The sequence below is a fragment of the Rattus norvegicus genome, chromosome 4 (genome assembly GCF_036323735.1).
Source record: "Rattus norvegicus strain BN/NHsdMcwi chromosome 4, GRCr8, whole genome shotgun sequence".
NCBI classification, from domain to species: domain Eukaryota; kingdom Metazoa; phylum Chordata; class Mammalia; order Rodentia; family Muridae; genus Rattus; species Rattus norvegicus.
Genome location: NC_086022.1, coordinates 88,249,642 through 88,321,730, shown reverse-complemented (window position 1 = coordinate 88,321,730; position 72,089 = coordinate 88,249,642). Strand labels below are relative to the sequence as shown.

Genomic DNA, 72,089 nt, shown 5'->3' with positions numbered 1-72,089 from the left:
TTTGGTGGCTGAATATACATGTGGGGCAGGCTCTGTATGGCCTTTCCTTCAGTCTCTGGTCTAAACTTTGCCTCCCTACCTATCTCCTCCTATGGATATTTTTGTTCCCCTTTTAAAGAAGGAGTGAAGCATCTGCATCCTTCTTAAGTTTCAAGTGGTCTGTGAATATTGGGTAATTTGAGCATTTGGGCTAATATCCACTTATCAATGTGTGCATAGCATGTGTGTTTTTCTGTGATTTGGTTACCTTACTCAGAGTGATATTTTCTAGTTCTATCCATTTGCCTATGAATTTCAGGAAGTCATTGTTTTTGTTAGCTGAGTAGTACTCGATTGTGTAGATGTACCACATTTTTTGTATCCATTCTTCGGTTGAAGGACATCTGGGATCTTTACAGCATCTGGCTATTATAAAGAAGGCTGCGATGAACATAGTGGAGCATGTGTCTTTGTTATATGTTGGAGCATCTTTTAAGTATATGCCCAGTAGAAGTATCGCTGGGTCCTCAGGTAGTGAAATGTCCAATTTTCTGAGGAACACAAGACTGATTTCTAGAGAGGTTGTACCAGTTTGCAATCCCACCAATAATAGAGGAATGCTTCTCTTTCTCCACATCCTTGCCAGCATCTGCTGTCACCTGAGTTTTTGATCTTAGCCATTCTGACTGGTGTGAAGTGGAATCTCAGGGCTATTTTGATTTGCATTTCCCTGGATGATTAAGGATGTTGAACATTTCTTTAGGTCGAGAAGCTTGTTTATCTTGTCCCAAGATGTTATCTGATGACATCTTTTCTCTTATGTTACTAAGAGCTAGTATTCTGCTAAATTAATATAGGTTTTATTTATTGATTATCACAAGATGTTAATTTCAAATAGCTTCTATAATGTTTTTCTATCTAGTACCATGAAGTGTTTGTTCGTATACAGAGTGGACCAAAGAATGACTGTTCCAGAGCCTAAGATAATTTCATGAGCCTCTGATTCTGTAAAAGTCCAGTCTCTCCACTGTACTGAAAATCTGTAAGAGTTTGTTGGAAGACCCCCACTCAATAAGGTCACAGACCAAATCGCTGCAATCCACAAGAGGTTTGGTGTTCCAACGTACGTTTGGGTCCCCCAGCATGAAGGCAAGAGGAGACCCCAAGCTCACAAAGCACACACATTTTATAAGCATTTTGGTGGGGAATTCAGAGGTCAGCTGAGTTGGATGACTGTGATTGGTTACCCTGAACAACATTTAAAATTATTGGTCAACTCGAATGTGAAAGTTGTCTCCTACATTTGGCCCTGCTCTGCCCACCTTGTGGAATTTGTGATATGTCCTGGCATTGTCCCACCCCCCCTTCTGTCTTCACCCTAAACAGGGTGGCTCCCTGTTTAGGCCATTTCCTTATCTGTCCTTCCCCTAGGTAGGATGATGACCTGCTATTTCTGACAGGATTCTCACAAATACAGTCTGTCCTTCTTTGTAAACACACCCTCCTTCCAAGACAGTTTCAAGAATTCTCATTCCCAGCAAAATCCTCACTTTTGTTCCCTCACCTGCTGTGAATGCTGTTATGGTTGGAAAGAAGAAATGGAGGACACCATTGGAGCTGCTTTTACCAGGAAAAAGAGTAAACAAAAACAAAATCACATTCCTAGAGGGATTATAGAAATCAATGCCAGTGTCAAGGATTAAAAAGATGTCAAGGTAGTGTGCCTGGAAGCTTTCATGAACCATCAAGGCGCCATTTCTTGGTGTAATCACATTAGGGTCAGTCTCTTTATTATAAACTCGAGTATGGGCTTACTCATCACCAACCCACACACAGATTTTGGAGAGGGAACCCTGAACTCTCCAAGGTTTTATAGGAAATGGAAGGAAGTGACATGGGGGTCTAGCCTGGCAAGTATCTAACTGAATAGATTATTGTCAGCTGAGAGGTGGGTGCTCTGAAGCAAGGCCATATACAATCACAAATGGTCTGAAAGTACATCTGAAACAATCAGATTCTTCTTTGATCCGCTATTGCTAGGAAGTAGCTTGGAAGTAATTCTGGACAAGCCATGGAATCTTTCTGGTATGTGGGTGCAGCCTGGGTTCAGTTTTGGGTCAAGTTCTCAGGCTTCCTTTTTCTTTTTAAGATAGAGGTAAGATTGGGAAGGTTTTGCTTCTCAGTAATGGTCAACCCCAAATCAATTCATTGTGGAGCATTCATACTTGGAAAGTGGCTGTTGACTGTGATTAACTCAGTGAGGAAGTTGACTCCAATTGCAATTATTATCCAGAAGTGATTTCTCCTCTTGATCAGGTTAAAATATCTCCTGATCCCTGTGCACTCATAGTGACCTCACAAAAGCATTTTTAAAATGTTTTTCAAAGGCCCAACACAAGCAATTTCTTTCACTTGGCAATGCCAGGAGTAAATCTTTAGATTTCTACCTCAAAGTATATTAATTTTCTATTCCTCTATCATTAATTAGTTCAAAAGGATCTAAATTTACTGCGTCTTCCTCAAAATATCATACTGGTCCACTATGTTAATGACATGTTGCTTAGACCATTTCAGTAGAAAATGAAAAGTGCAGTAAATTCTTGCTAAAAAATGTGGTAAAAGATTCATATCCAGTCCATATAATATGTAAATTACTAAAATTCTCTTTTATATTACTAAAATACAGTAAACGAATAAACATTGGACTATAGTATAGACATAACATAAAACTGATATCTTCTAATTGTGAATAGTCACCGTTTTAGAAAAACTTGTATTTGTGATATTAAAACATTACATGTTGAAATAATCATTCTCTTAGAGATATTCTAATTAGGATTAATGGCATGTGGCTTATTTCCAAATGTAATTAGTTTGAATTCAATTTTGTTGAAAGAATATTGAGACTGATAGTATAGAAGATAAAGTAGTTATTTATTTTACACATACCAACAGTTACAGGAGATATGATAATACTTCATTTCAAATGATATACAAAGCCATAGTAATGTTACATGGTAACAGTACAGTACTGGTACCATCTGACTCATGAAATAATGAAATATAACAGAGGATATAGACACAAGGTCATACAGCCACTGAACTTTGACAAAGATACCAACAATGCATACTAGAGAAGAGTCAGACTTCACTAAATAGTGCGGGAAACTATCCACATGTAAGATAACTTATCTAAAGTCCTATCTCTTCACAAAAATTACTTCTAAGTGTTTTAAATACATTAACATAAGACCTGAGTCTCTGAAAATATTAAAGGAAAAAATAGGAGAAACACTTCAGCATATTAGTGTAGGCAACGGCTTTTTATATTAGATTCCAGTTGGTAAGGAAATAAAGCCAACAGTTGACAAATGTAGCCTTTGGACATTAAACATCTTCTGCATATCAAAAGAAACAGTGAAAAAAGTAAAAAGATAGTTCACAGAAAGGGAGAAAAATCTGAGCCAGCTGTACATCTGAGAGATTATTATCTAAATTATCCTAAAATCCTAAAATCAAAACAAAACAAAAAACCCAAAAAACCAAGCAATCCAAGTAATAAATATGCTAATGAAACACATAGAACTCAATAACTCTTTAAGTAGCTCAATTTGAGAATAGGATCTGAACAGAATTTTTTTCAGAAATGCAAATTGCCAACAACGGTGGGAAAACATTCACAGTATTACTCATTATCAATGAAAGGCAAACCAAAGCAATATGGCATATCACCTCCCATATATTAGAATGACTTGTATCAAAATCTCAACAGATAACAAGGGTGAGAGCGTGGAGATAAATATGAATACCTCTTTATTTTTGGAGAAAGGTTATATTGGTGCTGGCACTGCGTGAAAGAGTATTATAGTTACAGATATTCAAAGTAGAATCATGAAAATCAAATCATGATTTAAATTTTGTGAAATTAATACAGAATATTAAATTGATATTCAAAAAAACAATTTCCATACAGTATTTATTTCTGTACTATTCACAAAAGTGAACCCAGGGAGGGACAGCTAAATCTAAGGTGCCCCCGCCAGTGGGCACTCAGTTATTTGTGGGGGTCAAGGGGGACCCATACCTGTGGGAGAACAGGCGAGAAAGAGGAGCGAGACCAAGCAGTGTCCTTGTCAAGGTCTGTTTATTTAGAGGAATGTACAGCGTTTAAAGCTCTGAAGCAGGAACTGAAGCTTAGGGTGGTGGTGGGGGGAGTACTGGGAAGTGCCCAAGGACATAAGATGAATCATTAAACTGCAAGATGTTCTTCTTTGAAAAGGTCAATCCCTTCTCAGGAATCTGCTCAGGGCAGGGCTCTAGCTTTGCCCAGTCTGGCAGTCCGGTCCCTGACATCTCCCCCTTTCTTTAACTATCAGTGGGAGGAAGGTCTGGCTAGGCTATATGGTGTGCATCCACGACCAGCACCTATAAGGAGTTGGTGAAGCCCCATGTCTTAGGCTACACAGGTTGCCCCCACGTCTGGCACTCTCACTTAGGTTTTATTATTCTTGCCAGGGTGGAAGTAGTGGTCTGTAATTGGTCAGACATGCTTCACAGAGTGCCCAGCTTGGCCATGTCGAACCACTCTTGCAGTTAAGACTGCACCCCAATGGCTAGGAATGATCTTATGCTTTAACACACCATACTGGGGTATATGTGTGTGTTTTGTGAGAGTGGGTGACCCAGATCATGGATCTGTTGTCTCAGTTAGGTTCCATTATTTCCACCAGGGTGGAAGTAGTGGTCTGAGATAGATCAGACATGCCTCACAGAGTCCCCAGCTTGGCCATGGCGAGCCACTCTTGCAGCTAGGACTGCACCCCAAAGGCTAGGAATGATCTTATGCTTTAACACACCATTCTGGACTGTATGTGTGTGTTTTCTGAGAATGGGCAACCCAGATCATGGACCCGTGCTAATCCCATTGTAGGATTACTTCACAGCAGTGAGGTGTGTGCCGGGTATGTGGCACCATAATATCCCCGTCATTGACACTTCCACCAGCGACTGATTTTCTAGCCTGAGTTATAGGCTGTATTTAGGGTGGAGAAGTAGAGGCCAGCCATGGGCGACCCAAGGGGAGTATCATGCTCCCCGGTTGTCTCAGCCTCCTCACAATGGAGGTGGTGGTAATGGACTGAGACCTGCTTGGTAGCTGAATCCACCTGGGCCTTGATAAAATCAGTTAACTTTCTAAGCACCCATGGACCAAAGGAGACTGAAAAGAAAATTATACAGATTTAAGGTTTAAAATATAAAATTAAAAGAGTAAGTTTCTAAACACTGTCCAGGCAGGGCGGGGCCTGCCCTACAGCCAAGACTGACAGGCCATAAAGATACAGAAGGGCACCTCCCCCAGCTTACTCAGAGTCACACCTTAACCAGATGTCCTTCAAACTCTGATACGCCCCTAGCTTCTAAAATCCTGTACGTTCCAGTCAATACGTACTCTCCTGCTGTGCTGTAATCTCACTGCCATGTTTAAATGAGCCAATCACTTATAGCCGCACCAGAAATTAGCCAATTGTGTGTAACCGTGCCAAACCCCCTAGCCTTCCCTATATAAACCCCTGACTTTTGAGCTTCGGGGTCGACACCTCTGTCTCCTGCGCAGACTACGTGTCGACCCGGAGATCCCCGTAATAGATCTCCGTAATAAACCTCACCTTTGCTTATTACATCCAAAATGGTCTCTCTGTGTCTAGGGTCCGTGATTTCCCGCGACTTTAGAAAGGGTTTCTCTTTGGGGATCTTTCATTTGGGGGCTCGTCCGGGATCGGTGTTTCCTGGGGCACACCATCCTGAGACTCGATCTAGGATCTTTCAGAGACAAGTAGCAGGAGTCCTATAAAGGGACCCAGGATACTGGGTAGAAGAGTGGTGAGCAGGGGAGAGGCAGAAAACCAATACCACGCTTCACTCTTTTCTCTTTCTCTTTGCCTCTTTTGTAGACTTTCGCTAACTTTTTGTAGGCTGTTTTCTACTAATCCTGTCTTATCAGCATAAAAGCAACACTCCTCCTTGAGGGCCACACAGAGCCCTCCCTGTTGGAGAAAGAGAAGATCTAATCCCCTTCTATTTTGTAGAACAACCTCAGCCAAGGAAGCAACTGACTCTTTAAGATAGGTTATTCCTTGTTGAAGTTTACTGATGTCCCTGTCTATGGCGGCACTGAGCTGATGATAACTCTGTTGGGAGGTGATCAGGGAGGCAATCCTGGTTCCTGTACCCACAACTGACAGGCCTAGGAGTACTGCAAGAGTCATGGCACGGCGGTGATGGGTTCTCTCTTTGTACGCATGGAGGTGCCTCTTTCCCAGAACTGCAGGAACTCACGATTGGGCCAGGGAACAACACAGACACAACATCTCCAGCATCTTAAGAATCACCCAGGTATAGTGGAAGATCTGGTGAGGTGATGTAGCAAGGGCAGACATAATGATGCTTCTAAGGATCCAGATGAAGGGGAACATGGTCAACATGGTCTGTAATTAAGCATAGTTAGACTTTTCCTCAGGGCTGTCCTGTGGGTTAAAGGTCTTAACAAGGAGCTCGGGTAGCCAACGTGCACCCCCAGCCTTTGAATCATAAATGCAGGCTGATCCATGTCCCCAAATGAGGACCAGATCAGGGCTGTACCATTGGGATATTAAAAGGTTCTTCTATAGGACTTGTGCATAATCATAAGAAGTATGGGGGTGCCACAGGTGGTCTGCAGCAGTTTTTCCATCCTTGTCCATGACAAGGTAGTTAAGGACAAAGAGTGCATTATTTATTAAATTTTTGTGATTACTGGGGAGGGGGAAGAATATTCCCCCATTTGACTGTAATTTATGGATCATATTTTTAAGGGTTTGGTGAGCTCTTTCAACTATACCCTGCCCCTGAGGATTATAAGGAATGCCTGTGACATGTTTAACTCCAAGTTGGGAACAAAAGTCTTTAAAATTAGAGCTAGTATATCCAGTTCCATTATCTGTTTTAGCAATCTTAGGTTGAGGTAAAACTGTGAAGCAAGCCAGAACATGACTTATGACATGTTTGGTGGCCTTCCCTGTCTGCAGGGATGCATAGATAAAGCCACTAAGGATATCAATGGTGACATGAATATATTTTAATTTACCAGAGGAGGGAAGATGGGTGACATCCATTTGTCAGAGCTCTCCATGAACCAGCCCACGGGGGTTGACCCCTAGGTGGGGGTCAGGCAGCCTTTGAAATTATGGACTATTTGGCGAGCCTGTTCACAGGTGATCTTATATTTAATCCTAAGGGTTTGTGCATTAATGTGCTATAAGTCATGTGCTTTTTGGGCAAGTGTAAGGGGCATAGAGAAGGACCCCTGGGCCAAGGCCATGAGCCGGGTGCGGCGATCAACGGCATCATTACCATCAGCCAAGGGGCCTGGCAATTCGGTATGTGCTCTGATGTGTCCCACAAAGAAGGGGCGAGAACGCCTCTGAATATACTTTTGTAAGGTGGCAAACAGTGGGGCAGCATTGATGGTAGGCCGAATATAGGGCACTGTTTCTAACAGGGGAATAGAAAAGGCAAGATATGAGCTATCTGTATATAGGTTAAAGGGTGCATTGTGCAGCACACAAAAAATTGCGAGGATAGCTTAAGCTCTACTAGCTGAGCAGAATCTAAAGGGGTAGAGAAATGTTGTATTTGACCATCAATGAAAAATGCAGATTGTCCATTAGAGGAGCCATCTGTAAAGACAAGGTGGACTCCAGACATAGGGTGATCACGTGTTACCTTTGGAAAGACCACTGGGACTGTAATTTTGTGAAAAAAAACTGTATCAACTTATCTGAGGGGTAATGATTACCCTGAAAGGCGATGCAGCTAATTGTCCATTCGTCTACAGGTTGACTGAGCCAAGAGACCTGGGAGGGGCTATAGGGTAAGATTAAAGCATCGGGGTCCCTTCCAAAGAGCTTGGGGGACTGTTCTCTTCCAAGACGTATGATTTGTGCCACCAGCAAGGGATAGGTGGGAAGGACCCTAGTTGAGGAGGTGGGTAAATGTATCCAGTAAAGAGGATATTGCTGCCAAAAAACTGTTGTTGGGGAAAAGGGGGTAGGAAGGACATCATTGGAAAATGTCGAGAATACCAGTGAAATATCACAAGGAGGAGCTTCCTGTTTCTCAAGATAGTTTAACTTTATGGTCCACTAGTTCATGGGAGAAGCTTCCTGCTTCTCAACATTGTTCTCTAAGATTTTAATCTAACTTTATGGTCAGCTAGTTCCTGGGAGAGAGTTGCCAAACCGGCTGATGTAATTACCCATTCTATATCCCTAGGAGAGCTTCCGGGAACATACAATTCTGGGGCCTAACCTTTTTTTTTTTCTTTTTTTTTCCCCTTCTGCTCTAAACTTTGTGTCTAGGGGGGCAACTTTAAAACTTTTATCTTTCATTCCCCACTTCTTCTATTGGCTAGTTCTAATCATAGAACTAAATTAAAACATGAGATTGCTGATATAACATCAAAATCTGAACAGCACTTACTCTTTCTCTAATGAAGGTAACTAGCTTATTTAACACACATGGACTTAAAATCGGAAACAGAAGCAAAATTTAGAAGGGTCCCATAAGGGAAGATATCAGAGTAGTCATCCAAGGAGATCTACTAAACCAGCTCTCGAACCATCCCTGATGTTTTTTGTCTCTCTGTCTTTTGTCTAACCTTTTTTTAAGTTTACTCATGGAGTCTTTAATTACTCCTGAATGCAACATTCTTCTTTTAGTGTAGCACACAGACCTCCTTCTTTAAGGAATATCAGGTCTAATCTTCTCTTATTCTGAAGGACTACCTCTGAGAGGGAGGTTAGGGATTCTTGGAGGTCAGCTGAAAAGTCTTTTTTACTCTTTTTATATCTAAGTCAATGGCAGTTCTGAATTCTCCATAAGCCTTGTGTTGCAGGGCAACAGCAGATGTCCTTGTAGCTGCCCTTGCAGCACCTAGACTCAACCTTAAGATAGCCTTAAGTAATTCTCAACTCTCTTTTATGTTTTACTAAGTCTTTAGCATCAGGATTCCAATCTGGACACTATCTGAACTTACGCACAAAGGTCATGACTGCCTTTTAGAACTTCTAAACTTACACAGGTTGTGATCCCTGAGGCACAGTTCTAGGAAGTGTTAGGAGTACTAACATATGCCATGTTACATCATTTGCAATAGAAATCAAGTCTATCCCCACACCTATCCCAATGGTACCCAGGGCAAACATGAAATTCTTGTTTCTAAAGCACACTCCTCAAGTGAGCATTATAGATTTCCTGTAACAGCTACTAACAAGCATCTCAAGTGGGATGGTGAGAAAACAAGAAGAGAGTCCATAAAATAGAGATCTGCCAAAGAGGACAAATAGCATTCAGTCATACAGAAAGACAATCAAAAGATTAACAGCCAAAAAACCAGAAGTGCACACAAAAACAAAAAATAAGCGGCCGCTGCAAGGCTGCCACAAAATCGAACTGATTCAGATGGGAGCTTCCATGAGCTCACCAAAGACACCAAAGGAGAGCAGGTTCCACATCACTCCTCCTTCCCAACCAGAATTTTCCCATTGTCAAAGTCACAAGTAACACAAAACAAAGACCTAAGACACACAAAGACCATTCTGGAAATACAGACGGCCAGGAGGGTGGGTCTTTTCTCCAATCCAGGAGAATCACCGAATCCTCACCGGCACCCAGACGGGAATCTCCCTGGCATCCCTGGGGTCCCTTCTCACCTCCTGGGATGTCTCCCAGGGCAGCGCAATCAGTGAGCCCCTGGCACGTCTACCACTCACACTCGTGTCTCTTCTGAGACGCAAGCCTCCCTCTCAGCCTGAGATGAGAGCAACTGCAAAACCAGAACTTCAGAACTCGTGAGCAAATACAGACCCAGAGTAGCAAATACAGACCCAGAGTTTAGCCGGCACAAAACACAAAGACACAGACACAGATGCTATCTCCTGAATCGGAACAGCCCCTGATCCTTTTTCTTACAGTAAGTCATTTAAACACTTTCCAACCTTGTCCCAACTATAGGAGCTAATTTCTGGTTCTTCAATAATAAACCAAGGACAAGATTCTGACGCAAAGACAAAAAAAATTTAACGAGATCCTTTTTCTTAACTCTTACTCCCCTTTCCCTGAGAGAAGCCTTAAGGTCTTTGATAAAGACCGCTTCCTTAGACATTTTTTGCCCATTCTCAATTAGACAGAAAACGCTTACCTGCTACGTCTTTCTCTCATGAGCGGTGAGAGCATGTGGTGATGAACACCAGATCGGCACAGCTATTTTCACTTTACCTGTGTCGGTTTCTGGACAAATATCCAGGGTCCTCAACTTCTCTTTCTGTCCGGTGAGGGTCCGTACCTCAAGTCTCATGTTGGGTGCCACTTGCCCTCACCAGCGGGGACTCAGTTATTTGTGGGGGTCGAGGGGGACCCATACCTGTGGGAGAACAGGCGAGAAAGAGGAGCGAGACCAAGCAGTGTCCCTGTCAAGGTCTGTTTATTGAGAGGGATGTACAGCATTTAAATCTCTGAAGCAGGAACTGAAGCTTGGGGGGGGGGGGTACTAAACTGCAAGATGTTCTTCTTTGTAAAGGTCAAGCCCTTCTCAGGAATCTGCTGAGGGCAGGGCTCTAGCTTTGCCCAGTCAGGCAGTCCGGTCCCAGACACTAAGGAACATTTAAGGGGATCATATGGAAACTAAATGCAGTATAAGCTTTCTACTATATACACATATGAAGACAATCTCAACAAAATTACCAAATGAAAAGGCAGACAACCCCAACTGAAATCCTTCATCACCAAATGAAGCTTCCTGTATTGGTAATCAGTAATATCTAATTGAGTTGACTAAATGGGCTCTATGGGAACCTCCAAACAACTCAAAGTATTGTTAAGGCTGTTGCATGTTCTCCACAAACTGACGTTAAAGCCCTATCTCTCAATACAGCACTTACACAACTCATTGAATATGGCAAAATCAAGCTGTTGACTATCTAGAGCCTTCACTCCTATGAATCAGAGTTTATGGTATTGGAAGGTAACATGCATGCTACCAAAGGAGAAAGGTCAACACCAACACACCTAAAAAAAAATCTTCAGTCTACAATGGTGATTTTCCTGAAAGATGGACTGGTGCAATAGTAGGCCAAAACTTGTGGGAATAACCAAAAAGATATCTGTTATGATTTAAAGCATGAAATCCATGAGATGGAAATCATACCCAGTACTCCTTGGATTGGAAAGAACCTGAGACTAGATAGATGAAGGAGAAAATGATATTCTCATGTTCTGCCAAAAGAATGTAGCAATAAAAAGAATCTAATGGTGTACCACTAAGCTCATAGATCTGAGTCTGCTTCAGACATCATTAAAGAAGTTTCTTCCAGAAGATGGAGGTGGATACAGAGACCCACAGCTAGAAAATACACAGAGAGGGGCTGGAGAGATGGCTCAGCAGTTAAGAGCACTGACTGCTCTTCCAGAGGTCCTGAGTTCAATTCCCAGAAACTGCATGGTGGCTCACAGCCATCTGTAATGGAATCTGATACCCTCTTCTGGTGTGTCTGAAGACAGCGACAGTGTACTCATATAAAATAAATAAATAAATCTTTAAAAAACATACACAGAGAGTATTTAATGCAGTCAAGATTTCTGTATGGGAAGTCACAATCTAATTCTTCTTCACAGAGCACAAAACATTCTGTGGAAGAAGTGGTAGAAAGATTGGAAGAGCCTGAATGTGTGGAAGGCACCAAGGAAACAAGGCCTTCTAGCATAGCACAATGAACACATATAAACTCAGACTCTATACCAACATGCACAAGGACTGGACAGATCTGTACCCATGGTGTCCTAGAGCAGAAGTGGATACAAAACCCCTCCATAATCCAGAAGCTATTTCCCTTTGATAGCCAAATTTTATTTACAAATAAAGATTACTTTTCTTCAGTGTAGTCTCACTGGAGAAACAAACTACCCTTAAAGGTAGGCTCTATGCCCTACAGTAGATGGCCAACACAAAACAAACTTAATGGAGTCTTTAGTGATCCTTTGCATATATATTATGACTTCTGGTTTTGTGTTTTTATGACATCTCTGTGTGAGAACTTGTGTGTTTCTGTGTTTATGTTTGTTGTGTTTTGCTTTGGCACATTTTCTTCTGTGTGTTTTGTCCTGGTCTGATTTATTTTCTTTTATCTTATTGTTTATTTTTATTGTTATTACTTAGATGCCTGCTTGTTTTCTAAAGAGAGAAAGAAATGTCAGTTTGGATGAGGTAGGATGTGAGGAGGAACTAGAAGGAATAGGGGAATAGGAAACTCTACACAGATTATATTGTATGAATTTTTTTCTCAATAAAAGAACAGAAAAAAATTTAAAGCAGGGAGGGGCGGGTATGGTGGTGACTATTTATAATTCCAGTTCTGGAGAGGTAGAGACAGGAAGAACCTTGGGATTATGATCTTCACCCATCTCTCTCTCTCTCTCTCTCTCTCTCTCTCTCTCTCTCTCTCTCTCTCACACACACACACACACACACACACACACACATGAAAGACATGAGAGAGAGAGAGAGAGAGAGAGAGAGAGAGAGAGAGAGAGAGAGAGGGAGGGAGGGAGAGAGACTCTATAAAGACACAAGGTGAATGGCATATGGCATATGATGAACAACAGCCAAGGTTGTCTCTTGGTCTCCATGTGCATACATCACACATCCTTCAGCTGTGAATAAACACATACATACATACATACACACATACATGCAGATCTACAATAAAACATTGTAAAACAGCATGTATATATAAAAAATTTTATTTACCAGTAATATTTCTATAAGTTTAGATAGAATAATGTACAAATATAAAGTACATGATATTTTTATATAATAATAAGTAACTGCGGTAAAAATCAAAAATTTATATACACATTATTTTTATGGATCCAAAGAAATTAAGGAACAGAATTAAAGCTATAATAAAATATTAAAACTATTTTTGATTTATGTGCATAGGTTCAAATCTTTTCAAAAGAAAGCTTTAAGTTACTATCATCAAGGAACTTTTCAGTAACTTCAGCAACTTTCAGTAACTTCAAAAGAACATTTATGATATAAAATAAAAAGAAGAAAGAGAATTCATGTGGAAATATCAACTTATTGTGCACAATTAAATTAAGAACTCTATAGTACAGAAATGTCAAAAGAACATATAGGTATAATACCACTAAATTTATTTAAATTTCATGAGGAGTCTTGTTTTGCTACTTAAACCAATAAAATTTAAAAAAGCAGGTAATTTTAGAAAACAATAATTAGAGCTGCACAGAATGATTTCTTATAACCATCTGTAAGTCCAATTCCCAGGGATACCATGTACTCTTCTCACATCTGTGGGCACCAGGAATGCACACATGCATATATGCTGACACAACATTCATATGTATAAATAAAAATAAATTAATAGGACTTTAAAGAAAAGAAAAAAACATATTTAAAAAACTCCCATGGCACTTTGAATGCATGTTTTTCAGCATAGTTATTATTCTTTTATCAGAACTGATTTGTACCAAAGGAGTAGTTGTGGGATAGGCATACATCACAAACTTCTGAACAGTCAGGACAACTGGGTCATATGCCCATAACAGGACTGAGGAGGATGAGATGATGAAGTCCACCCAGTATATGACCACAAAGCAAACCACCAGCAGCAAGATGGTCTGCGTGGCTCTTTTCTCAGGGGATGCTCTTAAGTGGCTGATGCTATGAAGATGCTTGCATTGCCTGTGATGCCTGAACAAGAGGATCACCATGTATGTGCTTGTTGTCAGCATAACTCCTACAAGAAAAAAATCTCTGGAGACTGACACTGCTAAAATCAATCCCCTGATGATGTAGTTCTTGGGGAAGAGTGAACAGGATTTAGTGACCTTCATCTGGTTGGTTTCACTTACATTGGTAAAATCACCAACATAGAAAATCCGGTTACTACTGTAGAACAAATTGAAAGACCAAATACAGAAGAGAGCATAAGTCAGGTACGTCTTCAGTCTATGTTTAAATTTTGCCAACAGTGAGGTACTGGGACTGATTGTGATGGCCTGGACCACACTCAGGAGGCAGGTGGTGCAGAGCGAGAGGCCTCTCATTACCCTGCTTATGTAAAATATTGTCTTACATTTAAAGTCATTCTCTAGGTTCAGTATCTCAAATATGTCTGTAAGGCAAATATCCCCTCCAGAGAGGAACATCATTATGTGAATGAAAGTCAGTTGACAGAAAATCAAGTCTGTGGGTTTAGGTCTGTGACCTAGCATTATAAAAGTATAGAAAAAAAGAAGAATTGTATTGGCTAGGACTCCAAGTCCAGCTTGGAAATAAAGGATATTCTTGAATAGCGACATAGGTGGAGAGTATATTCATCTTAATAGCATCATGGATGTTGATTTTATATATCTGAAAAAAGAAATAAATTAAACATTAAAGTTGTGATTTATTGGACAACATGGCCCTATCATCATACTGTTTTCTCAATCAATTATTGATTAGTCTGTTTCTGTAATTTTGATGTTCATAACCAATATTTCTATATGCCTTCCACATATCTTCTGCACATACAGAATATTATAGACAATAAATGCTTTCAGATATACTTATACAGTATGCACATTTTTGATGCCTACAGTGCACCTGAGTCTCATGCCTTATATATCCAATCCCATTGTTTTAAATTGTTTCACATACTTAACGCCTAAAATAGTAGTGGTAGCACAGAATAGTAACCACATCCATACAACTGAATACAAAAATAATGATCTGGAAAATATTCACGAATATATTAAAAACTGAGGTGACTTAGTGTCATATATATATATATATATATATATATATATTTTATGGTGCTCTATTTTGCAACATGTTTTGACTCTTAATTCTAATTGAAACATAGGAATAATTCACATTGGTCCCACTATTTTAATCAGCAAAATGTTCGTCTTAATTCAACTGTATTTATGTTTTTTATTCCAAAATGTCTTCCCATCCTCAGAATCTGAATTAAATAGATAAATACAGTTGGTGACTGTTAGTGTACTTTTGACACCCTATGAGCATTAATTATTACAATGAGGTGCTAAAGGTCAGACACTGCTATTTCTGGCCTCAAAGAAATTCAGACAGGCAGGCCAGCTACTGTTACACGGTAAAATAGACCTGAGACAGGCAAATGTTTTAAAATAAAAAAGCAACCCTAAGTTTATGCAAGACCACATTTTGTCCTCATGGATACTTCTTATCCTTGGCTGTCTTCAAGAGAGAACAAGAACCTTGTTGCTGGCCTCTGACAATTATCCTGGAGCTTTATTCTTTTATCTTATTTTACATATATGTGTGTTTTGACTACATGTATTATGTGTGTACCACTTGCACGTACTTCATAGAGGGCAATTGATTCCTGTGGTCTATAGGCATGATGGTCCCAAGTCATGGTGTCATTCTAGAGAATCAAATCCAGGTCTATCCAAAAGTAAGAAGTGCTCTTGACCACAGAGCATCTCTCCAGCATGAATCCTGGAGCTTTTAAAAGCAGAACATCAGGAATGTTATAGGATGGTATCAGGTTACTTTCTGCATTATTTCCATACATTCACCTATATATGTGGGATACATTAGTGAATTTGAAAATATAATTGGACACTCTTTTCTCACAAGAGTCTGCATCTGTGTAGTTCTTTTCTATTTCTCTATCACAAGCTGAATTTAAAGTACTAAAGTAAGTTAATTGAATAGTAAATTGACTTAGTAAGTAGGTCAAGAAAACCCTAAAATAAGCACTAAATGTAAGACTGTTGAGTAAAACTGTAAAAAGTGTGTGGTTACTGGTGATACATGATAACACCACAGACCTTGCTTTCCAGTACACAAAGGAATCTCTTTTAACAGAAATTCCAAACAGTATCACTATCTTGTCTTTGTCAGTTAGAGATTCTCACTTCCACATCTTCAGATGTGATTATGTAGTGTGTAGTAAACTACAGAAAGCAGGAAAGCAAAATGGGACCATTGAAGGATAGGCAAGGGGAGATGGAGCAATAAAGAGCAGAGATGCAGGGTGCAGGTATCAAAGAGAGAAATAGGAAACAGGGGCCTTCTTAGAAAGTGGTAGGAGATAAATAGAAATTAAGAAGTAGATAAGTAGGTAAGATATCAACATGGAAACGTGAAAAGCTATTACTACTCTATTCCATTAACAACGTATATTGTTTCTCCAGAAGAAAAAGAAAAAATATCATTTCTCTTGGTAGCTGGGAGTTAGTTCATTAAATCTGATTTTCACTCTTACAAAGGTAATGGGATGGGAACTAACCTGGGAGACAACACTTCAGCCTTGTGAAGAAGGGCTCATACACCATAGTTGTACAGTCTATATTGAAACCATCTCAGAAAGAACACCTGCTTGGCTTTAGCCTCTCCTAGATGGTTTCTGGCCGATAATGCTTACTTCAAGTCTTGGTTTCCAAACTGTAAGAACTGTAGCCCAATTCTCATTTTAAAACTACAATGAATAAACCATGTAACATAATAATTAATTATTAATAATATATTAATAATTTATTAACATAGCACATCTCAGTATGAAAAGATGATAATATAATGAAGTAAAAGTTAATAATCTAAAATATTTTTTAATCCTAAAGATATGAATTCAATCTCTCTGCTTCATATCCATTGCTTTGGTAAAAGTTTGTCATATACAGAAAGTGATACATCTTCTAATTCATCAACTGGCATATTTCTTTGCAGCTCACTGGAGCTGAGAGTTGATGAAAAATAGCCACAATTGCCATGGGTAAAAATGTAGATATACACATGAGTTGTGAATATAGATATTCCATGAGAAAAATTGTGTTGTATTTGAGAAGAAAATTGGAGTGTTGGGCTTTTACAATTAGTTTAACTTGTAATTTTAGTTGTAAGTAGTAAAACACACTGTATATCCATAAACATTCATAATCCTGGAGAAATCACCACAATTAAATTGGTCCAGTCAAAAGGCTGAGCAGTATGTAGCAAGCTATCTGAAGAGGCATATAAGAACAACAAAGCAGAAAAGACAGAAAGACAGAAAGGAAGGAAGGAAGGAAGGAAGGAAGGGAGGAAGGAAGGAAGGAAGGTAGGAAAAAGAAAGAAAGAAAGGAAGAAAGAAAGAGAGAAAGAAAACAGGAAAAGCTGCTTCATGAAATGTTATTTTACCTCTTCAATATTACGTTACTTGATTTTAGAAGAGTCTTCTTTTATGAATTTAGAGTAATCTTTGTATTCTGGTTTTTGGTCATTCAATAACATAAGGAACATAGAAGTTTACTAAATCTTATGTATAATTTTCATTTTAACTTTATCCACATTTAGTGAGTGATGACCTAAAAGCTGTCTGACTTCTTACAGCTTAAAACGACACAGTATGTGACTTTCAGGTGACAGGTGAAATTGTTGGCTGATGTACTTACTGACCACTGTCAGCAACATGAAAAAACCTTTAGAAATCTCATAAAGATGGGAAACTTAACCACTCAAATTAGTTCCATGATATTTTTATGAAATATATAATGTCAGCAGGAACTATTATCACTTTTAAAATAAAGCACTAATTAATAATGTTTGCCTGATAATCTTAAATAACTTGAATGCATAAGTTGTTCTTTGGAAATTGAGTTTAGCATAGGTCTGTCAGCACACAGACATTGACTAGAATATTACATTTTCACACTATGAGCCAGTTCCCCTGAGAAGAAGCAGCAGTAGCAGAAGTGTCACTGCAGAGAGTGTGGGGAGGCAATAATGCCAAGAGCTTCACCACAAGTTGTGTGGTATGAGTTTGGGAAAAACAAAAAATGTTAACTGAAAGTGTGTGTATGTGTGTGTGTGTGTGTGTGTGTTTGTGTGTGTGTGCGCGCACACATACATGCGTATTGTAATATATTGTATTGTATTTTGTAACTATTAGAGGAAACCTTAGGGATTTTGACTTTAAATAATTTTATACCATTAAATAATAGTATTTTTACTTACTGGTAATGAAAAGCATGCTCAATATTATACAGTATCAGTGTTACATGGTTCAATCAAGAAAACATGAAATAAGAAAAATGAATTCATTTTAATGAAAAGACTAAAATTTCTGCAGATAACTATCCAAATTAGATTTATGTAAAGATAACTTTATAAAATTTAACAAATGATGTGATGTTTTCAGATATTTTTGAAGGACATACAAAATATCTACTTTATTAGAAATCATTGCAATAGATTAAACAAATCTATATAAAAATTTTGAAACTTATATGTTGTTAAGAATGGCTTATGCCTTACCAAGCCATGATTTGAAACTTTCCTAAGACTTCCTAGGTATATGCAAACTTAACAGACTAGAAAATTACTGATATACATTAAATTAATATTTGTTTGATAGATCTAGCATAAGTTTCATATAAATAAATGAATATAGTCAATCAATGAGAAAAATATTAAAATGAGAAAATACAAAATGCAATTCAGTAATATACAAATGTATTAATATTGTAATTGTTCTCCTGCTTACCAGTAAATATCAGGTTTTTGTTTTCCACTCTCTAAGATCTCAGGTGTCTTGTTACAGTAATGGAAAAGTAACACAGTTGGCAACACCTAGGTGGAACTTTGATCTTAGGATTATTAAAACACACACTCAGAAAAGTGCTATGTCAGATATGCTCCTTGCAATTTTGCATCTGCAACTATATTTTACATATATATAAAAATGTGCACTCATTGCATGACATGTTCATTCAATACATAATACCCATTGATCGTTGTCACCCTATTAGCCTTTCTTTCTCTCTTCCTACCCTTCTGCTAGGCACCTCTTCCCTTTCCAATAGCCCATTCTACTGTGACATGTATAATCAGAAATCACAGTAAGTGAAATCTACGTTCTTCTTAAATCATTACATTCATATATTTTATGTCTAGAAGCGTCTGGTGTACTCATTATACAGTACAACGCAAAAGCAATATTCTATTCAGAAAATTTGCTAATCTCTTATTACAATAAAAGTCCTGTTTCCTTTTACCCCTACTTACAGCTCTCACTATAATGAAAAGCAAAAGAAACACTAAGTAGGCTTACCCTTTGATAAATATCCTTGTAGAATAAGGCCCTAAGAAGTAGTTATAAGGAAGAAATGCTATCAGCTCATCTCCCTCTAGACTCACAGTTACCATGTCATCTGGAATGGACAATTCTCACCCTTGAGGTGATTACAAAGTGGATCCATCAAATGGAAGTGAACTTCTCTAATTCTAAGAGAACAGTGGAGTAGGAACAGTTGTGCTCTGCATTTCCCATTTGGGAGCTATTCTCTCCAGGCCATATATGTCTGTATGGATTGATTGTTCCCAGACCGTGTGGAAAAAACAAAAACAATAGTAAGAATAATAATATCTCATTTAAAAGGAGTAGAAAAACATTTCAGACTCCAAGGTATCCATCCTGCTTCAAAAACAGTTATGGTGTACTCCATCCTTACTTGTGAGTGACTTCAGAGTCTCACCTAGAAATTAACAACTCTTTGGATAAAATTAAGAAAATGTCACCTCCACCAAGCTTACTTGGGGAAAGTCATTTTTTAAAGAGCACACAGATGGGAAGAAATAAAACCGTGTTATCAGGGAAAATCGGACCTTGGGTAGGAAATGTAGCTCAGCTGGTACAGGGCATATCCAGAAAGTATCGGGCAAACCTTCAAGTTATATGTGTAGGTGAGAGAGAATTCCAAGTCGAAGGCAAACATAACATCTTCAATAGGATCATAGATGAAAACTGCCTCAAACATACTATATAGCACAAGATCACAGAACTCCCAAATAAGACAAGACTAGAATAAAACATTTCCATGACTCTTAATAGTTAAAACACTGACTGTACAAAAACACAACAACAAAAATATGAATTGAAAGTTCTAGGAGAAGAAAAATGCAAGACACAAATAAAGAAAACCCATCAAATGGAAAAGTGAACGTTCCAGTAAACAGCTGATTACTGAAGATAAACTTTCAAGGCTGGAAAGAGCCTGCAGCAATTCATCCCAAGTGTTAAAGAAGAGCCCATCTCAAATAATAAACCCAGCAATACTGCTCCTATGATAGAAACATGTGCAATTTTCTATAACATAAACAGCAAAAATTATATTTCACAAACCACACCTACAGTAATATAGGAAACATAATTTTGAACTTAAAAGAGGAATGACAATAACAGAGAAATCATGTGGCAAAAATATGAAGCTATAGTTATCAAAATACAAAGTATCACTGAAAACACAAAACCAAAAATGAACAATATGAGGAGCAGAACTAACACACGCATTTCAACATTAATTTAAATATGAATGCCTCATTCTCCACACAAAAGATGGAAAGGGAATGATTGGACCAAGAAACAAAACTTCGGGCAGGAAAGATGGCTCAGGAGTTAAGAGCACTGACTGCTCTTCTACAGGTCTTGAGTTCAGATACTAGAAACCACATGGTATTTCACAACCATCTGTAAGCAATCTGATGCCCTCTTCTGGTGTGTCTGAAGATAGCTACAGTGCATATAATAAACAAATCTTTAAAATAAAGAAACAAAACCCTTACAAAAGCTTTGTAGTTTCATGAGTTTATCAATTGTTGATTTTAGAGTCTGAGCTCCTGGTAACTTTTCTTCTGTACCAATGTATTCAAAAGTATTTCCCACTGTCTATTCAATGAGATTTAATGTATCTGGTTTTATTTGAGGTCTTTGATCTGCTTGGGCTTGAGTTTTATACAGGGTGATAATATGGACCTATTTTCATACTTCTACATGTAGACATTCAGTTAGTTCAGCAGCATTTGTTGAAGATGCTCTCATTTTTTGCATTGTATGGTCTTGGCTTCCTTATCAAAAATCAAGTCTATGGGTCTGTGGGTTTATTGCTAGATCTTCAATTTGATTCCATTGACCAATGTGTCTATTTCTGTCCCAATACCATGGAGTTTTTATCCATAGCCCACAGATTGGGAAAGGATCTTCATCAACCCTACATCTGATGGATGGTTAATATCCAAAATTTCCAAAATCTCAAACCTGAGAGACACAGCCAGAATATAGCAAATACATAGGCGAATGCAAGCAGCAAACCACTGAACTGAGAATGGGACCCCCATTAAAGGAATCTTAGAAAGGACTGGAAGAGCTTGAAGGTGCTCGAGACCCCATATGAACAACAATGCCAATCAACCAGAGCTTCCAGGGACTAAGCCACTATCCAAAGAGTGTACATGGACTGACCCTGGGCTCCAACCTCATAGGTATTCATTCAACCTCAATGAATAGCCTAGTAAGAGCACCAGTGGAAGGGGAAGCCCTTGATCCTGCCAAGACTGAATTCCCAGTGAATGTGATTGCTGGAGGGGAGGGTGGTAATGGGGGGAGGATGGGGAGGGAAAATCCATAAAGAAAGGGGAGGGGAAGGGATTAGGGGGATATTTGCCTGGAAACCGGGAAGGGGAATAACAATTGAAATGTAAATAAGAAATACTCAAGTTTATAAAGATTAAAAAAAAAAAAGAAACACATCTTAGTTTTAAAATAGGCACCACCTTAGAGTAAATGGATAGAAAAATGATCTCCAATGGAACCAGGAAGACAGCAGGTGCCATTTTCCTCAATAGACTTTGAACTAATGCTAATCAGAAGAGGCATCTTTCATTCTAATCAAGTGAACAGATGACCAAGAAATCATTAGCATCCTAAAAATATATGTGTCAAACTCAGGCACACATGATTTCATATAAAAGAAAATGTACAACTGGATTAAAAACACAGATTAACATCAATTCATTGACAGGAGGTGATTTCAATACCCAGCAGGAGGTGTGTCCTAGGCTTGTAATCTTTTTGATATGAGAATTAGTATCCTTCTCTTTCTCCAGTCTTGGAGAGCTCTCTCTCTCTGTCTCTGTCTCTGTCTCTGTCTCTGTCTCTCTCTCTCTCTCTCTCTCTCTCTCTCTCTCTCTCTCTCTCTCTCTCGCGCGCGCGCTCTCTCTCTCTCCCCCTCCCCCACTCTCTGTTTCACACACGCACACACACCACACCTCACTATCTCTTTCACCTTTTTCTGTTTTTCTTTTCCTTTCATTTTCTATCTCCCTGTTTGCAGCATAGATAACATAATTAACGATAGAGAATGGAAGTAGAGAATCCTATATATGAGTATGAAATGAACAGTATTTGATCTTGTCTCTAACATTTACTTTCTGGAATATGGACAAATGAAGATCATGTTAAAGAGGTAGAGACACTGAAAGACTCTCAGTAGAGGACTTGTCATTTTCCTATAGTAACCATGGAAACGAGGAAGCTATGTTGTAATTAGCCCATGTTTTAAAACTTGCATGGAATTACTTGATATCTTTGGGACTGTGAATGGTAAGCCTGGTCCCTGGTTGAGATAAGGTTTGAAACACCAGAAATCCTGAAGTGATGGTAAGCACTTCGCCTGTTCCTGAGCACCAGGTCCCTGTTAGTAGTCACAGCTTCCCCTGTCCCCTCCCTCTCGCCCCCGTCCCGCCCCAATAGATTTGATACCAACAGTCACATTTGGGCAATGCCCCAAGACCCTCCACATGTAGAGAACGTGACCTATGGTCAAGTAGGCTCAAAATCTCCATTTTAATGAAGTACCTAAAGGCCTGGAGGGCTTAGCCAATAAACTTTTCTTCCTAGACACTCCTTCCTGCAAAAGGTATTTAACTTCAGGCCCACTCTGAGAAGTGGGGTATAGTTTTACACATTCACTTTCTGCCATGAGAATAAATGCCTCAAAACCATGGACTGCCTCTTTTCATTGGTATCCTCCCTGGGGAGCCATAGAGAAGACTTGCCCTTAGAACTACCATCTAATCTCCTGTAGAGGGCCCCTTGCGCTTATAGGCACAACTTCCAAGCCCAAGTCCAAGTCTACAGTTGTCAAGCCAAGAACTACCCCAACTCCCCAACCCCAGGGACCAGCTAGAGCTCCTTCTTTCCCCACTTGTTCCCAGGGGCTAGATCCAGCCTGCAGAACCCCCTCTGTTCTCAGCTCTACTGCAGAATTCTCTTGCACCCGAGTGTACAAGAGCCTAAGAACCAGAAAGCCCTGGCCTCATCACAGGCCCAGGGGCCCAAACGAACTCTGGCTGTCCTGCACCTCAGACTGAACCTTCCCACTCCCTGAAAGTGTCCTGGGGCTTCCCTGCAGTTCAGCACCCACCCATGTTCTGGCTCCCAGAGATTTCATGCCCAGTGGCAGAGTGTTTGTGGTACCCCATAACCCTATAGATATCAACTCAGAGAATAAAAGTAGATTCATGTTGTGCATAGTTTTATGTTACCTTGACACAAATTAAATTCATGTTACAGGAGGAAACCTTAATTAAGAAAATGTCTCCAAAGGAGCAGGGCTGCGATCAGAATGAAATGTGTATAACATAAATCAATGAAAAAGGTAACAGAAAGAAACTGAAATGTTCCCAAGTATCTATCTGTAAGCAAGTCTGTAGGGTACTGTGAGTGACTGATGGGGAGTTATGTGATCCATCCCTGGGCTTGTGCTCCTGGGTTCTAAAAGAAAGCCGGATGAGCAAACCTCTTCTAGGAAACAAGTAAGCATGGCTTTCTGATTAGCTCCTGCCTCCAGGTTCCTGACCTCTTTGAATTTCTGTCCTGACCTCTTCTTATGATAGACTACCATATGGTAGTGTAAACCAAATAAATCCTTTCCTCTTCAACTCACTTTTGATTGTGATGCTTGTAACATCAATAGTGAGCCCAAGGCACATTGGTATTGGAGTATTCCTTTGAGATACCTGAACATGTGCTTTGGGGTAAGATTGTGAAATAATATTGGATCTTTGGATTGGCAAAGCCCACTGAATGTTGAGATCTTGGTTGTATTCCTACTATGAAGTCTTGTGAAGCTTTGCATATGCTTGTCCCAGGGAGAGGCACTATTAGAAGGTGTGGCATTGTTGGAGGAAGTGTGTCACTGTGTGGGTGGACTGCCTGAGGATGCTCCATCTGGCTTCCTTTGGATGAAGTGGTAGAACTCTCAGCTCCTCCTGCACCAAGCCTACCTAAATACTGCCATGTTTCCACCTTGATGGCAATGGACTGAACCTGTGCACCTATGAGCCAGCCCCAATTAAATGTCATTTATAAGACTTGCCTTGCTCATGGTGTCTAGTCACAGCAGTAAAACCCTAAATAAGTCTACTTGATTATGGTGAATGTTTCTGATGTGTTCTTGTATTTGGTTTGTGAGAATTTTATTGAATATTTTTGTCGTAATGTTCATAAGTGAAAATCATCTGAAATTTTCTTTTTCTTGAGCTTTGTGTGGTTTAGCTATCAGGGTGACTGTGGCCTCACAGAATGAATTAGATAGTGCTGCTTCTGTTTCTATTTTGTGGAATACATTCAGGAGTATTGGTATTAGCATGTCTTTGAAAGTCTATTAGAATTATGTCCTAAAACAATCTGTCCTTGTGCTTTCTTTGGTGGGATACTTAGTGACTGCTTCTATTTCCTTATGAGTTATAGGATGCTTTAGTTTACCTGATCTTGATTTAACTTTGCAGTGTAATCTGTCTAGAAAATTATCCATTCAATTTTGGTTTTCCAGTCTTGTAGAGTGACTTTTGAAGTTGCTTTTTGTGTTATGTCTCCCTTTTCTTTTCTGAATTTGCTACTGTAGTTACAAACCCTGTGATTTTTAGTTAGTTTGTCTAAGGTTTTATTATCTATTTCTTGATATTCTCAAGGAACAAACTTTTAGTTTGTTGTTCCTTTGTATTATTCTCTTTGTTTCTAATTGATTGGGTTCATCCCTGAAATTGACTAGTTCCTCCAGTCTACTTCTTCTTTCTGTGTTTTTTTTTTCTTCTCCTTTTAGAGCCTTCAGTTTTGTTATTACGTTGTCGTTATGGGATTTCTTCAATTTCTTTATGAAGGCACTTAATGGTATACATATTTAATTTAAGCATATTGTGTCTTCATTTTCATTGAATTCTAGAATGTCTGTGGTTTCTTTCTTTTTTTTTTCCCTGACCAAGTGATCATAGAGCCGGAACTTGTTAAGTTTCCATGAGTAAGTTGGCTGTTTGTTTTTGCTTTTTCTTTGCTTTTTGGTCATTGAAAATGATATGATAAGAGACAAGGGGTTATTTCAATTGACTTGTATCTGTTCAGACTTGCTTTGTGTTTGATAGTACTTTTGGACAAGGTTCTGTGTAGTTCTGAGAAGCAAGTGTATTCTTTTTTGGGGGTGAAAGGCTCTGTAGAGATCTGTTAGATCCATTTGGCTCATAACATGGTAATTTCATTGTTTCTCTGTTTAGTTCTGCTTCAATTACCTGTTCACTGATAAGATTGGGGTGGTAAATTTCCCCACTATTATTGTTTAGATTTCAATATGTGATTTGGACTTTAGTCATGTTTCTTTTATGAATGTGTTTGCCTTAAATTTTGGGCATAGATGTCCAGAATTGAGATGTGATATTCATGGATTTTTTCTTTAATAACTATGAAGTGTCTTTTCTTATCTCTTATAACTTTTGGTTGAAAGTTTATTTTGATACATTAGAATGCCTACTCCAGCTTATGTTATAATTTTGCGTGCTTCTTTCTTGGGTCTGTTTGTTTGCTTTTTGCACCCTTTACTCCAAGGCAGTGTCTGTTTTTGCTGCTGATATTTATTTTTTATATGCAACAGAATGGTGGATCTTGTTTACATATCCAGTCTGCTAGCCTATGGCTTTTTAATTGGTGAATTGAATGAATTCAATTGATGTTAAAGGGTATTAAGGACCAATGCTTGTTAGTTTTTGTTATTTTGGTGTTGGTACTGATACCGTGTGTGTGTGTGTGTGTGTGTGTGTGTGTGTGTGTGTGTGTGTGTGTGTGTGTGATTCTCTTCTTTTGGTTTTGCTGTGAGATGATTAATTTCTTGTGTTTTCCTGTGTTTCTTTAAGGGATTTATCTATATCTTCTTTAAATGCCTCAATCATCTTCATTACATGAGCTTCAAAGTCACAGTCTTACTTTTAAGGTCTGTTAGGATATCCGGAGATTTCTGTAGTAGGAGAGTAGGGTTTTGGTAATGCCATACTGTATGGATTTCTGTTGATTATGTGGTTGTGCTTGCCTTTCACCTTGAGGCTATTTCCATGTGTTTCCCAGGTTAGAGGAGGATGGCTGCTGGACTTGCTGGGGTCTAGGTGGGCAGTGGGAGGATTTGGGGCACAGATATTTCACCTCTGAGTCTGGGTTAGAACAGGCCTCCTGGGAGGCAGGTAGAGCTATAGGGTGGGGAGCAGTATGCAGATCTGAGGTTGGTGGAAGGAAGTCATTTGGTATTTTGTGTTAAGGGTCTATTCTTTTTTGGTGAACCTAAAGAATCATCTGTGATTACTAATATACCAGAACTACTAAAGTGAAGTTTTTACTTTACTGGAATATTGGATTCATGTCATTGGAAGGTGAGAAATTTTTGGTGATTCTGCAGAGACTAGTATCTTTGGTAGGAAACCTTGAAAATATTTCCTGAGAGTCAACACACAGAACCTCTGTTCCAGACACAGTTAAGGTTGGACTTTGGGCTGATAGCCCAAATTGTTAGTGTAACAGTCACCTATGTGGTGCTAGCTTTTGAATGTCCGAAAGAGACATGGAGAGAACTGGCTTTTTTTTTTTTTTTTTTTTTTGAGATTCAGATTCAGATTGGTAAGCTGGTATCTCTGGCCTAAATGCTCCCCAAAGCTTTCAGGAGGAGATTTTCAGATGAAGATGTAAGTGATAGTGTATTTAAGCATGTGCAGCTTGGGCAGACCAGGGAGGCTGCATTATTTATTATTTATTATCATCATGTTTGAAATTAGAGAATTGTACTGTGAGTTTGCTGAAGTATATTTCAAAATATGGTCCACAAGTAGGATATGTGATATTGATGAAAAGCCTTTTGATGTCAGGATATTTGGAATATTTAGGTGTATTCAGTGTTTAAAACCTAAATGTCATGGCAATAGGGAAAATCTCAGTTGTTAAGATCACTTGCTGTCTTGCAGAGGACCCAAATTTAGTTTGCAACACACAATTTGGGCTACTTGAGGAACAGTTTTTCTGAGAGCCCCTTTCCTATTATTCTGAAGAAGGAGCTCCATGTTTCACTTGGGTGACTGTACACTGCGTAAATGATACCATCATATTTTCAGGTCTAGTAGATACCGGTTCTGATTTTACAATTTCTAAGAGACTTCAAAGGTATAGTGATTTTCATTAGTAAAAGTAAGGGCTGATGTGTGTCAGGTGACTGATGGAATTAGGATGATCCACAGTGCGACCTAAAACTCAAGCTGTGGCTTTTTCCACAGTCCCAGGATATATAATTAAGATAAAATCTTAGAAATTCGCAGCATTGATGAAAGAAACAGCTCTTACCTCAAAAGTGCCTAATGCCCCAGAATACAGATAGAAATTACGCCAATATTCTCTCTTTTAATGTGCAATCAATTTTATAAACTTTTTATATTTTTGCAGAACAAAGAAGCTATCAGTCAAGACAAACTTAAAATGCATTGTTAGCCATATTAGAGCAGGGGGTATAGTGAGAAAGAGGAAGCTGTTTATAGACCAAGATATATCTGATAACATTCTTAGCTCTCAGATTGGTGATGGCTAGTATTCTGCTAATTTAATAGGTTTTAACAGTATTATTTATTATCTCAAGAGTTTAATTTCAATTATTGGCTTCTAAAATGTTCTCTATCTGGTATCATGAAATGTTTACTTAGATACAGTGTGGGTCAAGAAATGTTTTTTCCCAGAGGCTAAAATTGTCCTGAGATAATGTTATAAATTTCTACTCCCACAAAATCTCTTAACATTACTGAAATTCCAATCTGCCCACAAGCCTCTGTAAACACCATTCACAGCAAGACACAGCCTCTTTTCAAGAATTGTAATTCATAGCAGAATCCCCACATTCATATACTGTGATGGTTTGTATATGCTCAGTCCAGGGAGAGGAATGATTAGAAGGTGTGAGCCTGTTGGAGTAGGTGTATCATTGTGGGTATGGGCCAAAAGACCCTCACCCTAGCTGCCTGGAAGTCAGTCTTCTACTAACATCCTTCAGATGAAAATGTAGAACTCTCAGCTCCACCTGAACCATGCCTGCCTGGATGATGCCATGTTCCTGCCTTGAGGTTTATGGACTGAACCTCTGAATCTGTAAACCAGTCACAATTAAATAGTGTCCTTATAAGAGTTGCCTTGGTCATAGTGTTTGTTCACAGAAGTAAAACCCTTAGATATATCTTTATCCGCTGTGTGAGTACTATTATGGTTGGAAAGCACAAGTGGAGGCCATGGGGTTGCTCTTATCACAGAAAATAGGGAACCCTAAATAATATCACATTCCCAGAGGGATTACAAAAGTTAATGTCACCTTCAAAGATTAAAAAATACAGAGGTAATCATTTGTATAACATCTCTCTATTCTTTGACCTGTACAGAAAACAGATGGGGGAGACCATGGTGGGGCATTAATTCTTGGAAAATGACTGTTGGCTATGATGAACCCAGTGAGGATGTGATGTAAATTATGTTTTAAAATGTTATTTATGAACTCTTTTAGCTATTATTATGACCCAGGCAGCCCTGCAACAATAGAGACAGCGTCCTGTGAAATTAAGCTAAAGTCTAATTATTGGGCAAATTTCCCCAATCCATTTTCTCTAAGGTAGATTATTAATTCCCCAGCTATGCTCTCCAAGTACTTTCTTTTTGAGTATCATTTCTGCTCAGTCTGTCTTCAGTGGTCCTTTCACTGTGCCATGTGCTCCTGGTCCATCATGTCTGATGGAGACCTTTCGTACTCTCTGTCTTCTTCTTCCTCCCTTCTCTATTTTCCTTGTTCTGCCTTGCCTCTTTTCTCCTTCTGTTCCCTACCAGCCATCTCTAACAGGGTAACTAAAATCTTGCAAACTTCTCTGTTCTCTATAATAATAGACTGTAGCCACTTTAAATAGGCTTTAAATAACTTTAAATTAGGAAGTAAGGTTTACATAACAAAGGCTACTGTACTCGAGAATCTGCTCCTCAAGGGAAAATAGATCTTGGGGTACAGAATTTAGCCCATGTGCACCCGGCAGCACCAGAACAACCACCAACAGTGTGACTCCAATGGCACTTGTTATACCAGATGTGAATTCTTTTTTTGGGCAGATTAACCTAACTCTGATATGTGTAAGTAGATAGTGACCTTACAAATGCTTTTTAAAAATACTCGTTCATCAACAAAAGAACTTCAGGGGGAATCTCCATCCCTGACCTCAAGCTGTATTACAGAGCAACAGTGACAAAAATTGCATGATATTGACTCCCAGAAATAAAGCCACATACATTTGGAGGCTTGATTTTTTTTAAAGAAACCAAAACCATAACATTGAAAAAAGAAAACATCCTCAACAAATGGTTCTGTTCCAACTAGATGTCTACAGGTAAAAGAATACAAATAGAACCATATTTATTACCCTGCACAAGACTGAAGCCCAAGTGGTTCAAGGGCCTCAAGATAAAACCAGATACACTAAATCTAATAAAAGAGAACTTGGGAAATAGCTTTGAGCACATTGGTACAAGAGACAATTTCCCGCACAGAAGAACAATGGCTTAGGCTCTATGATCAACACCTGATAAATGGAACCTCATGAAACTACAAAGCTTCTGTATGGCAAAGGACACTATAAATATGACAAAAAGGCAGTCTACATATTGGTAAAGATCTACATCTGACAGAGGGCTAATTTCCAAAATTTACAAGAAACTCAAGAAGTTAGATACCAACAACCTATCAACAGTCCAAATAACTCAAGGGAAAATTGGGGGCATAAAGCAACAGAGAATTCTCAACGAAGGAATCTTGAATGACTGAGAAGCAGTTAAAGAAATGTTCAAAGTCCTTAATCATCTGGGAAATGCAAATTAAATAACTGTCCGGTGCCTTTTATTTTAGTTTAAATTATTTTTGTATTTACATTCCAGTTGCTGTCCTCCTAAGTCTCCTCTTCCACAGCTCCTCATTCCATTCCTTTTCTCTCTTGCCTTTAAGAGGGTGCTCTCTCCCCACCAGCCCCTTCCCTGGGGCTTCAAGACCCTCAAGGATTCACCACAACTTATCCCCCTGAGGCCATATGAAGGACCTGGGACCAGACTGTGTATAGTGTATGCTCCTAGTTGGTGGCTCAGTATCTGGGAGCTTCTTGTGGTTTGAGTTAGTTGACACTGCTGGTTTTCCTATGGGGTCATACTTCCTTTTTCAGTTTCTTCAGTTCTTCCCCTAATTCAGCTAAAGGAGTCCCTGACTTTAGTCAAATGGTTGGATGTAAGTATCTGCTTCTGTCTCACTCAGCTGCTGGCAGTGCCTCTCTGAGGACAGCCATGTCAGACTCCTGTTTGTAAGCACATCGTAGCATATTATTGTCAGACCTTGGTTCACATTCACCCCATGACATGGATCTGTATTTGGGCCAGTCACTGGACTTCCTTTAGTCTCTTCTCCATTTTGTACCTGCAGTTTTTAATCTTTTATTAATTTTTATTGGATATTTTATTTATTTACATTTCAAATGTTATCCCCTTCCCCAGTTTCTCATCTGCAAATGCCCTATCCCATCCCCCTGCTTCTATGATTGTGATCACTCACCCACCCACCCAATCCCACCTCACTGCCCTATCATTCCTCTACACTGGGGTACTGAGCCTTCACAGGACCAAGGGCTTCCCTTTCCATTGATGCCAGATAAGTCAATCCTTTGTTACATATGCAACTACAACCATGGGTCCCCTCCAGTGTACACTTTGTTTCGTGGTTTATTCTCTGGGAGCTCTGGGGGTTCTGGTTGGTTGATATTGTTGTTCTTCCTATGGGGTTGCAAATCCCTCCATCTTCTTCAGTCACTCCTCTAACTCCTTCCTTGGGGTTCCTGTGCTCAGTCCAGTGGTTGGCTGTTTGCATCCACATCTGTATTTGTCAGACTCTGGCAGAACCTCTCAGGAGACATCCATATCAGGCTCTTTTCAGCAAGCACTTCTAGGTATCTGTAATAGTGTCTGGGCTCGGTGTCTGCAGATAGGATGGATCCCTAGGTGGGGCAGTCTCTGCATGGCTTTTCCTTCAGTCTCTGTTCCACTCTCTGTCCTTGCATTTCTTTTAGACAGGAACAATACTGTGTTAACAATTTTGAGATAGATGAGTGGTCCCATGTCTCAATGAGGGGCTGTACCTAATGTTTGGATGTGGTCTCTAAAGGTTCTCTCTCCCCTTGTTGAGTATTTCAGCTAATGTCATCCCTGTTGGGTCCTGGAGCCTCTTGCTTTCCTAGCATCTGGGACATTCTAGTGGCTACCCCCAGTTCCCCAACACTGCTACATACCTCCATTCAATTTCCTGACCCTCTGTACTTCTCTCCTGTTTCCTCCCACACATGATCCTGCCCTCCTTTCCTTCCCTCTCCCTTCCAGGTCTCTGCTGCCCTCTACCTCCCATGATTTTTTTTGTTCCCCTTTCTAAGTAGGACTGAAGCATCTACAGTTTAGTTTTCCTTCTTCTTGAGCTTCATATGGGATGTGAGTTGTATTGTGGGTATTCTGAAAACACTTTTATTTCAACCTCTGTTTTAAAAAAATTAATTATCATGACCTTCATTAATAAGATCATAAAGATAAGGTCAAAACAATAGTAGGAACATTTAAAGGGTCATATGGGGAAACTTAACACAATAGAAGTTTCCTAAAATATATACAAATAAAAAGGCAATCTAAATGAAACAAACAAATAACAAGGAGACATAGTCCAAAGTGAAATCTATCATCACCAAATTAAGCTACCAGTACTGGTAATTGTTTACATTTAATTGAGATATTTTCAAAAGGATTACATAGGAAACTCCAAACAGTGACTGTTAAGGCTATTGTTTGCTATCCACAAACTGATGATAAAGCCATATGATATTCCTGAGGATATCACTTACACAACTCATTGAACATGAAGATATGGAGGTTCTAACTATCGAGATGCTTTACCGTAACTGTTCAGAGTTCATGATATTGGGAAGTACCATGCATACTACATGAACAGATAGTTAAACACCAACCCAACTAAAAAACTCTCAAACTATAATAGTGACTAGCCAGCAAGATATGATTGTGCAAGAATAACAAAAAGCCTGTGAAACTAACCAACCTACATCTGGTTTAATTTAAATCATGTACTCCATGAAATGAAGCCATTGCCAATACTGCTTGTATAGTCAAGAACCTAAAACTAGATAAGCCAAGGGCCAAAGAAGAAAAATCAAGCACTGGTGTTCTTGTGAAAGAATGTAGCAATAAAATGTTCTTAATGACACTCTACTGGACTCAAAAATCTGAGTCTTGTTAAATCATCATCACAAAAGCTTCCTCAATCAGCAGATGGGAAGAAATACAAAGACCCATGGTAGAAAAATATGTAGAGAGTGAGAGACCTTGAGACACTCAGTTCTATATAGGATGGCTCCATTAAATTATTTTGCTCAGGGCCCAGGGAGCTCTGTGGAAGAGGTGATAGAAACAAGAACCAAGAGACTGCAATGCTGATGTCTGAGGGTGATGCTGAGAGAAATCATCAGCCTACATTTGGCTAGTGGGGCAATCAGATTGGGTTCAAGTTCTGGAAACAGTTGTGTGCTGAGCATGGCATCAGTCCGAGGGATCATAGAAGAGGTCATCACTGAGAGTGCCCAACACAAGGACCTCTTTTTCTACCAGGCAGATGATAAGCATTAAATGCTGTGCTACTGGACCTGGAGCCTTGGGTGATCCATTCCACCCTCAACTCCCCTTATGCCAAGCTTTACAACCCAGAGAGCATCTACCTGTCTGAGCATGGAGGAGGAACTGGCAACAACTGGATCAGCAGATTCTCCTCGGGAGAAAAAATCCATAAGGACATATTTGACGTCATAGATCGGGAGGCAGATGGCAGTGACAGTATAGAGGGATTTGTACTGTGTCACTCCATTGTTGCGGGGACAGGCTCTGGCTTGGGCTCCTACGTCTTGGAACAGCTAAATGACAGGTAATCCCCAAAAATAGAGTAGGCATACTCCGTGTCCCCAACAAGATGAGTGACCTGGTGGTTCAGCCCTAAAACTCCCTCCTCAAGTTAAAGAGGCTGACCCAGAATGTGTGGTGGTGCTGGACAACATGTCCCTGAACCTGATCAACAAAGACTGCCTGGACATCCAGAACCCATCCTTCTCTCAGATCAACCAGCTGCTGTCCACTATTGTGTCAGCCAGCACCACCACCCTCCGCTACTCTGGACACATGAACAATTATCTCATCAGCATCATTGCCTCACCCATTCCCACCTCTTGGCTGCACTTCCTCATGACTGGCTATACCTCCCTCATAGTCAGTGGCCAGTGTGAGGAAGACAATGGTTCTGAATGTCATGAGGAGACTGCTACAACCCAAGAACATGATGGTGTCCACAGGCCGGGATCGCCAGAACAACCACTGCTAAATCACCATCCTCAACATCATCCAGAGAGAGGCGAACTCCACCCAGGTCCACAAGAACCTGGACAGGATCTGGAAAAGGAAGTTGGTCAACTTCATCTCCTGGGGCCCAGCCATTCAGGAGGCCCTGTCAAGGAATTCTCCCTAACTGCCCTCAGCCTACTGGGTCAGCAGGCTCATGATGGCCAATGACACTAGTAACCTCTTGCTTTTTGAAAGGATCTGTAACCAGTTTGACAAGCTGCAGAAATGGGAAGCCTTCACAGCACAGTTCTGCAAGGAGGGCGTATTCAAGGACAATTTTGATGAGATGGACACCTCCAGGGAGATTGTATAGCAGCTGATTGACCAGTACCATGCAGCCACATGACCAGACTACGTCACCCAGGAGCAATGAGTCACCCATGACAGGGACCCTCATCTGCCTTACTGATTATTTCAGGCCCTGCCTGGCTGACTACCCCTCAGAGCATAGATCGGGGACCTCATAAAATCACTGATATACACACGCACTGTCTGTTGACCTAGGGGCAGGTTTACTTCTTTGAGAGTATTTATCTTTTAAAAAAAGGAGTGGATGTAAAAAATAAGAACCAGAGTAGATTTGGAGGATGCCAAAGGGATGCGAAGGAAACTAGGCCTTCTAAACACAGCACAATGGATACATACAAAGTAAGAAACTGTGGCAGCATGCACAGAGACTGCACAGATTACACCTGATAGTGTCCTAGAGTAAAAGTTGACACAAGCCCATCCCTAACTCTAAAACTATCTTTCTTTGATACCCAGTTGCAAATGAAAAATTAGTTTTTTCCAAGGGTGTCTAACTTGGGGAAATAATCACTCTGCCCTACAGAAGATGACCAACACAAAATGATCTCAATTTAATCTTTACAGGTCCTTTACAAGTGTATGACTTCAGGTTTTATATTCTTATAAGGAACTTGTGTTGAACATGTGTGCTTCTATGTTATGTCTGTATGTCATCTACTACTGAATATGTTTATTGTTCTTTTCTTTGACTCTTTTTCTCCTGTGTTTTTCTTTATGCTGTTTTGTTTAAGTGTATTTTAAATTATGATCATTTAGTTTATTATTATTAATTATATGCCTTTTGTTTCCTAAGGAGAAACAGAAAGAATGTTGATTTAGAAGGGAGAGAAGATGTGGGAGAACTGGGAAGGCTAGAAGAAGGCGAATATATTGTGTGAAAAAACATTTTCCAGTAAAGGAAGAACAAAATTGTTAAATGGTGGGGTATGGTTGAACCCTATTGATCCTAGAACAGAAGGGACAGAAATAGAAGAATCCTTATCTGGCAAGCTCTTATTAGGTAACAACCTATTTGGTAGGATTCAGGTAGAGAAGAGACACACTTTATCAGAGCATGTGGTGAATATCTTCTGAAAAACAACTGGCCATGAAGTATACATGAATACATATCCTTTGTCTTTGAAAATATTCACAAGCCTACACATATTCAAAAACCCACATTGTATATATGTATCTGCATATAACTACTTTTTATTTACCAATAATATTTCAATAAATGTGGGTGAAATAAAAATAAACACACATATAAAGTTTCATATAAGACTAATTGAGTAACTGTGGTTAAAAATGGGAAAACATAAATTTGCATTAACTTCATTATCCAGAGAAAGTTGAATTAATAAACAGAATTAAAGCTATGTTTTGGACTAAACTTTATGAATGAGTACGGATCAAAATGCTTTCAAAAAAAGGCTTATAAAGTAACTCTCAGTGAAAAGCTTGTTTTAAATAACCTCAGCATCAAAGACACTTGTAAGATAAAGCAAAAAGAATAAAGAAGAGAATTAATGTGGAAAGAGCAATGTATTCTATACAAAGAACTTAAGAAATAGTACTTGGCATCTGTAAAGTCAAAAGAATATATGTATATAATACCACAAACTTTATTTGAATCATAACAAGAATGTCACATTGCTACTTGAAGAACTGAAGTTTAAAAAGGTATGATACTTGTACTTTTACATAAAATAAGTGAATCATTTTTAAAGGAAGAGTAATAATCATTTTTTAAGACAAATCTAGTGGCACTTGGAGTGCAAGTTTTTCAGTACACTGATTACTCTTTTATCAGAATTGATTTGTACCAAAGGAGTAATTGTGGGATAGGCACACATCACAAACTTCTGAACTCTCAGGACAACTGGGTCATACATCCATAACAGGATTGAGGTGAATGAGATGATAAAGTCCACCCAGTAAATGACCACAAAGAAAATCACCAGCAGCAAGACAGTCTGAGTGGCCCTTTTCTCAGGGGATGCTCTCAGGTGGCTAATGCTATGAAGATGCTTACATTGCCTCTGATGTCTATACAGGATAATCACTACGTATACACTTGTGGTCAACATGACTCCTATGAGAAATACATCTCTGGACATTGTTACTATTAAAGTTAATCCCCTGATGATGTAGTTCATGGGGAAGAGTGAGCAGGATTTAGTGACCCTCATCTGGTGGTTCTCACTTACATTGCTAAAACCAGCCACATAGAAGATCCACCTACTACTGAATGACAAATTGAAAGACCAAAGATATAAGAAAGCATAGATGATGTTTGTTTTTACTTTACCCTTAAATTTTGCCAACAGCGAGGTACTGGGACTGATTGTGACAGCCTGGAACACACCCAGGAGGCAGGTGATGCAGACAGAGAGGCCTCTCATCACTCTGTTTATGTAAAATGTTGTCTTACATTTGAAATCATTTTCAAATTTTAGTGACTCTAATATGTTTGGAAGCAAATTATCTCCTTCAGTGAGGATCATCATTATGTGAATGAAGGTCAGTTGACAGGAGATCAGGTCCATGGGCTTAGGTCTGTCACGCAGTATTATGGAAGTATAGAAAAAAAGGAGAAACATATTGGCCAGGACTCCAAGCCCAGCTTGGATATAAAGGAAGTTATCTAATGAGGACATGTGGAGAGTATATTCATCTTAAGAGCATAGTAGAGGCATATTTCATGTATCTGGAAAAAAACAATGTATATGTGAAACTTGAGATTCATGGGACAGTTTGTTTATATCATTCTTCTATTTTGTCACCTAATTCTCCATTAATTTGCTTCTTTAACTTCTGATATTCCAGACTGTATATCAGAGCTTACATTTCTATATACCATCCATGTATCTCCTTGATATAAAAATTATAGATAATAAATGCCTACATGGCCATATGTGTATGGAATGAACACTTTGCTCGTGCACTTTAGTAGAGTGCCTTAGAAGTCCAATCCTATTGATTTCAATTGTCTCATTGAATAGTTAACTCCTAGGACAGTAGTGATAAATACAGATTATTAATCATATCCATGTAATTGAACAAAATGCATGTTGGTCTGGGAAAATAAATCACAAAAGTAATTCAAACATCACACAATTCTGTCTCATATTCCATAATTTTGCTATTCTCTTTTGCAACTATCCATGTTTGGACTCATAATTCTGATGTAATCACAGTAATAATTCATGATTTTCTAACTATTTTAATCACCATAATGTTTATTCCAATTAATTGTTTTGTAATGCTTTTCATGAAATTTTACATACTCAGAATTGAGAATCAAAGACATACATACTTTGGGGGACTTAGTGTACTTTTCACACTCTATTAATAATTTAACTTTTACAGTTATGAATAATCCTAGATGAATTCCAATTCACTGCCCATCATATTAAAACCTTTTGTGAATAATAATTAATGATTAAAGAACTACTATTTTTTCTTCCTTTATGTCGGGAAGAAAGTAAATCACTAACAACATGATTCCTTATGGCGTTTTCTTGTTACCTATTGTTCTTCTTTGACCTAACTACCCTCTTTTCTATATTTGTTTTCCCCACATTTACCTAAGAACCCACCCATTTTCCCATTCTCTCTTTAATAAGTTTTGCCCTGATACTCTTTTTTAACCTTCTCCACTTCTTCTGGATGTGCCTGCCTGTTTCTGACTAAGTAGCACTGTCTTTCCCATTTCCTTGATCAGATACTTGTATCCTGCTATTCTGCTTCCACACTAACACCTATCCTGGCAATGGTCTGGTTTTGCTTCCCTCATTTCCATAGTTTTTAAAGGTTACATAATCACACCTGATGATGTGGAGCTAGGAGCCTCCAAGAAGAGAGAACATGTGACATTAGGACAAATACTATTTTCCATACACTATGACAAACATGTAATGCTGAAGATGACCCCATTGATATTCTGTTTGGGAATTACTGCTTGAGATCCCATAAAGTTGTAAACAAGGTCCCAAGTGTTGTTGTATAGCACCAGGACCCAGAAATTTCACAGTTTCACTCAAAAGTCATAACTTTAGTGTTTATGTAAGTTGCTTGGTTTGGTTACCAAGATCATGTAATTGTTGAATTGATTTAATTTGGAACTTTAAAATCAGCTTTGTGATAAAGTCATATAAAATGACTATATTGACCCATAATCTTGTGAGAAAAAGAGTGCCTAATTATATTTTCCAGTTCACTTTTATATTCCTCGTGTGGAGACGCATGCATGCACGTGTAGAAATAATGTGACGTTAGTGGAAGAGACCATCCTATAATGTTCCCATGAAGATGACGTGATAAATCACACATTTTATAATTGTATGATTTTTGGTCCTAAAATGTTTAACCTAATAAAGGATTGGAATCATCTCAGTAGCCAGAGATAATCATTTAATTCTCTCATCAACATATATTTACAGTAGAACACTGATATGCTATGTGCAGAAAAGCTTTGGGACTAAGGCTACAGAGATGAATTGTTGATTAAGAGCACTTTGAACTTTTACAAAGGACTTTTGTTTGATTTTCAGCAATGACATGATAGCTCATGATCAACTGTAACTCTAGTTTGTAGCAATCCATTGCCTGTGACATGCAATGTTGTTGGTACACATAGATGCAGGCAAGCAAAAATTCATGTATGTAGAATAAAGAAATAAATATTGTATAATTATATAAAAACTCCAGAATAGTACTTAACTCAAGCCCTGCTCTCCACATTGAAAGAATAGTAGTTATATACCAACTTCTAAATTGCAAATGCACAAAAGATATATGTATAATAATTTTATTACTTTACATATATTAATATAGCACATGTAATATGAGTAATATAAAAATGGTAATATAAGGTAACAGATAGTAAACTTACATTTTTTTTCTTTTCCCAAAGATGTTCTTTAAAAAAATCTCTTCACATCCATTGCTTTGCAAATGTTTGTCACATACAGAAAATGACACATTATTTAATTTTCTCAAGTAGCATCTTTCTCTGGGCCTCACTGAAGCTGAGACTGGGCCAGGAAAGACCATAGGTACCATAACTACAGAGCTGTTAATGTATGCGTACACCGGAAAAATTCACTTGGTTTATTTGAATTGCAGTGCTGGGGGATTTCAGATTAGTTTAAACTCCAATATTTAGTTGTAAGTACGAAAAGCCAAAGTATGCCAATGAAATTTATAAGGATGTAGAAACATCACTATTAAATTAACCCAGGACAACAAACAAAGCAGTGTGCAGGGAGTTGTCTCAAGATATGTGCAATGTGAGACCATTAGCTCTACATTTTTAAAGAAAGATCTCTTTACCGCCTCATTTTCACAAGTTTTGATTTGGGAACAGTTTGCTTTATGAATTTATGGTGATCTTTACTTTCTGTTTTATGGACATTTAGTAATCTAAGGGACATTTAAACATAATAGGTAACAAGTGTCAATTTTATTTTAAGCTTCACCACACTTAGTAAGGACCTAAGAGCAGTATGACTGGTCAGAGAGAATTAAATTGAGTATGTTACTTTCAAGCAACAAGATACATGGTGTTGACTGATGGTCCACTGTCAGCAACAAGCATAAATCTTCAGTAATCTCAGGAGATGAAGACCTTAGCCACATAAGCTAGTTCTATGGGATCTTTATGAAATAGATAGTGACAGAAGAAATAAACACTGATCACTTATTACTAAGGTATTAACTCATAGCTATTACCTGATCCCTGTAAGTAACTTAAATGGGTGAATTATTCTTCGGAAATTGAGTTTAGCCCAGTGTAGTGGTAAGCACACAGACGCTGACCAGAAGTTTGCAAACTGACACTTACAAGCCAGTTCCCCTGAAATGAAGCAGCAGCAGCAGCAGCAGCAGCAGCAGCAGCAGCAGAGGTGTTCTTGAAGAGAATTCATGGAAGCAGTCATACCCAGATCATCATCACAAGTTGCATGCCGTAATTTTGGAAAAAAATACGAATATGCTCACTGGGAATGTATGTGTGTATATAACTCTCTCTCTCTCTCTCTCACTCTCTCTCTCTCTCTCTCTCTCTCTCTCTCTCTCTCTCTCTGTGTGTGTGTGTGTGTGTGTGTGTGTGTGTGTGTGTGTGTGTGTAATTAATTGACCACTGAGACTAAAAATTGAGCAATGATATAGTGTGGGCTGGGGCTGCTGACATGAATACCTTTACATGAAAAACTGAGACTTATATAAAATATGCTTGGGAAATAAAATGAAATTCAAGGAAAATGAAGAATCTGTCCTCTGTTTCTGATTGACTTTATCAAATGCATGGGCCCTGCACAGTGTACCAGTTCAGACATTTAATATGAATTACCAAAAAATTTGTGTGATTGCAAACATAAACTCAAGAATTATCATTTGGATATTTTAGTATTGATACTCTGGGGCCAGTGCCATAATGACATTATCTGGCAGTATTTTGTTCCATTAAAAAAAATCAATTTCATAATTCTACACTACCTATTCTACAATTAAATATTTGTGTGTTTGTGTTTGCGTGTGTGTGTGTGTGTGTGTGTGTGTGTGCATGTGTGTTAAGGAAAAATAGAGAGGGAGATAGCAACTTGTAAAATTATAATAGCAATTGTTTTTTTAATTATTGGATGAAACCTTGAGGTATTTGACTTTAAATAATTTTCTCACTGCTAATGAAGAGTTTACTAAAAAACATATAGCAGTTGCAATGTTAAAAGGTTTAGTTTAGAAAACAAAATATTAACTCTGAATCCATCTTCATTGAAACACTCAATTACCTACTGATACTTATAAAGTTCACCTGTTTGAACAATTAGCTTACATGGATTAAATAAATGAGCAATGTGAGATTTTCAAATCATTTTGAGCTATATAGAAAAGATTTAATTTATTAGAAACCTTTATAATAGAATAAACAAATCTCTCAAATTTTTTAAAAAAGTTAACAATAAGACATGTTAAAAATGTCTTAAATTTTCCTAGACCTTGAGTTGAAACATTCCTAAGAATTCCCAAGTGTATAGAAACATAACCAACTTGAAAAATTACTGATAGACACTAAATTAGTTAATATTTCTTGTATATTCCTAGCTTGTTTCATTGTAGAAAATGCAGTAATTGACAGTCAGATAATCAGAGAAAAGAAGTAAAATAAGAAAATACAAAGCATAACTTAAATGAAGATAAATACTATAAATGTACTCCTGCACACCAATAAATGTGTGTTTTTGTTTTCACCCTGTAAGGTATTTCAATGTTTTGTTACAGGGATGGAAAACTAACACTGTTGGCAATTGGAATTCACAGAGTACACACTCCAGAGAATTTTCTTTCAGATGTGCTCTCTAAATGATTGCATCTGGAGTGACTCTTTACATGCACATTCATTGAAAAATTATGGATTTCATGACATGTTCATTCAACATATAATACCTATTGATGAATGTCGCTCATTAGCCTTTCCTGTTCCTCTCTCCATCAATCTGCTAGGCCCCTGTCCTCTTTCCAATAGTCCCTTCCACTGTCACATATATAATCAGGGACTACATTAAGTTCTTTTATAAATTGTTACAAATGATACCTTCATGACTACAAGCATCTGCTGATTTCTTATTATACAGGATGTCTCAAAAAGTAATATTCTAAGAAGAGACTTCTATAATCCTATATTACAGAATGTTCTGCTTCCTTCTGTCACCTACCGCTCTCACTTAAATGAAGAAAATAAGAAACACTCACCAGGCTTGGCCTTTGACAAACATCCTTGAAGAATGTGTCCCTATGAAGTAGTTATAAGGAAGAAATGTCATCAGTTCATTTCCCTCTAGTCCCATAATTATCATGTCATCTAGAGAAGGCAGTTTTCACATTGAGGTTGTTACAACATGGTGCCATCAAATGGGAAAATGAACTTCCCTAATTCCAGGAAAAGCATAGAGTAGGAACAGCTGAGCTCTAGGTTTCCCATGTGTGACCTATTCTTTGCAGGCTATATGGGTCAGTGTGGATTAACTGATCCCAGTCCCTGTGAACAAAACAAAAGTAATAGTAATAATATTTCACTTTATTAAAAGAAGTATAAAACTTTTAAGATTCCCCAAGGTATTCTTCTGTTTCTAAAGCATTTATGGTCCCCTCCATAATTGCTTGACAGTGGCTTCAGTGTCTCATTTTGAAAATATCAGTTCTTGTGATAAAATTAAGAAAATGCTACCTCCTCCTAAAACACCTAGGAAGAGTAACCTTTCTTGCACAGCACACAGAAGTAAGGTACTGCAACTGTATTATCAGGAGAAACTGTGATGTGTGGCTGGTATATAGCTCAATGACAGAGTGTATACCTAGAATGCTTTGTATATGTGCGGGACCATGACATAAGTCAAACCTTCAAGTTATAAGCACATGGAGGGGAAAATAATATCATGCCTATGCCAAACACAAGAACTTCATTAAAATTATAAACAAAACCAGTCCAAAGACACATACATTTCACACATGAAGCACAGACAAAATAAAAAAAAGACAAAAGCAGAATAATTCTATGCATCTATAGAAAAATCACTGAGTATAACAGAAATAAAAAGTGGATTGAAAGCTCTAAGAGAAAGTTGCGAGTCACATAGAATACTCATTGTGAGGAAAAATGAACTTCCCTAATTACAGCAAAATGTTGTAGTAGAAACTGCTGATCTCCAGGTAAACTTTTAAAGCCAGAAGAGCCTGCTGCAATATATCCCAAGTGCTAAATGACAGCTAAAGGTAAATATTATAGTGAGCAAAACTATTGCCCTGCTGAAGGAAGAACAATTTTCCAGAACGTAGACAGCCAAAAGAAATGCTTTACTCAACAAACTAATCAAATGGTAACATGGGAATCATTATTTTGGGCTTAAAGTAGGGTTGGGGTTATTGTTAGGAATTGCTTTTGGTATTTTGTTTTTTGCCTTTTTAGATGAATTTGAGAATTTCTTTTTCTATATTTGGAGAATTGTGTTGGGATTTTGATGAGGATTGCATTGAATCCGTAGATTGCCTTTGGTAGGGTAGCCAATTTTACTATGTTATTCTGCAAATCTATGAGAATGGGAGATCTCTCCATTTTCTGAGATCTCCTTTGATTTCTTTCTTGAGAGACTTAAAGTTATTGTCATAGAGATTTTTCACTTGCTTGGTTAGAGTTACCCCAAGATATTTTATATTATTTGTGGGTATTGTGAAGGGAATTGTTTCCCTAATTTCTTTTTTTTTTATTAACTTGAGTATTTCTTATATACATTTCGAGTGTTATTCCCTTTCCCGGTTTCCGGGAAAACATCCCCCTCCCCCCTCCCCTTCCTTATGGGTGTTCCCCTCCCAACCCTCCCCCCATTGCCGCCCTCCCCCCAACAGTCTAGTTCACTGGGGGTTCAGTCTTAGCAGGACCCAGGGCTTCCCCTTACACTGGTGATCTTACTAGGATATTCATTGCTACCTATGAGGTCAGAGTCCAGGGTCAGTCCATGTATAGTCTTTAGGTAGTGGCTTAGTCCCTGGAAGCTCTAGTTGCTTGGCATTGTTGTACATATGGGGTCTCAAGCCCCTTCAAGCTCTTCCAGTTCTTTCTCTGATTCCTATTCTCAGTTCAGTGGTTTGCTGCTGGCATTCGCCTCTGTATTTGCTGTATTCTGCTTCCCTAATTTCTTTTTCAGCCTGTTTATTGTCTAAAGGAAGGCTACTGATTTATTTTAACTAATTTTATATTTGGTCACATGCTGGAGTTGTTTATCAGCTGGAGTTCTCTGGTAGAATTTTTGGAGTCACTTATATGTACTATCATATCATCTAGAATGATTCTTCTTTGCCAATTTGTATCCCCTTGATCTCTTTTTGTTATCTTACTGTTATCTAGGTAGCACTTCGAGTACTATATTGAATCGATATAGGGAGAATGGCATCTTTGTCTTGTCTCCAATTTTAGTGGGATTGTTTCAAGTATCTTTCCATTTAATTTGAGATTGACTGTTGGTTTGCAGAAAATTGCTTTTATTATGTTTATGTATGGGTCTTAAATTCCTAATCTCTCCAATATTTTTTTTAATTCTTTTTTTTTTCAGAGCTGGGGACCGAACCCAGGGCCTTGCGCTTGCTAGGCAAGCGCTCTACCACTGAGCTAAATCCCCAACCCCCTCTCCAATATTTTTAACATGAAGGGGTGTTGTATTTTTTCAAATGCTTTTTCTGCATCTAAGAAGATGATCAGGTGATTTTTTTCTTTGAGTTTGCTTATATAGTGGATTGCATTAATGGATTTTCATATATTGAACCAACCTTGCATGCCTGGGATGAAATCTACTTGATTGTGGTCAAAGATGGTTTTGATGTGTTCTTGGACTCAGTTTGCAAGAATTTTATTGAATATTTTTGCATTGATATTCATAAGCAAGATTGGTCTGAAGTTCTCTTTTTGGGTTGGGTCCTTGTATGGTTTAGGTATAAGAGTAATTGTGGCTTTAGAATGAATAAGGTAGTGTACCTTTTGTTCCTATTTTAAGAAATAGTTTGAGAAGTATTGCTATCAAGTCTTCTTTGAAGGTCTGGTAGAATTCTGCACTAAATCTATCGGACCCTGGACTTTTTTGGTTGGGAGGGTTTTGTTAAGTTCTTCTATTTCCTCATGGGTTTTGGGGTTGTTTAGATTGTTTACCTGTTCTTGAGTTAACTTTGGTATGTGGTATCTGTTGAGAAAACCATCCATATCATCTAGATTTTCCAGTTTTGTTGAGTATAGGCTTTTGTTGTAGGATCTGATTAGTTTTTGAATTTCTTCAATTTCTTTTTTTATCTTTATTAACTTGAGTATTTCTCATTTACATTTCGATTGTTATTCCCCTTCGCGGTTTCTGGGCCAACATCCTCCTTACCCCTCCCCCTCCCCTTCTATATGGGCTCTCCCTCCCCCTATTACCACCCTTCCCCCAACAATTATATTCACTGCGGGTTCAACCTTGGCAAGAACTAGGGCTTCCCCTTCCACGGGTGCTCTTACTAGGCTATTCATTGCTCCATATGCAGTTGGAGTCCAGGGACAGTCCATGTATAGTCTTTGGGTAGTTGCTTAGTCCCTGGAAGCTCTGGTTGGTTGGAATTGTTGTTCATCTGGGGTCTCAAGCACCTTCAAGCTCTTTCAGTCCTTTCTAAGATTCCTTCAACGGGGGTCTCGTTCTCAGTTCAGTGGTTTAATGATGGCATTCGCCTCTGTATTTGCTGTATTCTGGCTGTGTCTCTCAGGAGAGATCTACATCCGGTTCCTATCGGCCTGCACTTCTTTGCTTCATCCATCTTATCTAGTTTGGCGGCGGTATATGTATGGGACATATGTGGGACAGGTTCTGAATGGGTGTTCCTTCTGCATCTGTTCTAAACTTTGCCTCCCTATTCCCTGCCAAGGGTATTCTTGTTCCCCTTTTAAAGAAGGAGTAAAGCATTCGCATTTTAGTTATCCTTCTTGAGTTTCATGTGTTCTGTGCATCTAGGGTAATTCAAGCGTTTGGGCTAATATACACTCATCAATGAGTGCATATCATGTGTGTTTTCTGTGATTGAGTCACCTCACTCAGGATGATATTTTCCAGTCCCATCCATTTGCCTATGAATTTAATACAGTCATTGCTTTTGATACCTGATTAATATTCCATTGTGTAAATGTATCACATTTTTGGTATCCATTCCTCAGTTGAAGGGCATCTGGGTTCTTTCCAGCTTCTGGCTATTATAAATAAGGCTGCTATGAACATAGTGGAGCATGTGTCTTTGTTATATGTTGGGGCATCTTTTAGGTATACGCCCAAGAGTGGTACAGCCGGGTCCTCAGGTACTTCAATGTCCAATTTTCTGATGAACTTCCAGACTGATTTCCAGAATGGTTGCACCAGTTTGCAATCCCACCAACAATGGAGGAGTGTTCCTCTTTCTCCACATCCTCACCACCATTTGCTGTCACCTGAATTTTTAATTATAGCCATTCTGACTGGTGTGAGGTAAAATCTCAGGGTTGTTTTGATTTACATTTTCCTTATGACTAAAGATGTTGAACATTTCTTTAGGTGTTTCTCAGCCATTCGGAATTCCTCAGCTGTGAATTCTTTGTTTAGTTCTGAAACCCATTTTTTAATAGGGGTATTTTACTCCGTGCAGTCTAACTTCTTTAGTTCTTAGTATATTTTGGATATAAGCCCTCTATCTGTTGTAGGATTAGTAAAGACCTCTTCCTAATCAGTTGGTTGTCATTTTGTCCTAACAACTGTGTCCTTACAGAAGCTTTGCAGTTTTATGAGATCCCATTTGTCGATTCTTGATCTTAGAGCATAAGGCATTGGTCTTTTGTTCAGGAAATTTTCTCCAGTGCCCATGCATTCGAGATACTTCCCCACTTTTTCTTCTATTAGTTTGAGTTTATCTGGTTTGAACTGGAGGTCCTTGATCTTCTTGGACTTAAGCTTTATACAGGGTGATAAGCATGGATCGATCTGCATTCTTCTACATGCTGACCTCCAGTTGAACCAGCACCATTTGCTGAAAAGGTTATCTTTTTTCCATTGGATGGTTTTGACTCCTTTGTCAAAAATCAAGTGCCCATATGTGTGTGGGTTCATTTCTGGGTCTTCAATTCTTTCCCAATGGTCTATCTCTCTGTCTCTGTACCAATACCATGCAGTTTTTATCACTATTACTCTGTAATACTGCTTGAGTTCAGGGATAGTGATTCCCCCTGAAGTCCTTTAATTGTTGAGGATAGTTTTAGGTATCCTGGGTTACCTCCTTAGTCTGACTCAGGGTTTATCTATCTTGTTGATTTTCTCAAAGAACCAACTTTTGGTTCTGTTGAATCTTTGTATGATCCTCTTTGTTTCTACTTGATTGATTTCAGCTCTGAGTTTGATTATTTCCTGACTTCTACTCCTCCTGGGTGTATTTGCTTCTTTTTGTTCTAGAACTATTAGGTGTGCTGTCAAGCTGCTGACATGTGCTCTCTCCTGTTTCCTTCTGCAGGCACTCAGAGCTATGAGTTTTCCTCTTAGCACAGCTTTCATTGTGTCCCATCAGTTTGGGTATGTTGTACCTTCATTTTCATTAAATTCTAAGAAGTCTTTAATTTCTTTCTTTATTTCCTTGACCAGGTTATCATTGAGTAGAGCATTGTTCAACTTCCAAGTATATCTGGGCGTTCTTTCCTTATTGTTGTTGAAGACCAGCTTTAGACCGTGATGGTCTGATAGGATGCATGGTATTATTTCTATCTTTCTGTATCTATTGAGGCCTGTTTTATGACCAATTAAAAGGTTAGTTTTGGAGAATGTACCATGAGGTGGTGAGAAGAAGGTGTATCCTTTTGTTTTAGGTCAGAATGTTCTGTAAATATCTGTTAATTCCATTTGGTTAATGACTTCTCTTAGTCTATCTATGTCTCTGTTTAATTTCTATTTCCTTGATCGGTCCATTGATGAGAGTGGGGCATTGAAATCTCCTACTATAATTGTGTGGGGTGCAATGTGTGCTTTGAGCTTTAGTAAGGTTTCTTTTATGTACGTAGGTGCCCTTGGATTTGTACCATTTAGGATTGAGAATTCATCTTGGTGGATTTTTCCTTTGATGAATATGAAGTGTCCTTCCTCATCTTTTTTGATGACTTTTAGTTGAAAATCAATTTTATTCGAAATTAGCTGGCTTCTTCAGAGCATTTGCTTGGAAAGTTGTTTTCCAGCCTTTCACTCTGAGATAGTGTCTGTCTTTGTTTCTGAGATGTGTTTCCTGTAGGCAGCACAATGCAGGGTCCTCATTGCGTATTCAGTTTGTTAGTCTATGTCTTTTTATTGGGGAGTTGAATCCATTGATGTTGAGAGATATTAAGGAATAGTGATTGATGCTTCCTGTTATTTTCGTAATTTGATGTGAGATTATGTTTGTTTGCTTTTCTTCTCTTTGTTTTGTTGTGAAGACGATTAGTTTCTTGCCTCCTTATGTTGGGCTTTAGCATTTATTATCCTTTGTATGGCTGGATTTGTAGAAAGATATTGTGTAAATTTGATTTTGTCATTGAATATCTTGGTTTCTCCATCTATGTTAATTGAGGGTTTTGCTTGATACAGTAATCTGTGCTGGCATTTGTGTTCTCTTAGGGTCTGTCTGACATCTGTCCAGGATCTTCTGGGTTTCATAGTCTCTGGTGAGAAGTCTGGTGTGATTCTGATAAGTCTTCCTTGATATGTTACTTGATATTTTTCCCTTACTGCTTTTAATATTCTTTCTTTATTTTGTGCACTTGGTGTTTTGACTACTATGTGATAGGAGGAGTTTCTTTTCTGGCCCAATCTATTTGGAGTTCTGTAAGCTTCTTGTATGTTTATGGGTATCTCTTTCTTTAGGTTAGGGAAGTTTTCTTCTATGATTCTGTTGAGGATATTTACTGGTCTTTTGAGCTGGGAGTCTTCACTCTCTTCTATACACATTATCCTTAGATTTGATCTTCTCATTGAGTCCCGGATTTCCTGTATGTTTTGGACCAGTAGCTTTTTCCGTTTTACATTATCTTTGACAGTTGTGTCATTGATTTCTATGGTATATTCTGCTTCTGAGATTCTCTCTTCTATCTCTTGTATTCTGTTTGTGATGCTTGTATCTACTGCTCCTCATCTCTTCCTTTGGTTTTCTTTATCCATGGTTGTCTCCCTTTGTGCTTTCTTTATTGCTTCTAATTTCATTTTTTATTCCTTCACCTGTTTGATTGTGTTTTCCTAGAATTCTTTCAGGGTTTTTTTATTCCTCTCCACTGGCTTCTACCTGTTTATTTATGTTTTCCTGCATTTCTCTAAGGGAGTTCTTCATGTCTTTCTAGAAGTCCTGCATCATCAAGATCAAATGTGATTTTGAATCTAGATCTTGCTTTTCTGGTGTGTTTGGATATTCAGTGTTTGCCTTGTTGGGAGAATTGGGCTCTCTTGGTGCCATGTAGTCTTGGTTTCTGTTGCTTGGGTTCCTGCGCTTGCCTCTCGCCATCAGATTATCTCTAGTGTTACTTTGTTCTGCTATTTCTGACAGTGGCTAGACTGTCCTATAAGCCTGTGTGTCGGGAGTGATGTAGACCTATTTTCCTGTTTTCTTTCAGCCAGTTATGGGGACAGAGTGTTCTGCTTTCAGGCGTGTAGTTTTTCCTCTCTACAGGTCTTCAGCTGTTCCTGTGGGCCTGTGTCTTGAGTTCACCAGGCAGGTCACTTGCAGCAGAAAAGTTGGTCTTACCTGTGGTCCTGAGGCTCAAGTTCGCTCGCGGGGTGCTGCCCTCGGGCTCTCTGTGGCGGCAGCAACCAGGAAGATCTGCGCTGCCCTTTCTGGGAGCTTCAGTGCATCAGGGTTCCAGATGGCCTTTGGTGTTTTCCTCTGGCGTCCGAGATGTATGTGCAGAGAGCAGTCTCTTCTGGTTTCCCAGGCTTGTCTGCCTCTCTGAAGGTTTAGCTCTCCCTCCCACGGGATTTGGGTGCAGAGAACTGTTTATCCGGTCTGTTTCCTTCAGGTTCCGGCGGTGTCTCAGGCAGGGGTCCTGCCGCTCCTGGGCCCTCCCCCACGGGAGCCCAGAGGCCTTATACAGTTTCCTCTTGGGCCAGGGATGTGGGCAGGGGTGGGCAGTGTTGGTGGTCTCTTCCGCTCTGCAGCCTCAGGAGTGCCCACCTGACCAGGTGGTGAGGTCTCTCTCCCACGGGGTCTGGGAGCAGAGAGCTGCTGCAGGCCACCACACAGTTTTTATCACTATTGCTCTGTAATACTGCTTGAGTTTAGGGATAGTGATTACCATGGAAGTCCTTTTATTTTGAGGATAGTTTTAGCTATCCAGGTTTTTTTTTTTCCAGATGAATTTGCAAATTGTTCTGTTTAATTCTCTGAAGAAGTGGGTTGGTATTTTGATGGGGATTTCATTGAATCTGTAGATTACTTTTGGTAAAATGGCCATTTTTACTATGTTAATCCTGCCAATCCATGAGCATGGGAGATCGTTCCATCTTCTGAGGTCTTCTTCAATTTCTTTCTTCAGGGGCTTGAAGTTCTTATCATACAGTCCTTTTATTTGCTTGGTTAAAGTCACACTGAGGTATATTATATTATTTGGGACTCTTATGAAGGGTGCCATTTCCCTAATTTCTTTCTCAGCTTGTTTCTCTTTTGTGTAGAGGAGGGCTACTGATTTATTTGAGTTTATTTTATACCCAGCCACTTTGCTGAAGGTTTTTATCAGGTTTAGTAGTTCTCTGGTGGAACTTTTGGCTTCGCTTAAATATAGTATCATATCATCTGCCAATAGTGATATTTTTACTTCTTTTTTTCCAGTCTGAATCCCCTTGATCTCCTTTTGTTGTCTGATTGCTCTGGCTAGAACTTCAAGAACTATATTGAATAAGTAGGAAGAGAGTCGGCAGCCTTGTCTTGTCCCTGATTTTAGTGGGATTCCTTCAAGTTTCTCTCCATTGAGTTTAATGTTAGCTGCTGGCTTGCTGTATATGGCTTTTATGTTTAGGTATGGGCCTTGAATTCCTATTCTTTCCAGGACTTGTATCATGAAGGGGTGTTGAATTTTGTGAAATGTTTTCTCAACATCTAATGAAATGATCATGTGATTTTGTTCTTCCAGTTTGTTTATACAATGGATTACGTTGATGGTTTTCTGTATATTAAACCATCCCTGCATGCCTGGGATGAAGCCTACTTGATCATGATGAATGATTGTTTTGACGTGCTTTTGGATTCTGTTTGCCAGAATTTTACTGAATATTTTTGCGTTGATAAATTGGTCTGAAGTTCTCTTTCTCTGTTGGGTCTTTGTGTGGTTTAGGTAAAAGAGTAATTGTGGCTTCATAGAAGGAATTCGGTAGTGCTCCATCTGTTTCAATTTTGTGGAATAGTTTGGATAGTATTGGTATGAGGTCTTCTATGAAGATCTCATAGAATTCTGCACTGAACCCGTGTGGACCTGAGCTCTTTTTGGTTGGGAGAGCTTTAATGACTGCTTCTATTTTGTTAGGAGTTATGGGGTTGTGTAAATGATTTACCTGTTCCTGATTTAACTTTGGTGCATGGTATCTGTCTAGGAAATTGTCCATTTCCTGAAGATTTTCAAGTTTTGTTGAATATAGGGTTTTCTAGTAGGATCTGATAATTTTTTGAATTTCCTCTGATTCTGTAGTTATGTCTCCCTTTTCATTTCTGATTTTGTTAATTTGGACACACTCTCTGTGTTCTCTCATTAGTCTGGCTAAGGGTTTATCTATCTTGTTGATTTTCTCAAAGAACCAACTTTTCATTCTGTTGATTCTTTCTATGGTCCTCTTTGTTTCTACTTGGTTGATTTCAGCTCTGTGTTTGATTATTTCCTGCCTTCTACTCCTCCTGGGTGTATTGGCTTCTTTTTGTTCTGAAGCTGTTAGGTGTGGTGTCAAGCTGCTGACATATGCTCTCTTCTGCAGGCACTCAGCGCTATGAGTTTTCCTTTTAGCACAGCTTTCATTGTGTCCCATCAGTTTGGGTATGTTGTACCTTCATTTTCATTAAATTCTAAGGAGTCTTTAATTTCTTTCTTTATTTCTTCCTTGACCAGATTATCATTGAGTAGAGCATTGTTCAACTTCCATGTATATGTGGGCGTTCTTCCCTTATTGTTATTGAAGGCTAAAGTTGTTTAGCCTGTGGTGATCTGATAGGAGGCATGGGATTATTTCTATTTTTCTTTATCTGTTGAGGCCTGTTTTGTGACCAATTAAATAGTCAATTTTGGAGAAAGTACCTTGAGGTGGTGAGAAGAAGATGTATCCTTTTGTTTCGGGTAGAATGTTCTATAAATATCTGTTAAGTCCTTTTGGTTCATGATTTCTCTTAGTCTGTCTACGTCTCTGTTTAATTTCTCTTTCCATGATCTGTCCATTGATGACAGTGGGGAGTTGAAATCTCCTACTATTATTGTGTGAGGTGCAATGTGTGTTTTTAGCTTTAGTAAGGTTTCTTTTATGTATGTAGGTGCTCTTGTGTTTGCAGCATATATATTTAGGATTAAGAGTTCATCTTGGTGGATTTTTCCTTTGATGAATATGAATTGAACTTCCTTATCTTTTTTGATGACTTTTAGTTGAAAATCAATTTTATTTGATATTCGAATGGCTACTCCAGCTATCTTCTTCAGACCATTTGCTTGGAAAGTTGTTTTCCAGTCTTTCACTCTGAGGTAGTGTCTGTGTTATTCTCTGAGTTGTGTTTCCTGTACACTGCAGAAGCAGGGTCCTTATTGCGTATCCAGTTTGTTAATCTATGTCTTTTTATTGGGGAGTTGATACCATTGATGTTGAGAGATATTAAGGAATAGTGATTATTGCTTCCTGGTATATTCATATTTAGATGTGAGATTATGTTTGTGTGCTTTTCTTCTCTGTTTTGTTGCCAAGATGATTTGTTTCTTGCTTTTTCTAGGGTGTAGCTTTCCTCCTTATGTTGTGCTTTACCATTCATTATCCTTTGTAGTGCTGGATTTGTAGAAAGATATTGTGTAAATATGGTTTTGTCATGGAATATCTTGGTTTCTCCATCGATGTTAATTGAGGGTTTTGATAGATACAGTAACCTGGGTTGGCATTTGTGTTCTCTTAGGGTCTGTATGACATTTGTCCAGGATCTTCTGGCTTTCATAGTCTCTGGTGAGAAGTCTGGTGTGATTCTGATATGTCTGCCTTTATATGTTACTTTACCTTTTTCCCTTACTGCTTTTAATATTCTGTATTTTGTGCATTTTGTGTTTTGACTATTATGCATTGGAGGAGTTTCTTTTCTGGCCCAATCTATTTGGAGTTCTGTAGGCTTCTTGTATGTTTATGGGAATCTCTTTTTTTTAGGTTAGGCAAGTTTCCTTTTATGATTTTGTTGAAAATATTTACTGGTCCTTTGAGCTGGGAATCTTCACTCTCTTCTATACCTATATCCTTAGGTTTGATCTTCTCATTGAGTCCTGGATTTCCTGTATGTTTTGGACCAGTAGCTTTTTCCGTTTTCCGTTATCTTTGACAGTTGTGTCATTGATTTCTATGGAATCTTCTGCTCCTGGTATTCTCTCGTCTATCTCTTGTATTCTGTTTATGATGCTTGTATCTATGGCTCCTTGCCTCTTCCTTTGGTTTTCTATATCCAGGGTTGTTTCCCTGTGTCCTTTCTTAATTGTTTCTATTTCCATTTTTAACTCCTTCACCTGTTTGATTATGTTTTCCTGGATTTTTTTCAGGGATTTTTGTGATTCCTCTCTATAGGCTTCTACTTGTTTACTTATGTTATCTTGCATTTCTCCAAGGGAGATCTTTATGTCTTTCTTGAAGTCCTCCAGCATATGATCAAATGTGATTTTAAATCTAGATCTGGCTTTTCTGGTGTGTTTGGATGTACATTGTTTGCTTTGGTGGGAGAATTGGGCTCTGATGATGTCATGTAGTTTTGATTTCTGTTGCTTGGGTTCCTGCGCTTGCCTCTCACCATCAGGTTTTCTCTGGTGTTACCTTGTTCTGCTATTTCTGACAGTGGCTAGAACATCCTATAGGCCTGTGTATCAGGAGTGTTATAGACCTGTTTTCTTGTTTTCTTTCAGCCAGCTATGGGAACTGAGTGTTCTCAGTTTGGGAATGTAGTCTTTCCTGTCTACTGGCCTTCAGCTGTTTCTCTGGGCGTGTGTCCTGAGTCCACTAGGCAGGTTGCTTGGAGCAGAAAATTTGATCTTATCTGTGGTCCCGCGCTGCTCAAGTTGCTCGTGGCGGGCTGCTTTTGAGCTCTAGGTGAGGGCAGCAACCAGTAGGGCCTGCACCGCCTATTGCTGGACCCCCCACCCCTCCCCCATGCACCAGAGTCCCAGATGGAGTTAGGTGTTTTCCTCTGGAGTCAGATATGTGGGCAGAGTGTAGTCTCTTCTGGCTTCTCTGGCATTTCTGCCCCTCTGAAGGTTTAACTCTCCTTCCCACGGGATTTCGGTGCAGGAAACTGTTGACCAATTCACTTCAAGTCCGGGAGGTGTCTGGACTGCCAAAATTATGTATATTGATGATATCCTTCCCTTCTCCCTCAGTTATTTGTGTGGTAAAATCGCATGACTAATATTCTTAAGAATATTCAACGTTTTAATACTTATCTCAACAATAGTATATATGCTGAACTCCCATAGTTAATTACATCATAGGTAACAGTTTAAACATTTCTCTATTAATTTTTCTTCCCCTTTTCTTATTTTTTTAATCTTTATTAACTTGGGTATTTCTTATTTACATTTCGATTGTTATTCCCTGTCCCGTTTTCTGGGCCAACATCCCCCTAACCCTTCCCCCTCCCCTTCTATATTGGTGTTCCCCTCCCCATCCTCCCCCCCATTAATGCCCTCCCCCCAACAATCACGTTCACTGCAGGTTCACTTTTGGCAGGACTAAGGGCTTTCTTTCCACTGGCACTCTTACTAGGCTATTCATTGTTAGCTATGAGGTTGGAGCCCAGGGTCAGTTCCTGGAAGCTCTGGTTGGTGGGCATTGTTGTTCATATGGGTCTCAAGCCCCTTCAAGCTCTTTCAGTCCTTTCTAAGATTCCTTCAACGGGGGTCCCGTTCTCAGTTCAGTGGTTTAATGATAGCATTTGCCTATGCATTTGCTATATTCTGGCTGTGTCTCTCAGGAGAGATCTACATCCGGTTCCTGTTGGCCTGAACTTCTTTGCTTCATCCGTCTTATCTAGTTTGGTGGCTGTATATTTATGAGCCACATGTGGGGCTGGCTCTGAATGGGTGTTCCTTCGGCCTCTGTTCTAAACTTTGTCTCCCTATTCCCTCCCAAGGGTATTCTTGTTCCCCTTTTAAAGAAGGAGTGAAGCATTCACATTTTGGTCATCCATCTTGAGTTTCATGTGTTCTGTGCATCAGGGTATTTTGAGCATTTGGGCTAATATCCACTTATCAATGAGTACAGACCATGTGTGTTTTTCTGTGATTGCATTACCTCACTTAGGATGATATTTTCCAGTTCCATCCCTTTGCCTATGAATTTCATAGTGTCATTGTTTTTGATAGCTGATTAATATTTCATTGTGTAGATGTCCCACATTTTCTGTATCCATTTCTCTGTTGAAGGACATCTGGGTTCTTTCCATCCAGCTTCTGGCTATTATAAATAATGCTGCTATGAACATAGTGGAACATGTGTCTTTGTTATATGTTGGGGGCATCTTTTGGGTATATGCCCAAGAGAGGTATAGTTGGGTCCTCAGTTATTTCAATGTCCAATATTCTGAGGAACCTCCAGACTGATTTCCAGAATGGTTATACCTGTCTGTAATCCCACCAACAATGAAGGTGTGTTCCTCTTTCTCCACATCCTTGCCAACATCTGCTGTCACCTGAGTTTTGATCTTAGCTCTTCTGACTGGTGTGAGGTGAAATCTCAGGGTTGTTTGATTTGCATTTCCCTTATGACTAAAGATGTTGTACATTTCTTTAGCTGTTTCTCAGCCATTCAGCATTCCTCATCTGTGAATTCTTTGTTTAGCTCTGAACTCCATTTTTTAATAAAATTATTTGTCTCCCTGTAGTCTAACTTCTTGAATTCATGTATATTTTGGATATAAGCCCTCTATCAGTTGCAGGATTGGTAAAGATCTTTTCCTAATCTGTTGGTTCCCCTTTTGTCCTAACAACAGTTTCCTTTGCCTTACAGAAGCTTTGCAGCTTTATGAGATCCCATTTGTTGATTCATAATCTTAGAGTGTTTTGTTCAGGAAAATTTCTCCATTTGTTTTCCAGCTTTTCACTCTGAGGTAGTATTTGTCTTTGTCTCTGAGGCATGTTTCCTGTAGGCAGCAGAAGGCAGGGTCCTCATTGCATATCCAGTTTGTTAATCTATGTCTTTTTATTGGGGAGTTGAGTCCATTGATGTTTAGAGATATTAAGGAATAGTGATTGTTGCTTCCTGTTATATTCGTATTTGGAGTGAGATTATGTTTATTTGCTTTTCTTCTCTTTGTTTTGTTGCCAAGATGATTAGTTTCTTGCTTTTTCTAGGGTGTAATTTGCCTCCTTATGTTGGGCTTTACCATTTATTATCCTTTGTATGGCTGGATTTGTAGAAAGATATTGTGTAAATTTGGTTTTGTCATGGAATATCTTGGTTTCTTCATCTATGTTAATTGAGGGCTTTGCTAGACACAGTAGCCTGGGCTGGCATTTGTGTTCTCTTAGGGTCTGTCTGACATCTGTCCAGGATCTTCTGGCTTTCATAGTCTCTGGTGAGAAGTCTGGTGTGATTCTGATAGGTCTGCCTTTATATGTTACTTTACCTTTTTCCCTTACTGCTTTTAATATTCTTTCTTTATTTTGTGCATTTGGTGTTTTGACTATTATGTGTCGGGAGGTGTTTCTTTTCTGGTCCAATCTATTTGGGGTTCTGTAGGCTTCATATATGTTTATGGGCACCTCTTTCTTTAGGTTAGGGAAGTTTTCGTCTATGATTGTGTTGAAGATATTTGCTGGTCCTTTGAGCTGGGAATCTTCACTCTCTTCTATACTTATTATCCATAGATTTGATATTCTCATTGAGTCCTGGATTTCCTGTATGTTTTGGACCAGTAGCTTTTTCCGTTTTACATTATCTTTGACAGTTGTGTCAATGATTTCTATGGAATCTTTTGCCCCTGAGATTCTCTCTTCTATCTCTCGTATTCTGTTTATGATGCTTGTATCTATGGCTCCTTGTCTCTTCCTCTGGTTTTCTATATCCATGGTTGTCTCCCTTTGTGCTTTCTTTATTGCTTCCATTTCCATTTTTAATTCCTTCACCTGTTTGATTGTGTTTTCCTGGAATTCTTTCAGGGTTTTTTTTTTTTTTTTGATTCCTCTCTATAGGCTTCTACCTGTTTACTTATGTTTTCCTGCATTTCTCCGAGGGAGATCTTTATGTCTTTCTTGAAGTCCACCATCATCATAATCAAATGTTATTTTAAATCTAGATCTTGTTTTTCTGGTATGTTTGGATATTCAGTATTTGCTTCAGCGGGAGAATTGGGCTCTGATGATGCCATGTAGTCTTGGTTTCTGTTGCTTGGGTGCCTGTGCTTGTCTCTTGCCATCATTTTGTCTCTCGTGTTACCTTGTTCTGCTATTTCTGTCAGTGGTTAGACCGTCCTATAAGACTGTGTGTCACGAGTTCTGTAGATGTGTTTTCCTGTTTTCCTTCAGCCAGTTATGGGAACAGAGTGTTCTGCTTTCAGGTGTGTAGGCTTTCCTTTCTACTGGTCTTCAGCTGTTCCTGTGGGAGTGTGTCCTAAGTCACCCAGGTCGGTCACTTAGGGCAGAATAGTTAGTCTTTCCTCTGGTCCTGTGGCTGAAGTTGCTCCTGGGGGATGCTTTTGAGCTCTCTGTGAGGGCAGCATCCAGGAGGGCCTGGGCTTCCTCTTCTGGGGTCCCCCGTTCACCGGGGTCTCAGATGGTGTTAGGTGTTTTCCTCTGGATTCAGAAATGTGGACAGAGTGTAGTCTCTTCTAGATTCCCTGGCATATCTGCCCCTTGAAGGTTTAGCTCTCCCTCCCATGGGATTTGGGTGTAGGGAGCTGTTGACCAGGTCCCTTCAGGTCCAGATGGTGTCTGGGCGGCAGGGGACCTGCAGCTTGAGTGCCTCCCATTTTCTCTCCTGTGTTAATCTCTGGTAATTGCCATTCTATTCCTTGGCATACATGTTTAACCTTATAAAGTCAATTATATGGTACTTGTCTTTTTGTATCTAGATTATTTATTTCAGATAATACCAAGATTTATCAAGACAATGATAGATTTTTCTTAATAGTTGGGGGGCAGCGATAGTGTTTAAAAGTTTATTTTATATAAGCAAGCTCTGACACACTAAGAGAAGGCATCAGATCTCACTACAGATGGTTGTGAGCCACCATGTGGCTGCTGGGATTTGACCTCGGGACCTCTGGAAGAGCAGTCAGTGCCATCTCTCTAGCTCTTTTAAAAAAAATTATTTTTTATGTATACATCATATAGCTTTCTTCCTGTATTTATGCCTGCAGGCCAGAAGAGGGCACCAGATTTCATTACAGGAAAGCCAAAATAAAGATGCTGGGAACTGAACTCAGGACTTCTGGAAGAGTAGACAGTGCTCTTAACCTCTGAGCCATTTCTCCAGCCCCCGACAATGATAGTTACATGTAACAATTTATATGGTTTAGTTTGCCATGCATAATATAACAATTGGCAATTTTTTGTATATTAGCTCTTATAAATAGGGCCAAAATAAATACAGAATGCAATTAAATTTTGGGACATCAGTTTAATGTCCTCTATTTAATTCACAAAACCAGGATCATGGTTTGCATTTTATGATTCTACTTGGAATCTTGGTGAGTAAGTGCCGCGCCTACAACAGAGATAACCGAGCTCCGGGGCAGACATGACACCTGAGTGGGAGCCGGTTCGAGGGTTCGCACCACACGTGGTTAAGCCCCCTGCTTGCGTGCGGCGGACTCCAAGAAGATGTGCACCTGGACTTGCCCCCTGCTGCAAACTTGGCTCTGGGCTGATGGGCATCTGGGTCATGGGAAAGATCGTTGTCAGCAGTTATTTCTTTATTTTTTCTTTGTTTGATTCTGAATATGATCTTGGTAAGACAGAGACTTCCTTTAATAATAGGACGGAAGGTCCTGATCTATTTTTGATCACTAATACCACATGCTTTCCTGCTTCCTCTTTACAGCAGACAGAGCCTCTGATGACAGGGACTCCAAGATTACAGATTATGTCTTCTCTTATAGATAAGAAAATCAAAGATTTAACAAAGAATTATACTTATAAGGATAGTGATGCTTCTTCTATTAGGGTTAAATCTGTTGAAAAATGATTCCTTGAGCTTTGGGTCGGCTATAAATATTTTACAGAGTATAAAAACCGGTGGTGGCAACCAGGTACTTACAGGGGACCATATGTGCATTGACCAACGGATGCTCCATTACCATATACTGGAGAGTATGGTTTGAATTTTGATAGGTGGGCTACTAAGGATGGATATAGGGTCAGGTATTTGTCACTGCCTTGGTCAGAAAGATTGGCAAGAGCCCGTCCTCCTTGGTGTGTGCTCTCAGAAGAAGAGAAATGGGAGGTAAGGTCACAGATCATCAGATACTTTAGACAGGTATCAGGCATGCAATATTATTGCCCCAAGCCTTGGATGTGCATCTACAGGACTAGCAAAGATGGGATCAAAGGGTTAACTAGAGTGATAGAACTAGGTGCACAGACCTGATGGCGTAAGATATGCCAGACTTGCGGTCCCCTGAAACTTCCTCCTTGATGTGACAAACGGAGAACTAGACTAGGCTGGCTGACTGCAGCTCGTCTGAAAAAAAAGCAAGCTGTACCTTTTTACAGAAAAATCAAATGTTCTTGGCCATGGTCCAAGATTGTTATACAATAAAAATTATGTATAAATGTCTGACGCTCTCTCAGTAAAGTTACAACAGCTGACCACACTCTCTCTGTGTCTGTGTCTCTGTTCGCCATCCCGTCTCCGCTTCACGCGTGTCCTCAACAGGGGTCCCCCCGCGGATCCTTGGAACCTCCAAGATTGCCGACCGCGGCAAGTAAGCACAATAGTATTTCACACAGTCCCTGCACCAATCTACCCTTTCTTCAAAACTGAATAGCTATTCATTTTGCTACACATTCTGAACTTGCTGTCTGTTGAGATTTTGATAAAAGTCATTTTAATATATGGGAGGTAATATCACATATTGTTTTGGGTTGCCTTTCCATAATAATTAGTAACACTCTGCATGTTTTCACACATTGGTTGACAATTTATATTACTGGAAAGAAACCTTATTCAGATCTTATTTTCAAATCGAGTTATTTGTGTATTTATATTAAGAGTTCTTTGTGTATTACATTAGACTATTTATTTTTTATTTATTTTTTATGTTTATTAACTTGAGTATTTCTTTTTTACATTTCGATTGTTATTCCCCTTTTGGGACAATATACCCCTAATCCCTCCCCCTCCCCTTCTATATGGGTGTTCCCCTCCCCATCCTCCCCCCATTACCGCCCTCCCCTCAACAATCACGTTCACTGGGGGTTCAGTCTTGGCAGGACCAAGGGCTGGCCCTTTCACTGGTGATCTTAGGCTATTCATTGCTACTTATGAGGTTGCAGCCCAGGGTCAGTCCATGTTTGGGTAGTGGCTTAGTCCCTGGAAGCTCTGGTTGGTTGTCATTGTTGTTCATATGGGGTCTCAAGCCCCTTCAAGCTCTTCCAGTCCTTTCTCTTATTCCTTCAACGGGAGTCCCCGTTTAGCTCTCCCTCCCACAGGATTTGGGTGCAGGGAGCTTTTGATCAGGTCCTTTCAGATCCGGGCAGTGTCTGGACCACAGGGGACCTGCTGCTTGAGTGCCCCTATCTTCTGGTTCTCAGAGGCCCTATACAGTTTCTGCTTGGACCAGGGATGTGGGCAGGGGTGGGCAGTATTGGTGATCTCTCCTGCTCTGCAGTCTCAGGGGTGCCTACCTGTCTGCGAGGTGAGCTCTCTCTCCCAAGCGGTTTGGGAGCTGGGAACTGTGGGCTGGGATCAGTGAGGTTGGGGTTCCAGCTGAAAACCAGAAGTGTCCAGTCCCAGAGGAATTTTGCCTCTGTGTCCTGAGACCACCACGCAGATAGCTTGGAGCAGAAAAGTTGGTCTTACCTGTTTCTCCCCGGCTGAAGTTTCTTGTGGGGGGTTGCCTTTGAGCTCTCTGTGAAGGCAGCAACCAGGAGTCCAAATAGGATTCTTATCTTCTACTGAAATCTCAGGTAAACTGGGTCTGCTAGATCTTTGGCTCAAGGTGCAAAGCAGCCTGCACCATAGTACAGACTTGTGGAAGAATATTATGTTATTCAAGCACTAGTCAGAGCTAGAAGTTTTCCAAATGCCTTTGTGTATGGGATGGAGTAAAATGTACAAGAAATGTCCTATCCCCAGAATCTATGTAAGCCCACTAAGCATTCTGTTTCTTTCTTGATCATAGGAAGCAGCAGGTATAGAAAATTACATTTCACCTTAAAAGGAATATTTCTATAACCTCCTAAAATGGACCGCTAGAAATTTCACCACTTAAGCATGCCCTTGAATTTTGTTTGAAATTATTTTCTTATCTTCTAATGTGCATGTGATTTATCAAAAAGTCCCCAAAGGAATAGAATATTTTTGTTCTTCCAATGGTGTTCTAAACTCTTCCAGCTCCTTCAGTCTTTTCTCTAACTCCTCCATTGGGGCCCCTTGTTCTATCCAATGGTTAGCTGCAAGCATCCTTATCTGTGTCATTAGGGCTCTAGCAGAGCTGAGACACCCATATCTGGCTCATGTCTGCAAGCAGTTTTTGGCATCAGCAATAGTGACTGGATTTGGTGACTGCATATGGGATTGAGCCCCAGGTGAGGCAGTCTCTAGATGGCCTGTTCTTCAGTCTCTGCTCCACTTTTTGTCCCTATATTTCCTCCTGTAAGGACTTTGTTCTCCCTTCTAAGAAGAACTGAATGAAGCACCCACACTTTGGTCATCCTTCTTCTTGAGCTTCATATGATCTGTGAAATTTTTTGGGATAATATCCACTTATTAGTGAGTGAGCATGCCTTGTGTATTCTTTTGTGACTGAATTACCTCACTCCGGGTAATATTTTCTAGGTTCATTCATGTGCCTAAAAATTTCATGTAGTCATCAGTTTTAATAGCTGAGTAGTACTCCTTTGTGTAATGGACCACATTTTCTGTATTCAGTCTTCTGTTGGAGGATATCGGGGTTCTTGTCAGCTTCTGGCTATTAAAAATAAAGCTGTAATGAACATAGTGGATCATCATGTGACCTTCTTTTATGTTGAAGCATCCTTTGTTTGTATGCCCAGGAGTGGTAGGACTGAGTCCTCAGGTAGAATTAAGTCCAATTTTCTGAGAAACCGCCAGACTGATTTCCAGAGTGGTTGTACCAGCTTGCAAACCCACCAGCAAAGAGGAGGGTTCCGATTTCTCAGCATCCTGCCCAGCATCTGCTGTCATCTGAGATCTGATCATAGCCATTCTGACTACTGTGAAGTGGTATCTCAGGGTTGTTTTGATTTGCATTTCCTTGATGACTAAGAAGGTTGAACATTTCTTTAGGTACTTCTCAGCCATTTGATATTCCTCAGCTGAGAATTCTTTGTTGAACTCTACATCCCATTTTTTAACTGGATTATTTGACTATCTGCAGTCTATCTTCTTGAGTTCTTTGTATATATTAGATATTAGCCCTGTATTGGATATAGGATTGGTAAAGTCCTTTTACCAATCTGTCGGGTGGTGTTTTGTCCTATTGACAGTGTCCTTTGTCTTATAGAAACTTTGCAATTTTATGAGGTTCTGTTTGTTGATTCTTGATCTTAGAACTAAGCCATTGGTGTTCTGTTCAGGAAATTTTCCCTTGTGCCTATGTGTTCGAGGCTCTTCCCCACTTTCTCTTATATTAGTTTCAGTGTATCTGGGTTTATGTGAAGGTCTTTGATCCACTTAGACTAGAGCTTTGAACAGGGCAATAAGAATGGATCGATTTGGATTCTTCTACATGCTGAACTCTAGTTGAACCTGTACTGTTTGTTGATAATTCTGTCTTTTCCCACTGGATGCCTAGATTGGGCATATCTACCACTACACTACTTTATTCCCTAGCTATGGGATACCTTATAACTTGAAGAATCTTCAGGCAATGTGCTTCATCTCCATCTCCCTTTCACTACTCCCTCCTCAGTCTTCCCCTTATCCCTCTCTCTCTCTCCCTGGAATTCTTCAGTTCTACCTTCCCTCCCCCTGCCCAATCACTGTCTCTAGCCTTTATTTTACAAGTTAAAATGGGAAAAGGTCTAGGTGAAGTCAACTGAGTATTTGTTTCACTCCTCTAGCTAGGCAGCCTCTCTTGGGGAATCTTAATTACAATCAAAATACAAACAGCACCAGGGCAAGCCACAGAGGTGCATTTCCTGTATGGAGCAAAAGGCTTGGTCCTGCTTACATATCCATTCTGTTAGTCTGTCTTTTTATTGGGGAAAATAAGCTCACTGATGTTGAGATATTAAGGAATAGTGATTGTTTTTCACTGTTATGTTTGTTGTTAGAGGCATAATTTTGTGTTTGTGACTCTCTTCGTCTGGGTTTGTTGCAAGAAGATTACTTTCTTGCTTTGTCTAGGGTATAGTTTCCCTCCTTGTTTGGAGTTTTCCATCTATTATCCTTTGTAGGGTTGGATTGGTTTTGTTATGGAATATCTTGATTTCACCATCTATGCTAATTGAGAGTTGTGCTGGATATAGTAGCCTGGGCCGGCCTTTGTGTTGTCTTAGGTTCTGTGTGACATCTGTCCTGGATCTTCTTGCTTTTATAGTCTCTGTTGACAAGTCTGCTGTAATTCTTATCGATCTGCCTTTATATGTTACTTGACCATTTTCCCTTAGTGCTTTTAATATTCTTTCGTTTTCTGTGTGTATTTGGTGTTTTGACTATTATGTGACAGGAGGAATTCCTTTCTGGTCCAATCTATTTGGAGTTCAATAGGCTTCTTGTATGTTTATAGGCATCCCTTTCTTTATGTTAGGGAATTTTCTTTTATAATTTTGTTGAAGGTATTTACTGGCCCTTTTAGTTGGGAATCTTCACTCTCTTCTGTAACTATTTTTTTTTTTAGGTTTGGTCTTCTTATTGTGTCCTGGATTTCTTTTTGGTTAGGAGCTTTTTGCTTTTTGCATTTTCTTTGACTATTGTGTCAATGTTTTCTATGGTATTTTCTACTCCTGAAATTCTTTCTTTGATCTGTTGTGTTGTGTTGGTGATGCTTGTGTTTATGACTCCTGATCTTTTTTCCTAGGTTTTCTTTCTCCAGGGTTTACTCCCTTTGTGATTTCTTTATTGTTTCTATTTCCTTTTTAAATCCTGGATGGTTTTGTACAATTCCTTCACCTGTTTGGTTGTGTTTTCCTGTAATTCTTAAAGGGATTTTAGTGTTTCCTCTTTAAGGGCTTCTACTTGTTTACCTGTATTGTCTTGTATTTCTTTGAGGTAGTTATTTATGTCCTTCTTAAAGTCCTCTATCATCATCCTGAGATGTGAGTTTAATGCAAAGTCTTGCTTCTCCACTGTGTTGGGATATCCAATATTTGCTGTGGTTGGAGAACTGGGTTCTGATGATGCCAAATAGTCTTGGTTTCTGTTGTTTAGGTTCTTGCACTTGTCTCTCGCCATCTGCTTTTCTCTGATGTTAGTTGGTTTTCCTGTCTCTAACTGGAGCTTGTCTCTGCTGTGGCCTGTAGACTCTGATCTTAGGAGTGAGAGCACTTCTGGGAGACCAGCTCTCTCAGAGAGGTTTTTGGGTCATAAAACTGTGAAACAGCCCCAGCTCTGGGCACAGATGGGGTCCACAAAAGTCCTCTCCTCAGCCACCCCTGTGGCTCCCTCACCCTCTGAACTCAAGGTGTGTCTCTCCTTGAACAGTCAATGGAGAGAAAGTGGGGTCCCACCTGTGGTCTGTGGGATTAGGAGGGAGAGTGCTCTTGGCAGACCATCTGTCTGTGGGTAGGTTTTGTGTTTGAGGGTTGTGGGACATCCCTAGCTGTGGCCCAGATGGAGACCAGAAGGGTACCTTCTCAGGCTACTCTGTGGCTCAAAAGCCCTATGCACTACTAGCTGTCCTCTCCTTGCACAGTCGCTGGAGAGAAAATGGGGTCCTACCTGTGGGCTGTGGTTGTAGGAGGGAGAGTGCTCCTCACTGACCAGCTCTCTAAAGGCAGATTTTATGTCAAAGGGCTCTGGAACAGATGCAGCTCTGGGTGCAGATGGAGAATGGAAGGCTCAGTAAAACTCTTGATTCAGGCTTTAATATGTGTATGCTAAGTACTAATATTGGGTCCTCTGAAAGTGTGCAATGGCTCTTTACAACTAAGCCATTTCTCTTCTACCAGAAAATTTAGATGTAAATACTGAACCCACTTGAATAAAACAAATACCCTGAAATTAAAAACTTTTCATCACCATTAAACAAAGGTATCTCAGCCATACCCTATCATTTGCTGCAAACCATCTTTTGAGGAATCCATCAGCAAACTTGATAACACACACTTATTTTGAATGCTATGTTGTGTATATAAATCTTGCAACTTCCTCTATTCATCCACAACTACCCTTGGCTTAGGCACCCTGTTGTGTAATTCTTTATCTACAGTCCTCTTCCTCAATGCCCATAGGAGCAACTGGTCTACAGATATCAGTATATGAATCTGAATTTCAAAAGTGCCAGAAATGTAGCTGCTCCCTATTATCTCTTCATACCTACAATACCTACACCATCTGGGTGACTTGTACACTACCAAATTGATTACCTGTGTCTAGAACACAGATTTTGTGTAATGACTCTCAAGAATACTTTTAAGATTTTAATTCAATGATACTGGTGTCTTTCCAATCACCACTAATTTCTCAGTCCTTGTGGATAAGAATAGAGTATTCCAGCAAAGAAAACAACTTTAGAAGTTCTTGCTTCTTGTTAATAACAGTTAATAACTCTCAGCACCTACTGAGAGTCTCTCTGGATCTCTGCAATTCTGTAACAAGATCTGCAATTATTTAGATGCCAAAAGGTAAATGTTACATCCAAGATCATATGTTGATCATTTCACACTCATCTATTGCATAGCCAGATAGCCATAACTGTGGAATCTTCATTGAATAACAAATGGCCATGATAGTGTCTTTAAACTGTCCTCTGAAAATACAAAAGCCAGGCCTCCATCATCCATACTGTTCTCTTAGAGTCCAAACTCCTAGAGAACATTCCACCAAGTTCTCAACATTCAATGGATTTGCTAATCCAAAGTTCCAATGCATGTCCACAATCTCTCAAAGGAATACATCAATATCAACTTGACTTGGGCTTACTATTGATGTGACAAACATCATGATCAAAAGCAAGTTGAGTTGGAAGAGATTTACTTGCCTTATACTTCCCCATGTTAATCTTTTGTTGGAAGAGATGAGAAGAAAAATACAAAGAGGGCAGGAAGCTGGAGGCAGGAGTTACTCTAGAGGCTATGGAAGGGTGCAGCTTAGGGTTTGCAATATATGGCATGCACATCCTGCTTTCCTTTAGAAGCCAGGACCATAAGACCAGGATGGCATCATGTAACTTCTCCACCAATCACTCATAGTACCCTACAGAAATGTTTTCAGTTAGATCATTTAGAGACATTTTTAATTTCTTTCTCTTATTTTTTCATTTGTTTATTTTATGAGCTTTACATCCTGATCACAGCCCATGTCCCTTGGAGACATTTTCTCAATTGAGGTTTCTTCCTGTCACAGAAATTTAGCTTGTGTCAAGGCATAATACTATCTAAAACATGGATCTACTTTCATTCTTTGGTTAGATATCAAGTAATGCCATGCTAGTTTTAAATATAGGGGCTAATTATGCATCATGCCTACCTATAGCTTACTCTTTTTCATGGTTACTATATAGGAAAATTACAAGTCCCCTATTGAGAGTCTCTCTCTATCTCTGCAATTCTCTAACAAGATCTCCAGCTATCCAGACTGCAAAAGGTAAATGCTACATCCAAGACCATATGTTGATCATTTCACACTCATCCATAGCATTTTCCTCTTCATTCTTTTAGTTAATTATGTTATCCCTTCAGTAAACAGGAAGAAATAGAAAGAGAAAGTCAGAAGAAAGTGAAAAAGTTAGTGGTAGGAAAGAGAAAGGAGGAAAGGGTACAACTTTCTAAGACTACCCAAGTGCTCAAGTTCCTGGAGAATGGCAAATATCCTAATTCTCACATTGAAAAGTTTACAAGTCTAAGACATGCCTCCTGTTGGGTACTGAAATCATCTATTGTTAATGAATTCATGTTACTCTGTGTCTTTTAATCCAACTGCACTTTATCTTCTATATGAAATCATGTGTCCTTGATTTGATACATATATTTTAGGATGTTAATGACTTCTTGGTCAATTGTTTCCTTGATTAGAATGAAAAGTCCCTCTTCTCATTAGTTTCAGTTCAAAGTCTATTTTGGCAGATGTTAAGATAATTTCACTTGCTGTTATCTTCTGGTTCCATTGGAGAGTTTTTTTCTATCCTTTTACTCTAAGGTTGTGTCTATTTTAACACTAATATGTGTTTCAGAAAAAATTATTTTTTTATTCATTCAGTTATTCTCTGATTTTGAATGGAGGATTGAAGCCATTCATGTTTGAATAATTATTTAAATCTGTGTTTTAGATCTGGCTATTCTACTGTTGATTTTTGGTGTTCTGTCAGTAGTACTTTGTCTTTTCCTACCTGTAACTTTATATTTTCATCTCTATGTTATTCTCATTTCTACCTCCAGCCCAAAAATATTACTTCTCATATTGCCTTATGTTTGGTAACCTGAATACAAATGCACAACACACACACACACACACACACACACACACACACACACACACACGCAGGCTGTCTATTTCTCTATGTTGTGGACATTTGTACTTAGTCTTCAATCACAATAGTAATTTTACTAAGTATATTATTTTAGATTGACTGTCATTTATGACCTGAGATGCATTTTTGCAGACTTTTCTGGTTTTGAAAGTTTAACTTGAGAAATCAGCTGTTCTTTCTCCATTAATCTGTAATTAGGAGAGTTCACTTTTCCATTTGATGGGTTTTTTTGTCACTTGCAGTTTTTCTCTTAGAGCTTTCAAGCCAGTATTGTTTTGTATTCTTAGTGTTTTAACTATTAGATGCATATAAACTTTGTTAATGTTCTTGTCATTTTTTATTCTGTGTGCTTCTTATATTTGTATGGATGTGGGTTTCTGGCAGTATTCTTCAATGACCTTGTTGAAGGACTTTTGTTTGCACTCACTTGGGATTTTACTCTATGGCCTGTGCCTATATTTTCAAATTTTGATTTATTCCATGGTGTCCTACATACACAATACTTCTACACACTTTACCAAGTGAACCATATTTCTAGACCAACAGCCTGATTTCTGCTGATAATAGAGTTAAATTACCTCCCATCTGTTTACTCTGTAAAAAATGGCTTTCCCCAAGTATGAATTTTGGGGGTAACAGTTTCATAATTTTAGCAAAATAGATGTTGATTTTTATGTGAGTCTATGAAGCCACTGTCAAGTATGTATAGAGGATACCAGGATTACTTAGAAAGCAATTTGGATATCTTGGGAATGTTTTTCTACTTCCTTTCAATGGGACATTATTGCTGTTACTTTTGTTATTCACAAGGACTGTATCTATTCATCCACACATAGAGTTAAGGCCTGGAGAGAATAGGTCACACATGGGAAACCTAGAGCTCAACTGTTTCTATACCACTGTTCTCCTGAAATTGGAGAAGTTTACTTTTTCCATTTGATGGTGCCCACTTTTAACAACATTGAAGTCAAAGCTGCCTTCTCCAGATGACATAAGTGTGGGTGTAGAGGGAGATGAGTTAATGGCATTTCTTCCATATAACTACTTCTTCAGGTCTCATTCTACATAGATGTTTACAATGACCCAGGTGGGTGAGTGTTTCTTTTTCTCTGCATTATAGTGAGCGCAGTAAGTAGGTGTTAGAGTAAGCAGGTTTCTATAATAAATAGAGAAGTTTCTGCTTAGAATTTTGCTTTCGTGTTATATTATACCATAAGCAAACAAAAGAGATGCTTGCAGACATAAAAATATCAATGTAATGATTAATAAAAACATGGAATTCATTTAATTCAATTTTTTATTATATAAGTGAGAGTAAAAATGGTTATTAGGAGGAGGAAAAGGCCCAGTAGAATTGTGAATAAAAACAGGAAATGTTCATAGGGGAAGATAATCAATAGGTATTTTATATTAAATGAAAATATTATCAAACCCATCACTTTCTACAGGGATTGTACACTGATAAATATTTTATATGTAGCTCCAGTCTCAACCTTTAACAAGCATATAATATAGAGGATTTTCTGGACAGTGTACTCTAATGATTCTTAGATCATGGTTTCACCTAGGTATGGCCAACTGTGTTATTTTTCCATCCCTGTATCAAAATACCTGGGATATCTTAGAGGGTAAAAAACAAATCACAGACATTCCTTGGTGAGCAGGAGTACATATTAAGGTACATTAATATGCCTTGTATGTTCTCATTTACTACATTGCTTAAGTTAGCTGAATAGTATGTATTTATTAATATAAAACAAGAATATAAAGCATATATTAACTAATTTAACATTTCTGAGTAATTTTCTGGTATGGTTAGTTTAACTATACTTATGAATTCTTAGGAAAGTTTCCATTAATGATATAGTAAATCATAAATCCCTTTTTAACATCATAAAAGTTTTATATGTTTTACATATATTGATTAATCTACTACAATGATTTCTAAAAATTAGATCATTTATAGGCACTTCAAAAATATTTGGAAAGCTCACCTCACTTTTAAATTCATATAAAATTATCCTTACATAAATGTAAACTGGATAATTTTCAGTAGGAGTTTTAGTTATTTTACTTAAATGAACTAATTTTTCTTATTTCAAGTTTTATAAATTGAATTTTGTAACATTAATTCTGAATGATAACGAGTAAGCTATTCATGCAATAGCCATGAGAAAAGTATTTGCAATTCTTGAACAGTATAAAATCATTTAATATCAGGCTGGAGAGATGGCTCAGTGGTTAAGACCACTGACTGCTCTTCCAGAGATCCTGAGTTCAATTCCCAGCAACCACATGGTGGCTCACAGCCATCTGTAATGGGATCCAATGCCCTCTTCTGGTGTGTCTGAAAACAGCTACAGTGTACTCATAAAATAAATATACTCTTAAAAAATTAAAAAAAATCATTTAATATCGAAACCTCTAATGTTTCCTTTAATAGTATCAAATTTGAATTGCTTTCTAAAATATCATTTGTATACACACACACACACTCACACACACACAATACACACACACACAAAATGCCAACAAAATTTGTTTTTGCGATAAATATTACAAGTCCATTTTTTATTTTCCTGATATATATATATATATATATATATATATATATATATATATGATTAAAATTGAAAATAAAGGCAGTTGTGGTGGCACATGCCTATTATCAAAGCACTTTGAAAGCTAAGGCAGAAGAATCATGGGTTTCATCAAAGTATGTCTGAAATATATGTTGAGAACTATCTGTCCCTCTCCCTCTCTCTCTTCCCATCCTCTGTCTGACTGTCTCTCCCCCTCACAGACACAGACACAAATACTAGATTAAAGTGAAGAACTGACAATGTAGAATTATGAAATTATTTTCAATAACATGTAATGAAATAATGCCAGCAACTGCCATTAATTCTCTGGCCACAGAGTTTGAAAAACGTAAAAAAACAGTTGTCAGAAACATATGTTTATGTTTTTTAACCATTACAGAATTTTCAATTTTTAAGCATTACAGATTTTTCAGTTTGTTTTGAATAATTTACTATAAAGTCTACACTGGTACACTAGGCAGGACCATTGTGGATCTGATCCTGTCACTCAGAAAACAAAGGACACATTCTTCATTTTCCTTAAGTTCATCTTACTTCATGAACATTGTTTAATGTACCTCTCTGTCTCTCACTCAACTCAAGTGATATAAACATATTCATGATAGCAACACCAGAACCCACTATTTTGGTCTATTCTTACATCTGATAGTCCAACAATCTCTTTTTCTCTTTCTTTCTCTCTTGCACACATGCGCGCACGCGCGCGCGCACACACACACACACACACACACACACACACACAACAAATTTCCACTGAACATTCTCATATCTTCCTCAAACTTACCCAACAAGTATTACTGCTAATATTAGTTGTAAGTAGTAAAATTCATTTAGTTATATGAAACATAAGCTAGATATATCAAACAAATATTAATTTAATGTATATCAGTAATTTTCTACTCTGTTAAGTTTGCATATAACTAGGAATTCTTAGGAAAGTTTCAGATCACGGCTAAGTAAGGCATAAAGCATTCTGAACAACATATAAGTTTCCAATTTTTATATAGATTTGTTTAATCTCTTACAATGCATTCTAATAAAATAACTAACTGGCACCATACACTGTGACAATGCTCTGACAGGATTTCTTCCCCACGGTCTCTGCAGAGATACCTCTGCTGCTTCATCTCAGGGGAACTGGCTCATAACTGTGAGATTATAACATCCTACTCAGTAGCTCTGTGCTTCCATTTAAACCTGTGCCAAGTTCAATTTCCAACAAACAATTTAAGAGTATCAGGTAATCATTACTATTTTATTAAAAATAACAAGTATTGCTGGCTATCTCTTTTATTATTTATTTTTTAGTTATTTAATGAACTAATTTGAATGGCCAAGTTTTTCATCTATCTGAGATTCCTAAAAACATTGTGTTGTTGACAATGAACTGTGGATCAGCCAACAAATTCACTTGTCACCTGAAAGTCACATACTCATTTTAAATTCTTTCTGAGTAGTCATACAGCTCATTATGTTAAATGTTAAAGGTTAAAATGAAAATAAATGTAAAGGTTAAAATAAGAGAGAGCCCTTGGGCAGCACCCCGCGAGCAAACTTGAGCCTCGGGACCACAGGTAAGACCAACTTGTCTGCTGCAAGAGAGCTGCCTGGTGAGATTGGGACACACAGAGGCAGAGTTCATCTAGGACCGGGCACATCCTGTGTTTACTGGAGGTCCCACACCCGCGGATCCCAGCCCGCAGCAGCTCTCTGCTCCCAGAACCCCTGGGAAAGAGACCTCACCGCCTGGTCAGGTGGGCACTCCTAAGGCTGCAGAGCGGAAGAGACCACCAACACTGCTCACCCCTGCCCACATCCCTGGCCCAAGAGGAAACTGTATAAGGCCTCTGGGCTCCCGTAGGGGAGGGCCCAGGAGCGGCAGGACCCCTGCCTGAGACACCTCCGGAACCTGAGGGAAACAGACCGGATAAACAGTTCTCTGCACCCAAATCCC

General features: G+C 38.9%; 2 protein-coding genes and 1 pseudogene across 2 annotated transcripts; 1 reads left to right on the top strand and 2 right to left on the bottom strand.

Moving 5' to 3' along the window:
- Nucleotides 1-13,467: 13,467 nt before the first annotated feature.
- On the bottom strand, nucleotides 13,468-14,400 carry Vom1r81 (vomeronasal 1 receptor 81). The gene has a single exon (NM_001008970.1). It carries the CDS (start codon nucleotides 14,398-14,400, stop codon nucleotides 13,468-13,470), a length of 933 nt encoding a protein of 310 aa, NP_001008970.1.
- An 18,347-nt stretch (nucleotides 14,401-32,747) lies between these two features.
- Nucleotides 32,748-34,186, top strand: Tubg1-ps4 (tubulin, gamma 1, pseudogene 4; annotated as a pseudogene).
- A 1,548-nt stretch (nucleotides 34,187-35,734) lies between these two features.
- Vom1r80 (vomeronasal 1 receptor 80) lies at nucleotides 35,735-36,634 on the bottom strand. Its single transcript, NM_001009518.2, has one exon. It carries the CDS (start codon nucleotides 36,632-36,634, stop codon nucleotides 35,735-35,737), a length of 900 nt encoding a protein of 299 aa, NP_001009518.2.
- Between the last annotated feature and the right edge of the window lie 35,455 nt (nucleotides 36,635-72,089).

Bases quoted from the DNA above. Each gene is read 5' to 3' on its own strand.
- Vom1r81 (NM_001008970.1), bottom strand. From the start codon at position 14,400: ATGTCGCTATTCAAGAATATCCTTTATTTCCAAGCTGGACTTGGAGTC.
- Vom1r80 (NM_001009518.2), bottom strand. From the start codon at position 36,634: ATGTCCTCATTAGATAACTTCCTTTATATCCAAGCTGGGCTTGGAGTC.